This window comes from Staurois parvus, unplaced genomic scaffold, assembly GCF_062004578.1.
Source record: "Staurois parvus isolate SC_StPar_1 unplaced genomic scaffold, SC_StPar_1.0 ptg000054l, whole genome shotgun sequence".
NCBI classification, from domain to species: Eukaryota; Metazoa; Chordata; class Amphibia; order Anura; family Ranidae; genus Staurois; species Staurois parvus.
Genome location: NW_028317850.1, coordinates 3,828,228 through 3,900,316, shown reverse-complemented (window position 1 = coordinate 3,900,316; position 72,089 = coordinate 3,828,228). Strand labels below are relative to the sequence as shown.

Below are 72,089 nucleotides of genomic sequence, written 5' to 3'. Positions count from 1 at the left end.
CTTGCCCTAGCATGGTCTATGATCTCCAGTGTGTTTCTGCCTGTGATCCTGTGTACAACTCAGTCTGGCTGACTTCTCTTCTGATTCCTGTTCCTGAATTTTGCTCCTAACTACACTGACTTTTGTTTTCATGACCCCAGCTCATCTGATTACCCACTCTGGCATCTAAACCCTGGCTTCTGTTTTAATACGTTCCTGAACTGTGTTATTTTTGCTATTTCATTAAAGATGTGATTTTAACTGCACTTTCTGTCTCCGCCTGGTTTATGGTTCTTGACATTCTCGCACCATTACACCACCACCATCAGCCTGAACCATTGATACAAAGCAGGATGGATCCATGCTGTCATGTGTACGCAAAATTCTGACCCTAACATCTGAATGCCGAAGCTGAAATTGAGACTCATCAGACCAGGCAACGTTTTTTCAATCTTCTACTGTCCAATTTTGGTGAGCCTATGCGAACTGTAGCCTGTTTCCTGTTCTTAGCTGACAGAAGTGGCACCCCATATGGTCTTCGGCTGTTGTAGCCCATCTGCTTCAGGGTTCAACATGTTGTGTGTTCAGAGATTGTATTCTGCATACCTTGGTTGTAACAAGTGGTTATTTGAGTTACTGTTGCCATGCTATCATCTCGAACCAGTCTGCCCATTCTCCTCTGACATCAGCAAGGCATTTTCAGCCACACAACTGCCACTCACTGGATATTTTCTCTTTTTTGGACCATTCTTTGTAAACCCTAGAGATGTTTGTGCATGAAAATCACAGTAGATCATCAACTTTTGAAATACTCAGACCAGCTCATCTGGCACCAACAACCATGCCATGTTCAAAGTCACCTTTCTTCCTCATTTTGATGTTTGGTTGAACTTCAGCAAGTTGTCTTCACCACATCTAGGTGCCCAAATGCATTGGGTTGCTGTACCTACCATATTTTTCGCCGTATAAGACCCACCTGACCATAAGACGCACCTAGGTTTTAGAGGCAGAAAATAGGAAAAAAAAATTCTGAACTAATGGACTGCAGACACAGTACAGGAGATGACCAGAGACTGCGGACAGCACAGGGATGACCAGAGACTGCGGACAGCACAGGGATGACCAGAGACTGCGGACAGCACAGGGATGACCAGAGACTGCGGACAGTACAGATGACTTCTGACCTTTGGGGAGGTGGGGAACGGGTACCTGAATTTGACAGGTACCCGCTCTTACTTCCGCAGAGTTTTTGTTTGATCTTACCTGTTCCTCGATCCAGCCACGCGCTGTCTTCCCGGCTTCTGTAATGGCGCTCGGCATGACAGCCGGGTGCCCAGTGCGCATGAGCGAGAAGCACTTGCGCTTTGTGATTGGTCCGGCGGCTTCTGGGATCTGTCATGTGTCCCAGGTACCGCCTTACCATTCACAAAAAGCACCGCTTCTTGCGCATGCGCACTTGGCACCCGGCTGTCATGCCCAGTGCCCACACTACAGAAGCCGGGAAGACAGCGCGCCGCTGGATAGAGGAACAGGTAAGGTCCCGCTGCAGAGCTGAGCGGACGGCTTGGTATTCTGACACGGCCGCGGTGGAAATACCGGACCGGCCGCTCCATATTCGCTCCATAAGACGCACTGACATTTCCCCCCCAGTGTTGGGGAAGAAAAAGTGCGTCTTATACGGCGAAAAATACGGTAATAAAGTGGATTGTGAGTGTACATCTCAGACTGTCCAATACCCAACAAAAGAGGCCTACTCTACTTATAATGATGTCAACATATCTTTTAACCACTTCAATACCAGAATCTTTCTCCCCCTTCCAGTCTAGGCCAATGTTTAGATTTCAGAGCTGTCGCACTTTGAATGCCAATTACTGAGGCATGCAAAAGTGTACTCAGATTAAATTTGTATCATTTCTTAAGACAGAAAGCTTTCATTTGGTGGTATTTAATCACCACTGGGTGTTTTATTTGCTTGCTATATAAATTAAGAAAATTCAGAACATTTTGAAAAAAAACCCACCTTTTTCTTTGTTTCAGATGTAAAATTTTGCAAATAAATAATCTTTCTTCATATATTTAGGCCAAAATGTATTCTGCAAAAATAACTCAAAACAGTGTATATTATTTAGTCTGTGTGAATATTTTAGGGTCTACAAACTATGGCATATACAGTGGACATAGAAAAGAATCACCCCCTTTAAAATAATCACATTTTGTTGCTTTGCAGACTGAAATGAAGACAGACACAGTTTCTGTTTTATCCAGCTGTATTTACTCAGTGCAACTTATAACATCCAAGTGAAAGATATAACACCAAAATGTCAGGAAAAAAATAAAAAAAATCAGTTGTAGCTAATCACCTTCTTAATGGCACACAAAGCCATTTCACTTTAAATTTTTATCAGCTGTGGTCATTTTGATTAACTCAGAATGAAAATAGCTTTCCTGGAATCCCTGATAGTGCAAGCAAACAATGAACTATGAGTAGTAAGACACTGTCAAAAAAATCTCTGGGATAAAGTTGTGGACAGGCACAAGGCAGAAGATGAATACATAACAAATTAAAAAGCTTTATCAATGCCTAGATGCACAGTGAAGTCGCTCCAAACTGGATGAAAAAGCCAGGAGGAAACTGGTCAGAGAGACTACCAAGAGGTCTACAGCAACTCTGAAGCAGCTGCAGGAATTTATGACAAAGAGGGGTCATTGTGTTCATGTGACAACAATATTACAAATTCTCCACAAATGGGGCTTGTATGAGAGGGTTGCAAGGAAAAAAAAAGCCACTCCTCAAGAAAGGCCACATGCAGTCAGAACTGAGCTTTGCCAAAAACACACCATTAAGATTCTGGAGGCCATATGGCAAAAGGTGTAATAGTCAGATGAGACTAAAACTGGATTATATGGCCTCAACACTAAATGATATGTCTGGCGGAAATCCAATACAGCTCACCATCCAAATAGCACCATTCCTACAATAAAGCATGGAGGTGGTAATATTCTGTTATAGAGGTGTTCTCGGCAGCAGGGACTGGAGCACTTGTCAGGGTAGAAGTAAAAATGGACGGAGCAAAATACGGTCAAATTTTTGAGGAAAATCTGCTGCCCTCTGCAGGAAGTTGACAACAGGAAGAAGGTTTACCTTCCAAAAGGACAATGACCCAAAGCACACAGCAAAAATGACCACACAGTGATTGAAGGAGAGAAAGGTGAATGTCCTTGCATGGCCTAGTCAGAGCCCAGACTTAAACCCCATTGAAAATCTGTGGAATGACTTGACTGCAGTCCACAAACGGTCACCATCAAATTTAACTGAACTTGAGCAGTTCTGAAAAGAAGAGTGGGCAAATATTGTCTAGATAAGTCTAGATCTGCAAAGTTAGTAGAGACATATCCCAACAGACTAAAGGCTGTAATTAAAGCAAAACTAAAATACTAACACAAAGGGATGATCCTTTTTCCAACTTAAATTTATTTTTTTTAAAAATGGCACTACAGTAAATACAGCTGGATAGGACAAAAAATATGTCTGTCTTCATTTCAGGTCGTAAAGCAACAAAATTAGATTATTTTAAAGGGGGGTAATTCTTTTATATACCATATATGGAGGACTTCATATGATGTCCAACCCAGGATCAGAAAGCTCCTGCTCATCCATCACTTGACTATATGCAGGGTGGGAGGTAGTTAAAGCCAACTACAGAATAAACATAACCTCCTTCCACCACTCCTTCCTGTGACGGGCACGTTGTCAGACCCCCAGCCCTTCTTAACAACTTGTGACCGAAGGACTAGCCAATCTAAAACCGCGCTGCCACTTGCGTAACAATGCCACTCTCAGCTGCACCCTGCACAAGATTTTCCAGCTCACTGGACCACAATCTATGTGCCAACAGCCTGAGAGCGATTGTTACTGGGTCAGGTTAATTATGCAATTAACTCTTCACACTGCCACCACCACCTTTTTACAGAGAAGGGAGAAACTCACAAATCTTAGCAGTAACACTATGATGTTTGAATAAGCATCTGTATACACACTGTCACTGCAGACAGATGTATCCAGAGGTTTTAAAACACACAGTAGCACTCTTCAGAGACAGGGATTCTTAGTTTGCATTAAAGAGCTTTAGAAACAGTTCAACACTTTTCAGAAAATAGGATTTATTACTAAAAAGGTCAAAATGGTGCAATAAAAATATTTACAGAAAATATGTAACCAATATATATATATATATAAATAGAGCAATAACACAACAGAGAGATAAAGGAAGAAGTTTAAGAAGGTACAATACTTGCAGAAGTCCTGGTTTAGAGTCCAACTGTCCTGAACAAAAGGGTGCCTTTTTTCCCAAAGTTGGTTCCTGATGTTAAAAGGGAGAATCTCTTCATCTTCTTCCCCAGGCATAATTTTTTCTAGGAACCCAGCAGGATGTCTCCTTACCTACTTGCTCTCCTGAGGATTTACCCCCCTCCCTGACCAGGCCTCTTTTTGCTACTCGGCGCTGCACTAATTCAACTGATAGTTGCGCAGTCATGCAATGCTGCACCCAAACAAAATTTACGGCCTTTTATTCACACAAATAGAGCTTTCTTTTGGTGGTATTTGATCACCTGTGCGCTTTTTATTTTTCACGCTATAAACAAAAAAAGACCAAAAATTTTGAAGAAAAATTATATTTTTTACTTTCAGCTATAAAAAATATATAGTAAACTCAAAGTTAGTTATAAATTTAGGGAAAAATGTATTCTGGTACATGTTTTTGGTAAAAAAAATCCCAATAAGTGTATATTGATTGCTTTGTGTGAAAGTATAGCGTCTACAAACTATGGTATAGATACTGCAATTTACGCCATTTTTTTGCTATACATCTCTGCGCTAGTTTAACGGACAATTGCGTGGTCTTGCAATATGGTAGATAAATAAAATTTCTGTCCTTTTTTCACACAAATAGAGCTTTCTTTTGGTGGTATGTGAGCACCTGTGCGCTTTTTATTTTTGGCGCTATAACCAGAAAAGGGTTTGAAGAAAAAATTATTTTTTTTAAAAAAACAATATTTTCTCATTTTGGTCATACAAAAATATCCAAAAAAACAAAAATTTTGTCATAAATTTAGGCCAAAATGCATTCTGCTACATGTTTTTGGTTAAAAAAATTCCAGTAAGTGTATATTTATTGCTGTGTGAAAGTTATAGCATCTACAAACTATGGTATAGATAATGGAATTTACACAGCTTTTACTTTCTGACTGCCCATCACATTTCGTGAGGTGCTAAAATACCAGGATAGTACAAACACCCTCAAATGACCCCTTTTCGGAAATTAGACACCCTAAGCTATCTGCTGAGAGGCATATTAAGTCCATGGAAGATTTATTTTTTTTCCACAAGTTTCTGGAAAATGACAAAAACATTTTTTTTTTTTTTACACAAAGTTGTCATTTAAATGATTTATATCTCACACAAGCCATGGGTATATGTGGAATTACACCCCAAAATACATTCTGCTACTTCTACCGAGTATGGGGATACCACGTGTGTGAGACGTTTTGGGAGCCTAGCCACATACAGGAGCCTGAAATCCAATGACCACTTTGAAAGCCAGAAAGTGCGTAACTTCTTCATTACACTTCCTCACTACATATCACAGTTTCGAAGGCCCTGACATGCCAGAATAGCACCAAACCCCCCCCCCCCCAAATGACCCCTTTCTGGAAAGTAGACACCCCAAGGAATTTAAAAAGAGGCATGGGCGATTTTTTTTTTTTTTTAGTTATTTTGATTTTTTAAATTATTTTTACATTGTACCTTTAATTTTTTTTTTTTATCACTTTTATTGCTATAACAGGGGATGCAAATATCCCCTATAACTTCAATGGGCATTGTCATATATTGTTTTTTGAGCAATCTGGAGTCTGTCAGACTCTGGATACTTCCTCTGCCCTTACATTATCTAATCAATCCAAAATCGGTGTGATCAGATGCTTTCCCAATTTACAAATGGCACTGTTTATATCCTGGTCTCCAATAAGCTCTATGGTCAGCTGGCAGAAACCCCGGCTGCATTCTCAGGTTCCTCCGATGGCACAAGACTGCCCGAGAAGGCCGTGGAAGGCAGCGGGGGAGGGGGGCATCATCTCCCACTGCTTGTAAAAGCAATCCTGCAGCTAATTAGCCACTAGGATTGCTTTTACATGAAAGCCGATCGCCGGCTGAAAAAAACGATACCAGGATGATGCCTGCAGCTGTCGGCATCATCCTGGTATAACCATTCAAATTCCAGTGATGTACCATTACATCGCTGATCCTTGTTGGGTGTATATGCTGTGTTCTTTTTTTTTTGTATGCAGCCTGTGGACTGAATGAAAAAATGAGAAGAAATATCTGCCAGAAAAAGTGTGTAAACACTGCAGCCGTGCTCTCTGTCAGTGATTGACAGTAATCGCCGGGACCCGGCGGGTAATGACCGGCCGGGACCCGGTGATGGACACCCACTGCCGCGATCGGCAGGACGGGTAGGGCGGGCACATGCCTCACGCGCGCCCCCTACCTGTTTTGCAGAGCGCCGTTTAAAAACTTCGTTCTGCGCAGAGGTGCCGCCCTGCGGCAGTAAAAACACTGCAGAGAACCAATCGCCTCATTTGGGGAGGGGTGTCTAGGCGGGGACTCAGGCTATGACCAAATCTCTCACACATTTATACCATGGTCAATAACCATCACTAGGTACATGTAGCAGCCTAGCCACTGATTAATATGCAGAATGATATCCTAAACGTCCAGACATCAAATATGACATATCTTACCGTTCCAGATAAAGACATATTGCTTTCTACTCTTGTGTAGGTGCCACATAGGGGTGTAATGTGTCAGGTGACTGATATTAAACTGACCTATCCGAATATATGCTTTGTTTTATTCTACCTTTTTCCTGTAAGGATTTATGAAATTGTATGTAAAAGTGGTTTCAAGTGGGATGTATGCTTTACTGCCATTCTTGAGTGCTTTTCATGTCCAGTGACGGACGGATTTATAGCTTTACGACCAGGCCAAGGCAAGGGTCTGACAGACATCATGGAACCAGCTAATTGGGTTTACAACCATGAAGCGTATCCAGCTGTGCCCTGTGCACTCCTGAACTCAACACACACACACAGACCACTTTCCTTGCAAGGGATGGGCTGGAGGGAGAGAGAGAATGATATATTTTCAGATATGATACAAGATGGTAGATCTTACCAAAATGGTTGTCCACGTCCAGTCGCCACACTTCCCACCCCCCACCTCCCCATCTGATTGCTGTTTTCGCTTACCTTAACCTCTTGCCGCACATATGCGTCCATGGACGACAGAGATTTCCATGCTCAGAGTATACTCATTGCATACTCCCAGCACAGGGACTAAGCTGTCATAGACAGCTCTGGGTCTCTAGTAATGATTTAGTTCCTGATCATGTGACCACTTTGACAGCCAATTGCAGTGGGCACGTGATCAAGTACCCGTTCCTGCCCCCGGACATAAAGACCCAGTTAAAGGGATGCCTTAGCTGGATGGGAGGGGTTAAGCTACTGCCAAGCAGGTCTGGTATGTTAATAGGACTGGACCCATCTACAGCAACTGTACCAAACTCTGCAGTATGGCAGCTTGGGCATTTAACTTTGCTGCCCTGCCCTGTGGCATCCACTAAGGCTTTAAAGGTGATGCCTAGTGTATATGGCATGGCACTGAACCCCCTATGCGCACAATCTTTCTGCCATCTGCTGTTCAGTGACCTACATAACGAACTTTTGCTACATGCCTGCAGCCCAACACTGACAGGAATCATTCCATAGTGAATAGAACAGAAGAGAGCAGAGACAGGAGACGGGAAGCCACAAAACTACAGAAGCTGAAGTCACCCTGATGGTTTTAAAGTGTGGAAGGGTGTTAGATCATATGGGTTTTTTTCTTCTTCTATCCTTTAGCAGGCACAATTTATTATTTGCAATGGAAGAAAATCATGCCATTTTTTTGTGTTTCTTTTATTACAATTTCCCCTGGTTTTCCCAGTTTTTCTCAACAATTTCCTTCTACCAGTTCACACTTTTTTTAGTAGAGCCTGGATCAAAAAGTTGTTGATATCTGGTCAAATAAAAATAGATTTTATTGGTTGTTTTCAAAAATAGCTCTATGTATTTTAATTCATTGTCTGCTGTTGGGCCATCGATATCCTGTTCATGGTGCAAAATAGTCTTGCAACCTTTCCAGCGGCATTTCATACATTTTAGGGGTTTATTTTTATCATTGCAAATGTCTTCTTATCGAAGTTCATTTTGAAAATGCCATAATGATGGATTATTGTAAGATACGCCAAGCTGTAATAGGCAGAAAAGTCACATGCCATTAGCAGCACCACCTGAGCTGTCTGATGAGTTCAGTTATCATTGGAATGTGTTAGAATAAGGCACTCATAACTCCCATAGGGCTAAGTCGATTTCAGCGATCCCTCAAGCACTGTTCTCATGCGCAGGAACAAAAATGAAAAATATGCATTTACTGTGTACATAATACAAATTATTTTCATCTGGTGTCAGCATGCTGTTAGGTACGTCACTATCTCTTGTACTCTGTGGAGACATCTAGTTTGAGTATATGGTGTTCTTCAAATTGCAGAATAGGTGGATGCTAAATTGAGGTGCCAGGATTACATGACATAAAAAGATTTTTTTGATCTGCACAATACTAAAATAGTATTATTAAACAAGGTATGAAGCTAGATTTGATGTCACTATTTGGTATTCTTTTGCAGAGCAGTAATGACGATGTATGTCTTTTTTTAAAACAAATTCAACAGTGAAAAATTAAAAAACATTATATTTTTTTTTGTATTGGATAGAAAATAGTTATACAGTTGCAAGAAAAAGTATGTGAACCCCTTGGGATTACGTGGCGTTTTGCATGAATTGGGCATAAAATGTGCTCTGAACGTAATCTAAGTCACAACAGAAGAACACAGTCTGCTGAAAATAATACTACACAAACATTAGATGTTGCCATGGTTTAATTGTACATAACATGTAAACATTCACAGTGCAGGGAGGAAAAAGTATGTGAACCTTTGGACTTAATAACTGGTTGACCCTCCTTTGGCAGCAATAACCTCAACCAAACGTTTCCTGTAGTTGCAGATCAGACCTGCACAACGATCTGGAGTCATTTTGGACCACTCCTCTTCACAAAACTGTTTCACTGTAGCAATATTCTTGGGATGTCTGGTGTGAATTGCTCTCTTAAGGTCATGCCACAGCATTTCAATCGGGTTGAGGTCAGGACTCTGACTGGGCCACTCCAGAAGGCTTATTCTGTGCTGTTGCAGCCATTGTTTTGTTGAATTACTTGTATGCTTTGGGTCATTGTCCTGTTGCATCACCCATCCTCTGCGGAGCTTTAGTTGGCGGACAGATGGTCGTACGTTTTCCTGTAAAATGTCTTGATAAACTCTGGAATTTATTTTCTCATCAATGACAACAATCCGTCCAGGCAGCCCCAAACCATGATGCTCCCTCCGCCATGTTTTACAGTGGGGATGAGGTTTTGATGTTGGTGTGCTGTGTCTTTTTTTCTCCACACATAGTGTTGTGTGTTCTTCCCAAACAACTCAATCTTGGTTTCATCTGTCCACAGTATATTTTGCCAGTAGTGCTGTGGAACATCCAGGTGCTCTTTTGCAAACTTCAAACGTGCTGCAATATTCTTTTTGGACAGCAATGGCTTCCTCCGTGGTGTCCTCCCATGTACTCCATTCTTGTTTAATGTTTTCCTTATTGTAGATGTGTCAACAAAAATGTTAGCATGTGCCAGAGATTTCTGTAGGTCTTTAGCTGACACTCTGGGATTCTTCTTTACCTCATGGAGCATTCTGCGCTGTGCTCTTGCAGTCATTTTTACAGGACGACCATGCCTAGGGAGAGTAGCAGCAGTGCTAAACTTTCTCCATTTGTAGACAGTCTGTCTTACCGTGGACACATGAACATCAAGGCTTTTGGAGATACTTTTGTAACCCTTTCCAGCTTCATGCAAGTCAACAATTCTTGATCGTAGGTCTTCTGAGAGCTCTTTTCTGCGAGGCATGGTTCACATCAGACAGTGCTTCTTGAAACCAGTAAACACAAAACAGGTGTATGTTTTTTAAGGGCAGGACAGCTGTCAGCAACACATCCAATATCATCACACTGATTGGAGTCAAGGTTGGCTCACTCCTGGCTCCAATTAGCTCTGGGAGAAGTCATTAAGCTAGGGCCTCACATACTTTTTCCTCCCTGCACTGTGAATATTTACATGTTATGTGCAATTAAACCATGGCATCATCTAATGTTTGTGTAGTATTATGTTTAGCAGACTGTGTTCTTCTATTGTTGTGACTTAGATGACGTTCAGAGCACATTTTATGCCCAATTCATGCAAAACTCCACGTAATCCCAAGGGGTTCACATACTTTTTCTTGCAACTGTATAGCGTGGTGTAGCATCAGTTAATACACATATTTCGGTTGCAGAGAACAAGAACTTGTATTGATGGAAAGGCTCAACTTTACAAACAGCCCAGTGGGAAAAAAAACCATACCAGCAGCTGGTATCATAGGTATACAGTTTCCAGGAAAGCGTTGTCTGATAAGCACGGTCGACATAGTCAACTGACTGAAAGAGACAAAGGACTTGCGGAGGATTGTGACCCGGAATAAGAAACCAACTGCTGAAAAAGTGACTGCAGAACTCAGTCTCAGTCCTGTAAAGACTGCCATCATAACCTTTGATACTGTACCTTGCGACACAGCAAATAAATTGGCAACTTTAGTCACAGTGGCACCAGCAAAGTGGGCACCAACAATTTGCCCTTTTTGAAACTCAGTAAGCTCTGACATGACTCCGTATTACTAGCAGCGCACTCAGTGAATGGTGAAAGTGAGGCTTCCCACCTGTTTGTTAGGTGTCTCATCACATTGCGGAAGCACAAGAATGTTGCATCACTTCCGCTTTCAACGCGAAACATGTCATCACTTTCACTCCTGCAAATCATTTTGTGTTTCCATTTTTTTTGTCCAACCCCTGTAAATCCTCCAGAGACTGGCTTCAGAAAAAAAATGCAGTTTGGAGTGGCCCAGTCAAAGCACAGACTGCTATCCAAAGGTGTCTCCTTCACTCATAGTGTAGGAATCCTAATACAGGATGAGCGATGCCCGCAGCGAAAAGAAAGAAAGAGAAAAATAGCGCAGACATGACTAGGTGAAGAGGGGGTAGGAAAGACAGGAAATGTTAAGTAAAGGTGGGAGTTAGTAATATGTGAAGGTTACCTGATTGGTGATGAGTGTGTGGGGTGGGGTCTTCGACACCTTGGGGTGTGGTTGGGGTCAGTTCCGTGCAGTAGTAGCAGTGATGAAGCAAGCTTCCCTTCTGGCCTCCCTTGGGGTTTGTCTGGGTGTTTTCGGGTTCCCAGTTTGTTCTGACTCTGGGGGCATTGTTGGTCTTTGGAGACGGCACATACTTTTAAGCTAAAGCGAATGGTTGGGACCTGTCACGATCGCACAGTCGCCGCCACCAACATGCAACAATCGCACAACCGCGACTAACAGTAATACGTCACGCCTGCGGCATCAGACCCCAGACCTTCTCACCAACTCGTGACCGAAGGACCGGCCGATCTAAAACCGCGGTGTGACATGCGTAACAAGGCCCCACCCAGCTGCAGTAACAAGGCCCCACCCAGCCTACAGAAGGACTGCACCCTGCACAGCGAGTGTCCAGCTAATGGGCTGCAATCGGTGCCTTCAGTCTGAATGCGCTTGTTACTGGGTCAGGTTAATTACGCAACTAACCCTCTACTGCCACCACCACTTTTGTCGGAGACTGGGAAACTCCCGTTATCAAATATACACTATAATGATTGAAAAGTCGCCTGTCCAATATGGACCCCGCAGGCCAATTGGGGAGAGAATTAACCAAACACAGTAGCGTCTCTTCAAAAGGCAGGAATTCGTGAATTGCAAGTAAGCACTTAAAAACAGTTTAACACTTCCAGAAAGAAAGATTTATTACTAAAAGAGTCAAACAGGTGCAATAAAATATTTAGAAAGAGATGTCACAAAACTATATATATATATATATATATATATAAAGTTACAGCAAAGAGATAATAGGAAGGAAGTTAAAGGGTTAGCTTACTTGCCAGCATGCCTTGGTTTGTAGATCCAAGTGCAGAGCAGGAAGGTTCTTTGATCTCCTTGTTCGATGTTACGCTTAGGAGATGTGTTTTTCTTCTACCAAGCCTGCTAGCCTGTCTCTTTTTTAAAAAATCCCTCTGCAAGGGGGGGTGGTTGTGAATACTGGCCATTACGCTGTTTTGGGAGTGGTCAAGAGAACTCTGAATTAGAACCAACATCTGTCATAATCCATGACATGAAACATAGGGAAAAAAAAAACTGACTTGAGGAATGTTCATTTCATTCTGACATCTTTACTGTTAGGTTCTGTGAGGTTTCAACTTCTTTCAAGTCCGGGGAGAAGCTGCCTTATCTGTTTTATGATGGGTGAGCCTATACAAGGTCTGGAATCAGTGCTTCCCAATGCTCTGATGAGCTGGCCTTATCATGATTTTAGGTGAGAAAGGTTACACTTTCGCAGACTGCCTGGCACCGGACTGAGGATGCCTTAAATTGGGTTGACCCCCCCATCTGTCAGGATATAAGGTTTGCCTCTCAGGAAGGGAGGGGGTAGGGAATGGAGGGCTGAGGAATACTCCCAATAAAAAGAAAAGAAAAAGGGGAACTCCGCGTCCAACTCTGATGAGCTAGTTTGCTACAGGACCCATCGATGGTATGGTGTGCCTGGGTGCATTCCGGTTAACTGAGGTTTAACTGGAAAGTGGAGGTTCTGCACTGCGGATGGTATGTTTTGTCTCCGATCCGGAGCGTTGTGGCTGAAGGCCTAGTTTTATAATATAGGTTCCGCAGAGGGATATTGGTTTTGTTTGGTGCCTTCGAAGACCAACAACTTCTCCTGTATGTTTCTGTTTTAAGGAATGTTTTGTGTATTTAAGTTGAATTGTTAATAAAAGGCTGTATTGGCCATTTTTACTCCAATGGTGTTTTTGGTTTTCTTTATTGGTATGTTTAAGTGGGTATGTTGAGAAAGAGAGAGAGAGATAGTGGTGTAGGGGTCTTAACTAGCATATCTCTTCTACACTAGTCATGTGTTACTAGCCATATCAACAGGTGGAAACAGAGGGAAAAAAGCCTAAAAAAATGAAAATGAATGCAGCCACCACATCTAATGATTAGTAAACTGCAATACATTACATTTTTTATTTTGGTTTTATCATTGCTTCAATCCGTCCTTCTCAGCAGCTCCTACTCCTACCTTTCCTTCATTTCCCTGCCACTCCGTTCAGGTGCCAGGAACACCAGAAGAAAATACTCAGTACTACTGGGTATAGAGAACCGTGTGACATTTTTGGATTCCTCTGTCGGCAAAGTATAAATGCTGCTGGCTGGGGAGGGGATTGAAATAACCCTCTTGATTTGCATTGCATAAACCAGCACAGGTTCACTTTAGGCATCTACAACACTGTAGGAATCACTTTTAAGCTCATATAGGCCCATATTGCTTTCTGGAATGTGTTTCAGATATACTACTCAGGAAGGTGAAACATTGGGTTTGCACAAATCAATATACACTATATTTCTTTATAAATAAAAGACATCTTCCTGGGTGGTAGATCTGTTCAGAAATATCTTTGCAATGTAGCTCTGACTACAGCTGTTATCTGCTGACTTCTGTAACTTCAGAGTGTATGCGCTTCTAAAATGAAGGCATAGAATGTGGTTTATTCTCGTCCCCAGAGCCCTTCCGGAGAGCAGAGTTTGGTTCCAGGCTTTGTGCAGGCCATTTCTCTTTCTCTTTCAGTGTAGGGTATTGTGAAGATAATGAATTGTGATCAGACCTCACAAGAAAAGATGTCCTGAGGTGCAGAACAATAGGAATCAGTTTCAAGCTCCTGCAGTTCCCCAGTGCCACTAGTCAGTACCAAAGCAACAAAAAAGCTATATCAGCTAAGTGTAAAAAATTCTATTTTTTTTTTCACTTTAAGGAAAAAATATCCATTTGTAATATAGCTGCTTCCATTCTTTTACAGTATGAAGATGACAAAAAAAATGACTCCATTTTTTGTAATATTGTTGTTTACAATGACCATCTTATATTGCATTTTTCTGGCTTTTAAATGTACAGCATTGTGTTCAGACTAGGAATAAAGCTAGCAATAGACATGAAATGACCTTCATCTGACCAAGTGACCATCTCATGTCTAGGGGTTTTGTCGGAGAAGATAGAGATCAGATAGGTTGTAAAATCACATCAAATTGCCACTGTTTAGCCTTAGAGGAGCATGCCATCCATGAATGTGTCTGAATGCTCATCTTTTCTCCCTGTGATACAGCATAATCATGAACCCTTAAAGTGATACTAAAGTCTTCTTTTTATTTTTTTTTTAAATAACAAACATGTGTAGCACACTCCTAGTCAGCTAGGGGGGAGCTAGACTTCAATTGTTAGCTAGGTGGGCTGACTAGCAGCCTGAGTGTGATGGCTAGCCGGGGTTAAATTGTGGTCAGAGCTGAGAGGCTGTACAGAGCAACCCTCTGGAATATCCCCCTGCTCAGTCTAGAAACAATGGGTGGATCTGAGGAGTGGCTGATCTGCACTTTTGAGTGAGCCTGGCCAATCTCCAACAGGAGGCTTGGCAAGGGGCCAGGACAACCATAAAAGTGAGTGAGCCTGCTCAACAGCAGGAGAGTTCAGATGGAAGACAGAGGATGGGAAGCTGAAGGCATGAGCCTGTGAGGGGGTCCAGATGGAGAGAGGCTCACTTACAGGCAGTGGAACTTGGAAGGAAGAAAGCTAAGACCCTCACCGCCCCCCAGAGCGAGCACCACCTGTGCAACAGGGAAGGAGTGGCCCAGCTAGAAGGCCTGGTAGTAGCCACTGACCCACCAGCAGCACACAAGAAGGACTGAGTGAGTAAGCCTGCACCCTCTGGGCCAGATAGAGGAAGGATCTCTCTGATGAGAAACCAGATTAGCCAACTCCTAAGGGGGTAGTGCTACACATGTCATACTTACCTGCAATGTTTTTGCACAGAGTAGCCCAGATCCTCCTCTTCTCGGGTCCCCTGCCGACTCTGCTGCCCCCTCCCTCCTGTCGGGTGCCCCCATAGCAAGCAGCTTGCTATGTGAGTACCCGAGCAGGCGCCCTGCTGAGCTGTGGTTCTGTCTGTACATTCACACACAGAGCTGCGGCTCGGTCCTGCCCCCTCCCTCTTCTGATTGACTCACTGACTGTGATTGACAGCAATGGGAGCCAATGGCTCCCACTGCTGCCTCAGTCAATCAGGAGTGAGAGTCTCCAGAGAACCAAGGCTGTCGTAGATATGCTGGATCGGGATGGGGCACGGGTGAGTTTAAGGGGGGCTGAGGGACTGATACAAACAGAAGGTTTTTTACCTTCATGGATACAATGCCCTAGACTTGAATGGAAGCAGCAGTGAAAATGCATAGGTGTTTAAATGCAATACGATTGCAGTGCGAGATACACCTATTTCTAATGCCAGAACAGAAACTGCATCTGTGTAAAATCACATCAGATTAACAGCAGAATTGCTGCAAGCTCACACTGTGACTGCACCTGAAATTGCACTTGGAAACACATGGAAAACACACCACATCAGTGTGAACTAGGGCTCAAGGAGATATTCTTTGTACCTATAGGTAAGCTTTACTATAAAAAAGTGGAACTTCACTCTCTCAACCAACATTGACTATTTTGAATCCTTACACTGCTAGCATTAGTAAATTAATAGGAAATTATATTATATTTGTGACGATCGAGGCGTCAGATGCAGCTCTTCTCACCAAACTCGTGACCGAAGGACTAGCCAATCTAAAACCGTGCTGTCACGTGCGTAACAATGCCACGCCCAGCTGCACCCTGCACAAAGATTTTCCAGCTAATGGACCACAACCTGTGTGCCGGCAGCCTGGGAGCGATTGTTACTGGGTCAGGTTAGTTACGCAATTAACCCTTCACACTGCCACCACCTCCTTTTTGTACAGAGAAAGAGGAAACTCGGCAATATCAGCAATAACACTATGATGTTTGCATAAGTGTTGGTTTACCACTGTCACTGCAGGCAGCGATATACCAAAGTTTAAAACACACAGTAGCGCTCATCAGGGGCAGGGGTGCTTACTTTGCATTAAAGAGCTTTAGAAACAGTTCAACACTTCCAGAAAGTAAGATTTATTACTAAAAGGTCAAAAGGGTGCAATAAAAATATTTACAGAAAAAGATGTAGCCAATATATATATATAAATATACAGAAAACAATAGCACAGCAAAGAGATAACAGAAAGAAGTTTAGAGGGATAAAGTACTTGCCGTCAGCCTTGGGTTAAGCAGATCAGGTTTCAGAGCCAAAAGGGTCTTATCTCCCAAAGTTAGTTCCGATGTTAAAAGGGAGATTCTTCAACTTAGCTCAACTCAGCTCAGCTCTACTTCAAGCACCACAGTCTTTATCTAGGAATTCAGCAGGGTGTCTCCCTGATGCAGAGAACCAATCGCCTCATTTGGGGAGGGGGTTGTGTAGGCGGGGAGCTCAGGCTATGACCAAAGCCTTCACAAATTATACTATGGCCAATAACTTTTCCTAGGTACATATAACATTGTATCCACGAGTAGATTAATATCCAGAATCATCTGCTGAATGGTTAGATATGAAATATGATGTACCTGCTTGAATGGTTAAGGAGCTATAATTTTCTGCTTTCCTGTATATGCCAGCTAGAGGGTGTAATATACCAGGCGACTTGTCTTAAAGTGAGCCATCCGAATATGTGCTCCATGTTTGTGTAATTATTTCCTATTTGGAGATATAAAATTATATGGAAAACTGGGCTTTAAAATGTAAGTCTGTTTTTACAACTACCTGGAATGTCTTTGAGGCTCCGTGAGGGCTTGGTTTATGGTCTTACGATGTCCCAGATTGCGAAGCTAACAGCCATCTAGGCACCAGCTTGGCTGGGGTTTTATAGCCATGACGCCCTCCCAATGAGTTTGCTGCCTGTGATCTCTGCAACAAACAGACCACATGTCACTCAACAGAGAGGGAGGGGGGATGTTGGAGGAATCTGATTTGGGAGAGAGAGGTACAATATGGAGGGGTTTGGAGCAAAATGGTTGACCGCGTCCATCTCTGTGGGCACGATTGCTACAATATTTACTTGTTTTAAACAGTTTTTTACATTTCTTTAGTTACTTCCTAGTTTTTATGCCTAGTCAAATGATGTCATACATCCCAGGAGTCTTCAGGAGGGGAGGACTCTCAACTAAGCACACCCTCCTGCCTGCCTGCATGCTTGAGCTAAGGGCAGATGGATTTCAGGAAGTAAATGCTACATGAATCATCTGCCCTTAATCAAAATGGCCATGAGTCAGAAATGTTAGAGGGTTTTTTCTCAGCAAAATAAAGCATGGAGACATGGATGGATGGGGGAGTTTGCTTTGAATATTAAAATTCAATTAAATGGCGTTTTTGGTTTGTGGTGCTCAGATACAGTGCAGTTCCGCTTTAGAAAAATTCACCCAGCCCCTCTTTCTAGAATGCTAAATACACTTGTTGCTTTTCTGGGGTTGGAATGACCTTCACTAAACAAAATACTGTGCTAAAACTGTAGGTATATAATTCAGGCCATACTTTATACATTTTTTGCATTCAACCATCGGTTTGAACAAAGAAAAAGTACTGATTCATTCAGAGTGGATAGAAATGGAATCACTCCCACAGCGCTATTGTGTTCTGCTGGTATGGCGCCACAAACACAGCACATATTATAGTATATGTGACACTGACAAGCATGAGGGGAGTCCACCATATTTAAGAGGGATTTTATTGTGTTTATTTTAATAATGGTGTATACATATTTCTATCAATTAACCTTATGTGAATAGAGGTTACAAAAAATTTTTTATTCTGTTCATCCTTAGGCACCAGTAATAGTCCACAGTGTCCTCTTTTTGGGGTTTTTCTATGCATGAATCCTGGTGGAATTTTACAAATATACCTAGACATATACAGTACAGGTATTAATAGAGCTACCTCAAGATGAATGTTGCAGCAAAATCCAGATGCAGGGGCCCTGTGGATGATCATGATGCGGTGCCTGTCTTTGTGTCGTAGATTTAAAGACAAAATCAGTGTTGAGGGGGAGATCCTCCAACTGTTGTCCAACCAGCCTGGAATGCAGCTTCTCTCCGGCAGAAACTGTGGTGTGGCAATGGAACTCAAAGTCAGCCTATCTATCTAATTTGACATGCAACTGGACCTCTAACTACCAGAAGTGGCCATTGGGTGCCTAACCTGACTCCAGTCTCTGCTGGTTATCGAATCTAAGGCTAAGACTAACTATAGAATCCCAGAGCAGAAGAGACAAGGTTAACTAAAATAACAGGATCTGCATATAATCTCTATTGCCATAAATTACCCCAAATGTGGGGTTGAGAAAGAATCACAATAGTAGATTAGTGCATTTATAAAGAAAGAAAGGAAAGGTGAAAAGTCTGTATGACTTTAAGAAAATGTGGCGTATTGTATGTTTTGTAATTAAGAATGTTTTTTTTTATTGTTAAAGGCGATTAGTGTATATTCTATAGTGATTAAATTGTAACAAAGCACCTGTTTTGCTGAAGAAATCATTCAGCTCCCCTGACCATGCATAGATAGACCAATCTCTCCTGCCAACTATTATTTTCTGACAGCTTGTACCCGTGGCTGTCAGAATACCCGAATAGTGACCACATCTGATAGGATGCAGCTGCTATTCAGCCGACATTTTTCTGCCCAGCTCCTTCAATTTTCAGATCAAAGGATGTTGGGCGGAAAGATGCTGACAGAGCCAACCACAGCTCAATTTTCAACAGGTTTATCAAGAGCCAGCCGCAATTTGCTCTGTGTATGGACAACTTTAGCAAAAGCTTTAAACCCACATGACTGCATAGAGTTGTGTGATGCAAATTTGTAGATATGCGTGATGATATTAGGAATTGTGGTACCGCACTCATTTATAAAATATATCGTGTTGCTTGCACAACGCACAGTGTTAATCTTATATTTAATTTCTGGTAAAAGTATTTTATTTCAGCTGGTTTGTTGGAAAACAGATATGCTAAAGATAAAAGTATGTTTGCATATGTTTCATGATCCACCAAAATTCTAAAGGACGGTTCACAACAGGATGCAAGCCACATTCCTGTGTGATTCCTGCGCTTCCCCAAGAAGTTCAGCCCATCTCTCTCTGTGCGAACAATGTGGAGCGGTCTCTCTCTTTCTATCTCTCTCTATGTGCGAACAATGTGGAGCGGTCTCTCTCTCTATGTGAGCAATGTGGAGCGCTCTCTCTCTATCTGCGAACAATGTGGAGCGGTCTCTCTCTCTGTGTGAGCAATGTGGAGCGGCCACTCTCTCTCTATGTGAGCAATGTGGAGCGCTCTCTCTCTTTCTATGTGCGAGCAATGTGGAGTTCTCTCTCTCTCTATGGGTGAGCGATGTGGAGCGGTTTCTCTCTCTCTATGTGCGAACAATGTGGAGCGGTTTCTCTCTCTCTATGTGCGAGCAATGTGGAGCGGTTTCTCTCTCTCTATGTGCAAGCAATGTGGAGCGGTTTCTCTCTCTCTGTGTGCGAGCAATGTGGAGCAGTTTCTCTCTCTCTATGTGCGAGCAATGTGGATCGGTTTCTCTCTCTCTATGTGCGAGCAATGTGGATCGGTTTCTCTCTCTCTATGTGCGAGAAATGTGCAGCAGTCTCTCTCTCTCTATGTGCAAACAATGTGGAGCGGTCTCTCGCTCTCTGTGCGGGCAATGTGGAGCGGTCTCTCTCTATGTGCGAGCAATGTGGAGTGGTCTCTCTCTCTGTCTGTGTGGGCAATGTGGAGCGGTCTCTCTCTCTATGTGCGAGCAATGTGGAGCGGTCTCTCTCTCTGTGCTGGCAATGTGGAGCGGTCTCTCTCTCTGTGCGGGCAATGTGGAGCGGTCTATCTCTCTATGTGCAAGCAATGTGGAGCGGTCTCTCTCTCTCTCTATGTGCGAGCAATGTAGAGCGGTCTCTCTTTCTGTGTGGGCAATGTGGAGCAGTCTCTCTCTCTACGTGCGAGCAATGTGGAGCGGTCTCTCTCTCTATGTGTGAGCAATGTGGAGCGGTCTCTCTCTCTATCAATCTCTCTCTATGTGCGAGCAATGTGGAGCGGTCTCTCTCTCTGTGTGGGCAATGTGGAGCGGTCTATGTAATGGAACCGGACCCAGTCTGCACTTGGGTATTTCCGTTTTACTACCGCTTCCCCGTCCGAACACCAACCACAGACTCCACAGCTGACCAAATGAGACTAGACGACACCAGTCTGTATAAAAATGGAACTCTTTATTTGAAACTCGAACTGGCTTTTTATACACTCAGGGGACAAATCCCCCCTCTCTGCATAATTACACAGGGCGGGGCAGTCTACATTTAGTAACAAGAGACACACCAACAGACAGTCCAATCAGGAGGGAGGGCTGCTGGAAACACCTCCCACCAAGCCAATACACAAACACATACATCCAATAATAGTTTGCTCCCAAGCAAGACACACACTAGAACAATGGGATGCAACCACATGGCAGTAAACAATGAATAACCCCCACACCAATATTAGGACAGATCACCCTGTACCCCTAACAGGCAGAGGGTGACTTACATATAATAGGGATATGGGGAGCTGAGACAGGGGTCTCCCCACCCCTCCAAAGTGAGTTGTGTTCCATGGGCCCCCTTTCGGCAGGAGACTAACGCAGGAGTAAACCCCAGACGGGTGGACTCCGAAGTTAGTCTGTACTTCCAGTCCCCCAATGGCAGCACCAACACAGTACCCCAAGCAAATTTTCCCAAACAAAGCATTACTCACCCAGCCAACCTCTGCCTCTCTCGGATAACATACCCTGAAGTCTCAACCGCTGGAAAGAGGACAGGGTGGCTGGGCCCACCTCCATCATGCTGTTTGGGATCTGGGCCGACTGCCCAGCATCCCTGGGATATCCAAGTGGTGACTGTAGTTGCTAGGCAGAGGCTCTGTCCTGTTGCCAGCACTTCTGCTGGGGACCCCACATCTGCTAACTGTAGGGGAGGAAGGCTGGCTTCCTCCTCTCCCAGACTGTGGATCTGCTGCTGTGATGGCATTCCTCTGTCACTGTCCCCCTGTTGCACAGATCCTGGCTTGGGAGGGAAGACAGTTTACTCCACTCTGGCTGACTGTGGGGGAGGGAGGACAACAACCTACTCTCCCTTCTCCCCCTGGGCTTCTGAAACTACCGCAGGTGTGGGGCAGAGGTCCTGGACCCTCTGTCAGGTTGTCAGTGCTTCAACTGGAGAGGTTTATCTTACCTCCAAAGATGCTGCTGGCAGGAAATCCAATGTCCCTGTCAGTGGTGTAGGAGAAAGGCTGGCCACCTCTTCTCTCAGGGAGACTGAAGCTGTTGTTGATACTAGGTAGAGCTCAGCAATGTTTGGCCTTGTTGCCAGCTCTTCTGCTGGAGGCTCACCAGGTGGTCTTTCCTCAGCAGAGAAGTCTATCAAATCCTCAGTCTCTGGAATGGCTAAATGTCCAGGGCATGGGCTGGTGGCCCTTGGGCCCAGTGCCAGCACTTTGGCAGGTGACTCATCACCCACAACATCTTCCATTGAAAAATCCATTGGATCCATACATTCTGGGATCTGTAATTGGAAGGATGAGCCGACTTCTCCATCTTCCATACCCTCATCCAGCTGTTGGACAGACGCATTCCTCCAACCAACCTCATCCCATGTAGAAACAGGATCGTCTAAGTAAGCCAGCAGTTGCTGCATCCACCATAAGACCTCTGTTTCCATAGCTGTGGGTGGTATCTGTATCTCTCCTCTCCTGCTATCCGAACCTTGGATCCCGGTGGAGGTTTGGATGTCCCAGACTGCAGGTGACTCATCACCCATAACATCCTTCAAAGAAAAATCCATTAGATCCATACATTCTGGGATCGGTAATTGGAAGGATGAGCCGACTGCTCCATCTTCCATACCCTCATCCAGTTGTAGGACAGATACATTCCTCCATTCAAGCTCGTCCCATGTAGAAACAGGATCGTCTAAATAAGACAGCACTTGCTGCATCCGCCATAAGACCTCCGTTTCCATAGCTGCGGGTGGTATCTGTCTCTCCTCCCCTGCTATCCGAACCTTGGATCCCGGTGGAGGTTTGGATGTGTTCACAGCCAGGAAGCACAATCCCACCGCTTGCCACCAATGTAACGGAACCAGACGCAGTCTGCACTTGGGTAATTCCATTATACTACCGCTCCCCGTCTGAACACCGACCACAGACTCCACAGCTGACCAAACAAAACTAGACAACACCAGTCTGTATAAACATGGAACTCTTTATTTGAAACTCGAACTGGCTTTTTATACACTCAGGGGACAAATCCCCCCTCTCTGCATAATGACACACTCTCTCTCTTTCTCTCTGTCTGTGCGAGCAATGTGGAGCGGTCTCTCTCTCTCTCTCTGTGCAAGCAATGTGGAGCGGTCTCTCTCTCTCTCTCTGTGCGGGCAATGTGGAGCGGTCTCTCTCTCTCTGTGCGAGCAATGTGGAGCTGTCTCTCTCTCTCTGTGCGGGCAATGTGGAGCGGTCTCTTTGTCTCTCTGTGCAAGCAATGTGGAGCAGTCTCTTTCTCTCTCTGTGCGGGCAATGTGGAGTGGTCTCTCTCTCTGTGCGGGCAATGTGGAGTGGTCTCTCTCTCTCTGTGCAGGCAATGTGGAGGGGTCTCTTTCTCTCTCTGTGCGGGCAATGTGGAGCGGTCTCTCTCTCTGTGCGGGCAACGTGGAGGGGTCTCTTTCTCTCTCTGTGCGGGCAATGTGGAGCTGTCTCTCTCTCTCTGTGCGGGCAATGTGGAGCGGTCTCTTTCTCTCTCTGTGCGAGCAATGTGGAGCTGTCTCTCTCTCTCTGTGCGGGCAATGTGGAGTGGTCTCTCTCTCTCTGTGCTGGCAATGTGGAGTGGTCTCTCTCTCTGTGCGGGCAATGTGGAGTGGTCTCTCTCTCTGTGCGGACAATGTCAAGCGGTCTCTCTCTCTCTGTGCGGGCAATGTAGAGTGGTCAGTCTCTGTGCGGGCAATGTAGAGCGGACTCTCTCTCTGTGCGGGCAATGTAGAGCGGTCTCTCTCTCTGTGCGGGCAATGTGGAGTGGTTTCTCTCTCTCTCTCTCTGTGGGCAATGTGGAACGGTCTCCTTGTGGGGGAGCAAAGCAGTCTCTCTCTCTCTCTGTGGGGACAGAAATTATGGGGGAAGTCTTTCCAATCGAACATAGGTGACAAAAAACTGATGGATTATAACATCCGGGCAGCACAGTGTCTAAATCAGGGGTGGGCAAACTTTTTGACTTGAGGGCCACAATGGGTTCATATATTGGACCCGGGGGCCGGACCAAGAGTAGATGAATGATGTGTATGTGTCATCCATAGTAAGTATAGTAATATTCCCCCATAGTAAGCATAGTAATTAATCCCCCATATAGTAATTCATCCCCCATAGTAATTCATCCCCCATATAGTAATTCATCCCCCATATAGTAATTCATCCCCCATAGTAATTCATCCCCCATATAGTAATTCATCCCCCATAGCAATTCATCCCCAATAGTAATTCATCCCCCATAGTAATTCATCCCCCATATAGTAATTCATCCCCCATATAGTAATTCATCCCCCATAGTAATTCATCCCCCATATAGTAATTCATCCCCCATATAGTAATTCATCCCCCATAGTAATTCATCCCCCATATAGTAATTCATCCCCATAGTAATTCATCCTCCATAGTAATTCATCCCCCATATAGTAATTCATCCCCCCTATAGTAATTCATTCCCCATATTAATTCATCCCCCATATTAATTCATCCCTCATATAGTATTTTATCCCCCACAGTACTATTCCCCCCCAAGTAGTAAGCCAAGTCCCCCCTGTGTCAATTCACTTACCTTTGCTCCGCGCGTTCCTCTCGCCGTGTTCCCGCGCCGTTCCGGTCTTCAGGGCGGACTGTGAGAGGAGCCTAGCTCCCCTCACGTTCGTCACGCTGCCCCGCCTACACACATCCTGACAGCCAATGTATCACGCTCCGCGGGCCAAATTAAAAGGTCCGCCGGGCCGTATACGGCCCGCGGGCCGTAGTTTGCCCATTGCTGGTCTAAATGGTTAGCACTTCCGCCTGGCAGTACTAAGGTCATTTGTTCGAATCCCAACCACGACACCACCTGCCTGGAGTTTGCATGTTCTGCCTGTGCCTGTGTGGGTTTTCTCCCACACTGCAAAGACAAGCTGGTAGGTTAATTGGATCCTGTCTAAATTGGCCCTACTATATGAATGTAAGGTAGGGACCTTAGACTGAATGCTCCTTGAGGGTTAGGGACTGACGTGAATGTACAATATATATGTAAAGCACTGCATAAATTGATGGCGCTATATAAGTGCCTGTAATAAATAAATAATAAACTGCCCTTACTATCCCAAAAATAAGAAATATGTTTTTTGCCTTTAAATCGCATTGCTATCATATGGTACATGTTTGTAGTTTAAAATCTAAAATTTGCACTTAAAACTGTCAGTTTGTAACCTTTTGAAATGTCAGTAAAAACGTGGCTGTGTCAGTCAATTTTCAGTGTCGTGGCAGTATATTTCACTTTGGTAGGTTGGCAACACTGGATGCCACTAAGACTGACGCGGTGCATGCAGCGACCATCCACTCACCTGTTTTCATGGCTGCAGCATGCAGGACATGAATACACTAGGATCATACCGGGGGTGGGAAGAGTTTTTTCCAGCAGGGTCAGCTGACTAGTTCTGTGGTAGTGCTGGCAGGGAGGAAGTGATAAGGGAAGAAGTGACACCTTTCCTATCATTTCCTCCCAACATCCTATGTAGCTATGCAGGAGGGAACGGGCCTAGAGGTCGAGGCAGCAGCCGGCTAATTAGCACCAAATTAGCGAGGTGAGACCCTCACTACTATTCTTTTGTTTTATAATGTCTGCAAGGGGGCCGAGTCTCTGCACTGTGGGCCTCTGGGTTGTACTTGCCCCTGAATGAAAAAGTAGCCAGTCAGCCCCTGAAGAGACACATATCAAGAATATGAAATGTTGGGGTAACACGCACTTGTGTAGTATTGGTATTTTACTGAACATTTCATTGAGACAAACAATAGACAATAGATACATTTTCTTCTGAGACTGTGTGAAGCAGGAAAAAATACCAAAAAAGTCCAACCTCAAAACTGCATGTGCCTGTGAACAGTGAGACTCCTATACCAAAAATTGTCAATAGCAACACTTTACAGCTCATTAGCTTTGGGTTAACCATGATTACCTAATATGAATGGTGCAATCAGCATTTTATTACATGCTTGTGTCTGTGCTGTTTGTGTGCATATGTGCATAGGGGGTGGGGGTCTTTAACCACTTTCCCTCCAGAGGATTTACCCCCTTCCTGACCAGGCAATTTTTTGTGATACAGCACTGCGTTAACTGACAATTGCACGGTCATGCAATGCTGCACCAAAATTATATTTATGTAATTTTTTTTCTCACAAATAGAACTTTCTTTTGTTGTTATTTGATCCCTCTGCATTTTTAATTTTTTGCGCTATAAACAAATAAAGACTGACAATTAAAAAAAAACAAACAATATTTTGACTTTTGCTATAAAACATATCCAGTAAAAAAAATAAAAAGAATTTAATTTCATCATAAATTTAGGCAAAAATGTATTCTGCTACATGCTTTTGCTAAAAAAAAATCCCAATAATGTATATTAATTGGTTTATATGAAAGTTATAGCATCTACAAATGGTGGTATACATACTGGAACTGTTATTTTTATTTTTTTTATACTAGTAATGGCGGTGATCAGCAACTTATAGCGGGACTGCGGGACTATGGCGGACATTCTGACACTGGGTGGGAACTAACTGCCACTGACATCCCCAGTGACACTAATACAGTGCTCAGTGCTAATAAAAAGCACTGACACTGTACTAATGACACTGGGCAGAAAGGGGTTAACATCTGGGGAGATGAAAGGGTTAACTGTGTGCTGTGTGTTTTACATTATGTGCTGTGTCATGTTTTACTTTGGAGACATGCTGCTTGCATTTCTTTGCTGTGTAAAAGGTTTTGTTGTGTGGGGGAATTTACTAAAACTGGAGCAGACGGAATCTGGAGCAGCTATTCATAGTAACCAGGGGCGGACTGACCATTTGGAAACTCGGGCACTGCCCGAGGGCTCAGGGTCAGTAGGGGGCCCCATGAGATGCCCCTGGTACCTTTTTCATAGGTTTTTTTGAGTGTGGGCAAGGACACAGGGGCCCCATGATCCCCTATTGCCCGGGGGCCCCATGAGCTGTCAGTTTGCCCCTGATAATAACCTATTAGCTTCTATTTGCTGCTTGTTCAGATAAGCTTTGAAAATTTAAGTTAGAAGCTGATGCTATGGTTGCTATGAAAAGCTGCTCTATTATCTGTTTGGTCCTTTCTTAGTAAATTCCCTCCAGTGGGTCTGTTAGACGTGCTAATGCCTCTTCTGCATTCAGCCTAAGAAGACAAAGGATAGAGAGTCACTAAACTGTGGTTTGCCTGGCCACTGCTGGCTGGGATTTGACAGCTTTGAACCCAGAAGTGCTCAGAGTGCTTCCAGCTTCATTGATCACAGAGGGGATTGGGGAATGTATGTTTTCATGGTATTCCTCTACTCTCAATCTGCTCAAGATCTGCAATAGATTTCCAGGGGTCAAACGGAGAAGAGGGAAGCTATTTACAGTGGTCTAGAAGTGATCAAGAAGCTGCTGTTGCATATTACAGCTCTTTACTGCCCAGCTATAGTAGTTAGCTTACGTGGATAAAGCAACATCTGAAGCTAACCCTGTTTTTATTACTTAAAGAAAAAAAGATTACTAAGGAAAATTCTCTTCCATGAATAACTGAAGGAAACAAACCAGAAAAGAACACTTGCACACCTCTAACATATGGCCTTATGCATTTTTTTGCTATAGAAGCAACTTTGCAGGAATTTAAAATGAGGTCTCGTCAGCTGAAAAGATTTTCAATCTACAGCTTGTGGGAAAGGCCATTGTAAGTGGCAGGAATATGCTGTAATTAAAGTGTTTATTAACCTTTACAGAAAAAACGTAAATGTGAACACCATGCACCCCCCCCCACCAAGCACTCAGCACCCCCACAGCCACTCCAACGGTCTGGAGATTTGAAATCCTGGAGAAGAGGTAGAAGGGATATGAAATCCTTAGCATTGATCACTTTATTAGGGTCACTATTGATATCAGTGTCAATTAGTCAGCTAGTGTCCCTTCCAGCCAGCATCAGCTAGTGCCAGATAGCCCGCCACACTATCACAGTCTCACTGTTTATCGACATTACTAGTATAGCGTTATAGCTGCGTAAACACCAGTATATGTAACACGGTTTGCAGATGCTATAACTTCCGCACAAATCAAGTAATATACAATTTTTTTTTTTTTTTAACTGAAGATGTGTAGCAGAATATTTTGGCCTAAATTTATGAAGAAATTTTATTTTTTGATTTTTTTTATTGGATATGTTTTATAACAGAAAACATAAAAAAAATCTATTTTTTTAATATAATAAAGAACCCATTGGTGAATAAATACAACCAAAAGAAAGCTCTATTTGTGTGAAAAACAATATAAATTTCATTTGCGTACAGTGTTGCATGACAATGCAATTTCCATTTTAAGTAGCGCAATGCCGAATAGTGAAAAATGCCCTGATCATGAAGGGGGTAAAACTTTCCAGAGCTTAAGTGGATAACAAACCACATTTATTTGTATATTTAACAAACCAGGGGCCATTGTCAGGGTCTACAGACACTTCCAATGTAGACAAATTACATAGTATATGAAAATTAGAAAGGAGAGAAAATACAGAGATTGTATATTAATAAAATGAATAAAGATGGAAGTGGCGCTATACAAGTGCCTGTAATAAATAATAAATAAGTGTAAAACTGAAATGTCAAGAAGAAATTATTAAGAATATTGTGACATTATGAACATTACTGTAAAAAGGCAGAAAATACAAATATAAACATATATTATAATCTGCAGATAAAGTTCTTTGCTACAAAACTTTCTTTTTTAACTGACTTTTCTATTGAAATTTTTGTAGATACATAGTGAAAATGAACAAGAAACGAAGCAGTAAAGGTAACCATATATTTTAAAACTTTCTATAGAAAGGGAAACAAATGACTTTCATATAAGGAGTGTAGAAGGAAATAGAAGGCAAATGAAGGAAGGTAGAAGGTTAGATAGAGTACAAAAAACTTAAAACAAGAACAAATCTAGGTGACAATTCCGAAAAGGGAAGAGATGGCAAATAAAATATACAGAAAAAAGAATGGGGAAACAGAATGGGAAAAGTTTCAGAGAATAATATAGCAGCATGAAAAAGAGAAATAATTTCAAAGAGGTTAGTATATTAAAGAGAAGATTCCACTCATGAATGGTTGGATGTGTAGAGATAAAAATGGAAACTTAATTGGGAGTGAAGATAGCAGAATGCTGGGCCAAATACTTTGACAGACTAATAGACAAATAGATTTAGAATCAGAGAATAGAAAGTGAAAAAAGGCTTATTTTATGACCCAGAAATAGAGTTGAAAATATTATGAAAGGACTGAAATGGAATAATGGTAATGGTATGAGCTCATACATGATAAAAATATATGGACCAACTTTTTGAAGATGTATCGCTGGAAGGAGGAACAATTACTAGAAGAATGGAAATTGGGAATAATTAGTCCAATCCTGAAAGAATAGTAGGCAAAGCCATACAGAAGAATCATTGCTGTATCTCCCTGCTAATTGCCACATGATTAAAATTTGGCCATCAATTTAGAATTTTATATATATGCAAACCCTATCATTAAAATCTCAAACTCTCTTTAACGTCATTTCTCCTTCTTTAGAAATGTTCCTTTTTTTCATGAAAGAGGTGAAATGATAAAGCTGGTTTCCAGGTTTCATTTAACTTTAAATAGTTCACGCTGGTCCAAACAAACTATTTACTTCACTTACAGTTGCAGCGGCTGGGAGCACTATATAAATTGTATGTAGAAACTGAGTGGGAGGCCTTGTCAATTGAATCACATCGGTACCATCCCCAAAAGGCAGTAAATAGAAAACATAGAACCCAACCCCTACAATGAGGGAGGGAAAATGTCATGGAAAAATGGGGTTTTAAATGGTGTTCTCAGGCATAAACAACACAGTATAAATAAAACCACTTTCTTTATTATTTGTATCAATTTGTAACATTTTTAAATAGCTGATCTACTGCATAAAAATATAACAGCTATGTTTACAGTCAGTGGATACATGTGTTTGAAACTGGATGAAACAAAGATAATATGAACCAATATTGGTCCCAAATTCTTCTATGAATGAATACAAAGTTTCCTCTGATTGGCTGAAGAAGTGAGGTGGACTGATGATATCATATCCTCTGCCTTAACCGATTCATAGAATACAAAGCTCCCCGTGAAAAGCTGAGCTGCGCTCAGCCTGACTTGATTTTGTTCTGGGAGTTGGAGATATGTCCCTGTCCTACTCCTGGAACACAGTGCTGTATACGGTATGTAGCTGAGGCTGCATACAGTTCACACAGCACACACAGCTGCTGCCTAATCTGATATTGAAAGTATTGGTTTACTTAGACAAGTGGTCTCCAAACTGCAGGCCTGGGGCCAGATGCGGCTCTTTGCTTGCCTTTATCCAGTCCTTGAGGCATATTCCTGCCACTACCACCAACAATGGGGCATCTTGTCACTGACACTAATAATGGGGCACTATTCCTTCCACTGACACCAACTATTTCTCCCCCTAATACCAAAGATTGGGCCTTTTTTACAGCATGGCACGCCCCCCCCCCTCCCCTAAAGTCTGAAGGACAGTACACTGGCCCTTTCTTTAGAAAGTTTGGAGATGCTTGATCTAGACCAGAAGTCTCTAAACTATGGCCCTCCAGGTGTTGAGGAACTGCAAGTCCCATGACGCCTTGCAAGACTCTGACAGCCACAGGCAAGACTCCCAGAGTCAGAGGCATGATGGGACTTCAACAACTGGAGGGCCATAGTTTGGAGATCCCTGATCTAGACCAACCTGGTCCAAATAAACTATTAAAAGTTAATTGAAACCTTGAGATCAGCTTTAAACGGTTAGTTCACCTTTACAAAAAAAAAGGCCAATGCAGATAAGGGGCGTCTGAAGATAAAAACTGTACAACTTTGACCAAAATTGAAATAATGCCCTTGCTGTAGGTGTAGGCCATTTATGTACCTCATGAAGCAACGTCCTGGGAGCTTTCTAGTCAGGCTTCCTGAGGTACGTAAATAGCCTACAATTATAGCAAGGGCATTATTCAATTTTGGTTAAAGCTACAAAGCTTGTTTTTATCTACAGACACCCCTTATCTGCATCTGCCTCATCTGAAAGCAGATTTTTGGTACAGGTGAACTATGCCTTTAAAGAATTTATAAAGAAAAATCATTAGGCAAATGTAGTGTTGTTAGACGAAAAAGATGTGTAAATGAAGTTGAGGGCGAATTTCTAGGAATGCAAGGCTGGGGAAGGAGGGCAAGACAAAGAAAAATAGACAAGCATTAAAAAGGAGGCCATGGATTTGAGACCAGTACAATCATTAAAGAAATTACCTTTAGGAAAGCCCCCTCCCTTAGACTTACACTGGCTCCCAATGTAATAGATTCTCCTAACAGTATGTCTTCATCTTTTGGATTAAATGGGTTCTACCCATGTAACAAATGTGCAGCCTGTCGGTATAATGGCTCCCATAAAAGTAAAATTAGGGAGTTTAAATCAAATACCACGGGAAAGAGTTACAAAATCAACCCACTTATCACGTGTAACAGTACATACACAGTTTACTTATTAGAATGTTCTTGCAAGCTACAATATGTGGGTAGAACCACAAGGGGATTGAGAGGCCGACTTAGGGAACACTATAATACTGTAATATAAAGAAAAGTTATAAAGAACATTCGCTCTTCAAGCATTTTCTTGATTGTCATTATAGAGACCCCACTGATCTTAAATTTACTGCTATAGATCTCATTAAGCCACAATGGAGAGGAGGACATAAAAGAAGAGCTGTTTCACAACTAGAAACTAAATGGATTGTAGAATTGAAATCCTTGTCCCGCCGTGGCCTCAACATAGACCTTGACATAAATTGTTTTATCAATAATAGTTGATTTCTATCTTATTCTATTCTATTTTTTACTCATTTTTTGAAATTTAACAATATAATTTTTTATATATATTTTAAGATCTTTGCTGTTTTCATCCATCACTTAGCCATCTTTTACAAGAATTATGAGATTTTTCCTCCAGTTTTTAACATACTTTTATCTTTTATCCTTTGCACATGAGATATATCTATATACATTTATGATTTATATTTATTGCCCACTTTTACATTATATATTTTTTATACATATATAATTTTTACCTTATTGTGCTTTTATTGTTGTTTATTTACATTATCTATGTATGTTATTTAGATTTATTAATTTGATCTAATTTATACTTGTAAAAATATTTTTATACCTTTTTATTGTGAGATATTAATTGGATATGGATTTATAGATTGACCCTTTTATAATAATTGATTTATGAATATTCACTTAAAGGTTTTTATATATAATATTTTTTATGCTGGGCTTTGTAGTTTCCAAAACTTCAGTATTTTCTATGCTCTTTGCACTTTAGACTACAACAAAATGGAGTCTCTCATTGTATACATAGGATTGGTCTCCTGTATAATGGTTCTCGAGTTTGCCATTTATATTAATAATAGTTTTTTATGTGTTTGTTTCCCCAAACGTTTCCTTTAAGTTGGACCTATCCTAACCAAACCATATCCTCTTAATTATGCATTTAATCTGTACAACAGGACACCTTCAGACATTGAGTGACGTTTCTGACACCTTCCCGCATGCACATAATTATGTGGTGACCTGGCTGCGCATGCGCACGTTGCTCTGCATGACGCGTTTAGTGATCTGCCCGCGCATGTGCCCATCTCTCCATACGGCGCGCGATTGTGCATGTGCAACCTGCTATTTAAACTCAGCGTCTTCTGAGTGGTCTCACCCCTTTTACAAAGTGCTTGCTGTACGAAACACGTCAGGGGAGCCCACCAGCTCCCACCTAGCTGCACAAGGCCATGAGGAAGGCCAGCAGCCATTTTGTGACCACATGTGAGTTTGCTGTTTTTTACCTGGATACTTTTTTATATTTATAATAAACATACTACAGTATCAGAAATATTTTGACCCCTGGCTTGGTTATTACGAGCCCCATAATGTGGAGCCATCTTGGAATGTGAAGCCATTACGTAGAGCTGTCTTGATGAGTCTGTGAGCGGAGTGAGACCCCTGAGTGTGAGTTGCATCATCCTGAGTGTCTACTGTTGAGCCTGATGACCCAGCAGCCCTAGACCAGACCCAGATGACCCCATTATAAGGATATACATATAATTCGCATCAGCAATTATCAACACGGAGCACGGATTACCTCACATTATGGACTACTATATTTTGTGATTCGACTCACCATCACTGTCACCTTATCATTTTGCATATACTATACTGATGCGTCACTCATAGACGCAGTCATCACTGCACTACTTTTGCGCCAATATTAGCGCTCACCTATAATATATGTTTACATTTATTTATTTATTAATATCAATATTATAGAATTCATGTTCTTCAGCGCTGCATATTTATTTCTATTTGTCATTTTAAAGTGTTGAGGTTTTACCTTTATATGCTAGCTGCTTTTATCTATATTTATCACTGCGCTCACATTTACTCCCATTATATAGTCACTTTAATGGGCTACCCTATGCTTGTTTTTCACCCCATAAAAGCTCTTGCTCCTTTTTTGGGTGACAAGCTTAGAGAATTTATTAAATTGCAGCAGAATCGCACCACCTTTGTGGTGGCATTAAGAATAATGGTACCCAAACGCTTTTTGTGCATTTTGCCGCAATTTGGTTTTGTGGGCAGAATTGATTTGCCCCTGATTACAAATCACCTAATGTGAATAGGGGCCTTAAAACAGAACGCGCAAGAAGGTCAACCCACATAGGCTTCTTTAAATCTATTTAGTTTGCAACTGAATATAGCACAAAATGCTTAACAACAAAAAAAAAGGTGATAATGGGTGCAACCAGCAAAGACAAATCACCAACAAACAGGTCTTTTTCTGCAACATTAGGCTGGGTACTTTCCACATTTCTTTTTTTTCCCAACGGTCAATTGAGTAATGAGAATTTCTTTAACTAGTCTGAGTCTTAGCTGAATAGTGGTAGAAAGCATTGATTCAACACACACCCAAGTGATTTCATGGCTATAGTGTTTTCTATACATCGCCTGTGTGTCGATATTACTTTATTCCTTAAGATTGGTTTCTACAGAACAAGTGGATGCTCGGCGTCTTCTGCTACAAGATGTTTCACTAACATGAACATAATTTCACACAGGTGCCTCATTCAGAGGAATATGGATCTTGAATGGTAACAATTACATTTGTGCTTGTCATAATGAAAAGCGAGAGATCCGGACAGCTGTTTAATCAACTGACATGATGGCTGCTTGGTGATATCCTTTTGTTAGCTATATATAATTAAATAGTTCTGATACTTTAAAAAATAAATACATTAAATACAATAAAAGCATGTTTTCATATTTGTCAAAAAGAGTTTAGCAAAGATAAAAGATTGAATAAAACACATGCAGTATAAGCTGAGGCAGATAATAAGAAACTACACATTTGTGGGCATTTTTCTAATTTATTCATATACTGTATGTGCCTAGATACAGATACCTTTATCGAAAAAGAAGCTAGTCTCATTATAGAATTACATTGGAGCACTTAATTTCTCTTCTAATAATTCAGGGGTGCTCAACGTTTTGAGAATGAGAAACAGTTAAGTGATTTGGTAACCAGTCGCAGGCCACAATGAAAAGAAACAGTCCCGAATTTAATTTGTTTTTAATTTTGAATAGCATAATGAACATTTTCCTCCTGCAGCCGCTAATTGCTGGTGGGAGGGAGAGGAGGAGAAGCTGGCTTTCAGTGGTTACAGGAGAAAAATGCAGAGGATCGGTTCCTGTATATGCCGCCCCTCCTGTCCAAGTGTAAAACAGAATGTGACAGGGAGGTGGCACAGGCCCCTGGAGCATAAAGTGGGATGAATATTGTGACCCCTGATGCTACACCGGTGGTTGGGGCTGTGTGGTTAAACATGTTTCAACTGTGGAATTTTACTGTCCCCCAAACCACAAATGTAAAAAGCTCTTACTGTCCTGTGCCCCCTATAAGGCTACTTTCACACTGATGTGCTGCTTTCCTGCAGGTTAGCTGTGCTTTGCCATGGACTTCTATCATATCTTGCGAGTGTGGTGCACTTTCTGAAAGTGCACCAAAACTCCTACATTCAGGGGTTTTGGTGTGCTTTCAGAAGCGCACCAAACTCACAGGATATAATAGTCGTGCATTTCCCTGATTTGGGGTCGAGGGCCACATCAGAGCGGTCGAAGGGCCACATGTGACCCACGAGCCACAGGCTGAGCACCCTAGTAATCATTATTCTTCTTTTTCTATTGTCATGATTGTTATCAACATTATAGATAGGGATAATGTTTAGCTGATGTATTTATGAGTAGTAGCTTCTACCCAGGTCAAGTTTGAAACTGACAACCCTAGGGTAAGTGTAGTCTTCTCTTGTTTTCCTACTTTGCTGGGGCAGTTTAGATTTTCTGCCCCCTTCCCCAACAAAGGTAACTATTTATAGTGAACCAATGGACAATATTAACCTGCGGACAATTTGCTTTAGCAGTTAGTGTTTATTAGTTGCCCCCTCATGCTGGACAAAGCCCAACTTCAGGCAAAGCTTTCTTCACTTTGTCCATTATTCCCACCCCTATCACCCAAGTAGAATTTAATAAATCATACATACCTTCTGAAACCTCCACTGTCCATGTGCTCTTCCAGAAGTGATGACTGGTGGACCCATTGCTACATTCTATGCCCATACTGACCGCTCACCTGTTTGTAACATCATCATACCGCTGCAATTTTCTCAATCATGAGAGAATAAAGGTGCTGGACAGCTATCTAGTAAGTGATGCAGATATCTGAAAAAGGACCCTTCTCCTCTGCAGGCAAGATTTGGGATGCGGTGCACCACATGGCTATGAGTTTAGGTATTTATTTTGCGTTTTTTTTATAGCTAACATAATGATTAGTTGGGTGGGTGGGGATGAGAGAGTTCATATTTAAACATCTTTACTTCTGGGTTGGAAGGAGCATAGTAGGTTGAGGGTGGGTCCACTAGATGGCCTACTTAAGGCTGTTGCTCTTTAAAATCCTTCCAGGAAGGAGGATGATTTCATTTCCTTCCTGGCATAATCCAATAAATATGGTGGGAGGAGCATAGTAGGGAGAGACCCTAACCATGGGAAGTGTTGCCATGTGAAAAATGAGCACCTAAGAGACAGTGACTCTATACCTTCTTTCCCCTTGATGGGAGTTTCCCGGACATGGGCACAGCAATGCTTCCCAACCTTAAAGGGACTTATGACAGTACTTGGAGGAAGGGTGTTTTGCTAAACTGTGTTGGGGTCCAAGACCAGAAGTGAATGTGTTACCACTTCATATTCTACAGTTCAGAAGTTAACCTACAGACAGCCTCAGTGTGCAGTTATTCAGTGGTCATAGTAGATGTGTTGAGAGAGAGAACAAGAGAATCCGTGATGTCACCTGGCTGTTGAGCCCTGGAAGGATAAGGGCCAGCGTCTGGATTCCCCTGGGAGTGGAGGGGGTAAGGTTGCGCAACCAGGAGGGTGGAGAAAGGGTCTGGTCTCCGGCCACTTCACTCTCCTTTTTCTCACGTGGCAGTATTAATATTTGGTGATTGGCTTGATGTGGTCACATGAGGACAAAATCCTCAGTCCTGTGTAAGCTTTGAATTCAGCCACTAAGAGTTTTTAACCAGGCTGTTTTTCTTTGCTCCTTGCAATGGAGGAATAGAGTTGTGGGGGAGCGGAGGAGAAGTGAGTATGTGCTCCTGGGGGGAAACACATTAAAGCAAACCTTTTTCTTTTCATTATATAAGTAAAGCTCTGGCATACAGCTGTACTGAAGACCATCATGGAAAGTGTATGTAGAAAACCTATGCCATAACCCACTCATCATACTGCATAATAGCTCTCAAAGCTCAAGCAAAAAAATCAGTAAGAGGTTTATTTAACAGGTTAAAAGAGCAGCTTTTTTTTTTTTTTTAAATCATACTTACCTAGGTAGATCCAGCATTGATCTGATGCTTCATCTGTCAACCGCCAGCTCTATGGGTGAGAAGTGAGCGATCAAACTATACAATTCTAAACGAAAAGTTCTCCCTGCTGCTTTGAGCAGAGAGCGGTGACTGTCAGTCATCCCGCTCTTCTCTGCCCCACCCCTACCCCCAGTGGTCACTGGAGGAGGAGGGGGCAGGAGCAGCTGGATCAGTCTGTCAGAGGCTCCTGGCTCCTGGGGGTAACCTGACCACATGGTCCCGATCTTTCCCCAGCCTGGACCGGCTGAGTGATGTCAGCTGACAGTGGACTTTGGCCCACTGTTGGATGAAAACAGGTCACAGGAGTGCAGAATGAACTGCACTCCTGAGATCCACAGAAGTACAGACAAATGAGCTTTGGCTGTACTTCTCCTTTAAATTATGTCCCTGGATATATTAAAGGCTAAATTCACCTTTTGAGAAGAAATAATAAATGCACATATTTTTACAGGAAAAAAATGTGCATTTATTTTTGTCCCCTCAGGAGCTTGCAAAGCATTGCACCTGTGATCAGTGGATCAGGGGTACAATGTCAGGCTCCTGCAGACAAGCCATGCAGCTTTCAGCCCCTACCTCCATACGGCCGGCTGTTTACAAGCTGCAAGGCCTGTGAATGAACTATAAGAGCACTCATCAGTGTCATCACAGTTCAATCAGAACTACAAACCATTAGGTGCGGTGACTCATGGTACTTGTAGTTCTCATTCACGATCACTGTGAAATGTGACAGCGAGTGCGGGGAGAGGATCCTCCGCCTGCTGTCATACATGAAGGGGGGGGGGGGGGGCAGGTCTGGAGCATGTTACATGTTACACCTGAAATGTGGGTGTAACGTGTAACATGCTCAGAAAGGTGAATTTAGCATTTAAATGAGCTATTATACTACCCTTAAGGTATCCCTAGATATTAAAAAAATATGTTTTTCTTTGGCAGCAAAGCAAATAATAGCCAGGGCATGGATGGAATCTTCACTCATTCAGGAGGTCAAAGATAATATGAACTTTGTGATAGTGAATGAAAAGATGTGTAGTATCCTTAATGATTCACAACCTAAATTCCTCAAAATTTGAGGCTCACCTCTTCTTTACCAAACCTTATCCTGATAGTCTGAGTGTCCTATGATTAATTTATTATTTGACCTTCAAATCCAAGTCTATGGAGGAGGAGTTCTTCCACTCTCCCTCCTCTCTTCTCCTGCCCCTCTTTTCCTGCTTTTCTATTTCCATCTGACCATACGCTGGAGTCCTTCTTCTTCTGATCTTCCTAGCCCTTGTAGTGATTCCTTCCTTACATATAGGGTTCATGCACTGTGGGCACAATCCTAAGGTCAATTGTCTCTAAGCAATACTGTATTGAAGGTTTACTTGTGCTTTGTTCATTCCTACTGTACATCTAACCGTGTTCATTTTTTGTGGCCCCTGCATGTACAAAGCAGTAATTAATTATTTTAATTTAAAATAATAAAAATAAGTCGACTGAAATAAATTATGTTTTTCTAATGGTTAAAACAAGGCTCAGCTGATCCCAGGTATAGACAGGGCACCAGTGTAAGCACTGCCCAGAAATGGTTGCTTTTACATGTACAAGAAGTAATCCAAATATGACACAGTTTTCACTGAAGATAGGACAGTCATCATGTTCACTAAACCACACAATAATACAAAATTATGGCCTTGGACTTATATGACCCTTCATCAGCTTTAGATCAATACACTGTATCAATGTAATATTTAATGACAAGAATACTATCTTGTTACTGATATATAGAAATGTCTTGTATCAGTTAAGGTAAACATTTTTCCTATTGGTCAATGTGATCACATGACACCACAGACAACCAGAAAGGAAGCTGGTCTGGGACACTACGTAGCCGGGCACTGCATTGTGAGTTGCAGGTTGTGCACCTTTGACCCCAACATGCACATTCTGTGTAAATGTATGTTTAGTAATGTTACTTTGGTTTGATGTGCAACTGGCAAGCTAGAACAAATACAGCTGACATAAAGCATTCTTTTTTATTCCTGTTACCTGTATTAAATATAGGGACAGCCCCTCTCAAGTGCAAATTTTGCCACATTTGGATTATTTGGGTTTTTTTTAATTTTCAGTCTAAGGATGTTGGGTGGAGTGGTGCCAACAGGGCCAACCACTGATGGAATTTTGGTTGGTTCATTAGGAATCAGGGGAAATTTGCTCAGTGTATGGCCAGCATAACATTTGCTAGGCAAGAGGAGAAACAAAAGACCCAATCCATGCAGGTTTTTGTCTAGTTAATATCTCAAATAAGCTTACAGTATATTTATCCTTTTAGAGATTTTATAATGGTAATGCTTTTTTATCAATATTCTAAACCAGTCTTTCTCAACCTTTTTAACACTGAGAAACACTTGAAATAATTTTAAGCTCTCAAGTAGAGATGAGCGAATTATTCAAAAATTCGATTCGGCTGATTCGCCGAATTTGAGGAAGAAATTCGATTCGATGCGAATTAATTCGCTACGAATTTAACTTATTAAAAGGGTTTCTAGGCTTCAGAGAGCCTTTAAATTAGTGCAGAACACTGTACCTTTAATTTAAATGCCCTTGGAGATGAGGAAGGACAAGGAGAAGGAGAAGGATGAGAAGAAGGAGAAGGATGAGAAGAAGGAGAAGGATGAGAAGAAGGAGAAGGAGAAGGATGAGAAGAAGGAGAAGGATGAGAAGAAGGAGAAGGAGAAGGATGAGAAGAAGGAGAAGGAGAAGGATGAGAAGAAGGAGAAGGAGAAGGATGAGAAGATGGAGAAGGAGAAGGATGAGAAGAAGGAGAAGGAGAAGGATGAGAAGAAGGAGAAGGATGAGAAGATGGAGAAGGAGAAGGATGAGAAGAAGGAGAAGGAGAAGGATGAGAAGAAGGAGAACGAGAAGGATGAGAAGAAGGAGAAGGAGAAGGATGAGAAGAAGGAGAAGGAGAAGGATGAGAAGAAGGAGAAGGATGAGAAGAAGGAGAAGGATGAGAAGAAGGAGAAGGATGAGAAGAAGGAGAAGGAGAAGGATGAGAAGAAGGAGAAGGATGAGAAGAAGGAGAAGGATGAGAAGAAGGATGAGAAGAAGGATGAGAAGAAGGAGAAGGATGAGAAGAAGGATGAGAAGAAGGAGAAGGATGAGAAGAAGAAGGATGAGAAGAAGAAGAAGGATGAGAAGAAGGAGAAGGATGAGAAGAAGGAGAAGGATGAGAAGAAGGATGAGAAGAAGGAGAAGGATGAGAAGAAGGAGAAGGATGAGAAGAAGGAGAAGGAGAAGGAAAAGGAGAAGGAGAAGATAGGCTATTTCTGACAGTTCTGTGACATTCCCTCCATACAGCGGTTGAAACCGCTGTATGGAGTGAATGTCACAGAACTGTCAGAAATAGGCTATTTCTGACAGTTCTGTGACATTCCCTCCATACAGTGGTTGAAACATTGTATCTATTTGTTTCCATTTATGGAAACAAATAGATACAATGTTTCAACCGCTGTATGGAGGGAATGTCACAGAACTGTCAGAAATAGGCTATTTCTGACAGTTCTGTGACATTCCCTCCATACAGCGGTTGAAACCGCTGTATGGAGTGAATGTCACAGAACTGTCAGAAATAGCCTATTTCTGACAGTTCTGTGACATTCCCTCCATACAGCGGTTTCAACCGCTGTATGGAGGGAATGTCACAGAACTGTCAGAAATAGCCTATTTCTGACAGTTCTGTGACATTCACTCCATACAGCGGTTTCAACCGCTGTATGGAGGGAATGTCACAGAACTGTCAGAAATAGCCTATTTCTGACAGTTCTGTGACATTCACTCCATACAGCGGTTTCAACCGCTGTATGGAGGGAATGTCACAGAACTGTCAGAAATAGCCTATTTCTGACAGTTCTGTGACATTCCCTCCATACAGCGGTTGAAACATTGTATCTATTTGTTTCCATAAATGGAAACAAATAGATACAATGTTTCAACCGCTGTATGGAGGGAATGTCACAGAACTGTCAGAAATAGCGGAGCTCTGCAGATACACTTAGCGGAGCTCTGCAGATACACTTTTTGCCGGCTTGGAATTCTTCTTATTTTCATCCTACTTCTTCTTCATCCTCATCCTCATCCTCTTCTTCTTCTGAGGATGAGGATGAGGATGAAGAAGAAGAAGAAGTAGGATGAAAATAAGAAGAATTCCAAGCCGGCAAAAAGTGTATCTGCAGAGCTCCTCTAAGTGTATCTGCAGAATAGAGGAGCTCTGCAGATACACTTTTTGCCGGCTTGGAATTCTTCTTATTTTCATCCTACTTCTTCTTCTTCTTCTTCTTCTTCATCCTCATCCTCAGAAGAAGAAGAAGAGGATGAGGATGAAGAGGAAGAAGAAGAAGAAGAAGAAGTAGGATGAAAATAAGAAGAATTCCAAGCCAGCAAAAAGTGTATCTGCAGAGCTCCTCTAAGTGTATCTGCAGAATAGAGGAGCTCTGCAGATACACTTTTTGCCAGCTTGGAATTCTTCTTATTTTCATCCTACTTCTTCTTCTTCTTCTTCATCCTCATCCTCAGAAGAAGAAGAAGAGGATGAGGATGAGGATGAAGAGGAAGAAGAAGAAGAAGAAGAAGTAGGATGAAAATAAGAAGAATTCCAAGCCGGCAAAAAGTGTATCTGCAGAGCTCCTCTATTCTGCAGATACACTTAGAGGAGCTCTGCAGATACACTTTTTGCCGGCTTGGAATTCTTCTTATTTTCATCCTACTTCTTCTTCTTCTTCATCCTCATCCTCAGAAGAAGAAGAAGAGGATGAGGATGAAGAGGAAGAAGAAGAAGAAGTAGGATGAAAATAAGAAGAATTCCAAGCCGGCAAAAAGTGTATCTGCAGAGCTCCTCTAAGTGTATCTGCAGAATAGAGGAGCTCTGCAGATACACTTTTTGCCGGCTTGGAATTCTTCTTATTTTCATCCTACTTCTTCTTCTTCTTCTTCTTCTTCTTCATCCTCATCCTCAGAAGAAGAAGAAGAGGATGAGGATGAGGATGAAGAGGAAGAAGAAGAAGAAGAAGTAGGATGAAAATAAGAAGAATTCCAAGCCGGCAAAAAGTGTATCTGCAGAGCTCCTCTATTCTGCAGATACACTTAGAGGAGCTCTGCAGATACACTTTTTGCCAGCTTGGAATTCTTCTTATTTTCATCCTACTTCTTCTTCTTCTTCTTCTTCTTCATCCTCATCCTCTTCTTCTTCTTCTGAGGATGAGGATGAAGAAGAAGAAGAAGAAGAAGAAGTAGGATGAAAATAAGAATAATTCCAAACCGGCAAAAAGTGTATCTGCAGAGTTCCGCTATTTCTGACAGTTCTCTGACTTTCACATTTACAGCGGTTGAAACATTGTATCTGTTTCCGAATAAAAACATCTGTATCCTAAATGGAAACAAATAGATACAATGTTTCAACCACTGTACATGTGAAGGAACTGTCAGAGAACTGTCAGAAATAGCGGAGCTCTCTGCAGGGACACTTTTGCCGGCTGATCGGGAAAAATCCGATTCGCGCACCCGAAGTAGGCTAATATTCGGATTCGACGCGAATCGAATTTTTCCTGAAATTCGAATCGAATTCCACTTCGCCTGGTTCGATTCGCTCATCTCTACTCTCAAGGACCCTGCTAAATTTAATCCTTGAGGGGTCATAAAAATGCCCTATACATTGGTGGTTTGTCGGAAGAATGTCATCCTTAGAATGGTGGGATGAAATGCCACCCTTTACAATGATTAAATATGGTACCGCGCTCTAATCAATCATGCAACATCAAAACATAGCCTTAATCTGTAAAAACAATAATATACCATAAATGTGCGTGTATATACTCAAATCAATCATTACAGTGCATAAAATCCATGTACTCATTCACGCTGCGTATTTAGTTAGTGTTCCGGTGGTGATCTTAGACTATATCTTACAGACAACTGAAAAGGACATTGGCATTATGTTGCTGGCTCTGCCAAATGGAGTTGGGTCTGGAACTATGCAGGCACCCTCAAATGGGAGATTGGTCAGACACCAAGGAACCCATTGCAACCTCTGGAGGAACCCTAGGGTTCTACTAAACCCTGGCTGAGAATGGTTGTTCTAAATTATATGTTTAAGAACTTTTGGAAATACAGTCATTAAAAGCTCTACCTAAAACCAATATTTTGGTTACTGGCAAGATTTACTATATGCTATGCCATGACAAATATTTAAAGCAGAACTCCGGGCAAAAACTTCTTTACATGTTCTTGTTGCTGATTTCCTACCTTCACTGAATATTTAATACATCTTCTGGATCGCTTAGTAGTTGCTCTGAAATAGCTTATTCATTTTCAAATCACACCATTAATTCTCTTTGGTTTCCTGTTAGAACAGAGCTATACCTCATATTACCCCAGCCACTGGTCTTGGCACATTCTTTCAGTAGTTCCTTCTCCAGAAAGCAGTGATGTAATTCAGCCCCACTTGCAGTGGTGGGCAGACTGAGACTCTCAGACACATTCAATATGTTCAGGCCTAGTGTACCCACCCATATTCACTACTATTCCCTTTGGTTGATGGGAACTGTTGTTTCCTTTTACTGCAGAGAGTGAGGAGATGATATGATGAAATCTCTGCTGTTAAATCTCCTCTTTAGCAGAGCAAATGCTGTTATCTTTTGAATTGCAGTGACAGATAAGGTCATGAAAATGTAATGAGATTTTCTTCTAAATGGCAAGGATTTTCAAAAATGTATTAACTGTTTAGTGTTTTGTGTAGGGGGTGTTATAATATGTGATTTTTTTTTTGCCTATCCAATCCTTCTTTAAATTTAACAACCCCGTGCAATGAAAACTTTTAAACAAAACAACATATGATTCTAAATTTAACCCTCTTTCCTTCAATGAATATAAATCCCTTCAGCGTATAATGTGTATCAAAAATATGCAAATCATAAATATTAAAAGTAAATGAAAGTACAATGTGCCATAAGTGCAATCTAAGCACATTTAAACTTTAAATGTAGTATCCAAGAGCAACTGCTATTACAAACTGCAAAAAGTACAGTTTAAGTAAGTGTAAATCTCAGTGCTTTATCCAATACAAACACTTCATCTTGGTAGTGCAGTATCCAATCAGACACTGAAAATATAAACCATGCTATAACCAGCATATTCCCGATGCCCTCTCAACTCCTTTGTGCCCCCTTAGTTTGGATCGACTCACCAAATACAGATGACCTTTAAATCATTAAAGCTCTTACAGCTATTTCCCCAAAGGGCAATATGCACCTCTTTTGGCCAATTTGTCCTCCTCAAGGGGCGATTAATCATTAGTGATTCACATTAGTGCATTAAATAAGTGAAAAAAATGAAAAAATATATAACCATCGCATAAAAATGTTCCTTTTTATTACATAAAAAAAAATTGTTAAAACGCTTACAGTCTTGGTGATATACCAACACCAGCTAATACGCCCAGTCCTCAGCCCCTGGTCTCTCTGAGATCGAGGAGTTGCCCTTTAAAAAGAAAACCCACCAAATTTTACACTTAAACTCTATGTTGTTAATAAAGCCTTGCCAAACAACACTGGACTTTAATCAGTGTGGATGATAGGATCTAACATATGAACTGTACAAATATAACATCATACATCAAATATTCCTCATATATGTTGACTTTTTGAATTTAGTAACTTTTATAGAGCCACAGTTTTCTAGAGCCTTTTTTTCTATATAATACTTCTAGGAGGAGGCTCTACGCAATCCTTGCTTTTCCAGGGGATAGAAAGGCAGATATGTTGTCAAGGAGACTGAGAGATAGGAGGCTAGTTTGATTAAAAAGACTTCCAGAATCCCATTCTTATTCAAGGCCAGATAAATGCATGTATGAGTCATCAATGCATAGATGGCATTTAACCATTGAAGTATCAAGAGACCACTTCACAAATGTGTACCCTATGATTAAACTGACAATATAGTGGATTATGGCATATCAATGTGTGTGTCTTTACACAGTATGTACACATAGAGAGGGATGTCAAGTCAGTCCTGGCAATCACTAAAAAATACAACAGACCATATGGGTACATAGGCCAGACATTGTAGTAGGCCACTTTATGGATTTTCTGTAGGTGCACAATTCTCACCAGTGTTGTAGCTCTTCTTACTGCAGAGGTATCAGCACCAGAAATTTGAGATAAGTTGTGTACAATCATTTTATTTTACATACATCAAAGTGTATCATGCTTATTTTTATTCTACAGGTATTAGTACAGGAACAGTTCTGAGAACGATTGCCATTTTTTAAGCTGCGACCCATAGGGGGAAACAATAAAAAGTATCTGAGACAAACTTTGTCTCACTTTTGTTTCAGCTGGAGCATACCCATTTAACTTTTAGGTTTTCATTTTTTAAGCTGTGGGGAAAAAAAATGAAAGACAGAAGCTGACTGGTAACTATAGACAACATGTGAGATAAAACTTTGTCAGACATTTGTTTTCCCCCGTAGTCCACAAGAAAAATACGTAGAATGTAGGGTGTGTTCTCTGCTTCATGTAAGTGTTTTTCATGTTTTGTAAGTTCTTTTTTAGAATGCAGTTTTCTGGGGATTTCTGTAATGCATCATTTGCCAGACTCTGGCAAGTAAGCTCCAGAGTACAGCGGTGTGGTACAGGGAGGTCTGCCTATTTTGTTAGTTGGCCAATTTTTGTCATCAGTGAGATTGGACCATTCTCTAAAAAACAGCTAACCACTATTCTGAAAGGGCCCCTGGCCCTGGCTAGGCTCCCTTGAAAGTAAGCTGAGTGTCTACTGTAAAGCCACCGGGCTGGGGCATGGGCCCAGGGAGCTTGGCTGTCTTGCAGACTGTGTGCATGGAGGCTTTCAGCTTGGAGTAAATTTTCTGAAGCTTCAGTCAGCAGAACTGAGCTACACAAGAATCTCAAGTAGGTAGCGGTCAGCGTTTTGCATTGATTACCAGATGCTATCTAGTTGTTGGATTCTGGAATATTCCACCTTCTCTTCTACCTCATGTTACATAGTTAGTCTGGCTGAAAAAAAAAGAAAGTCTTTTTCAACAAAATGTAGTTCAACTTTAAAAAAAAAAAGTTATAATCCTATAACCACAGTTGATTCAGAGGATGGTAAAAATGTTCTGCATTAAAATTGTTTAAAAATATTCAAGGACTTGACTTGCATTATTGCAAGATTCAAGCAAGCGTAATTGCTTGCGGACAAGGTGTTCCTAGAGGGAGGTCCTACTTGCAAGCCCAAGGCCCTACTAGGCAGAGGCAATGTAAAGGTGCTATCTGATTTTTCTTATAGTCATTGGGAAACCTAATGTCCGTATTGAAAAGAAAAAAGGCAGCGCTGGATAGGAGAGGAAAGCCACCCAGAGCTATTGCTGGAGCTTGCACAGACAGTGAGGTGAAAGTTTTTATGTGACTCTCTTTGAATTTGGTGGGAGAATGTCTGAAGTGTTCCTCTCCTAAGGGGACCATCAGCGAGTGGCACAACTTATTTACATGAAATCGTTACAAATCTGAATGGTAGCTGTGGCAGCAGCTTAACAGGAAGGATCTTTTCTTTATGACAGTTTGATGCAGTATAGTTGGGTGAGCTATCATGCTATGCGGGCTACAAATTTTGTAGCAGAGGATCTGGTGAGTATCCAGTCTGATGTGTGTTAGTCCATATACTGTTGATTTATGGTCAATCACGACTGATTGGTGGAGGATTCATCACTTTCTAACACTTTTTGATGGACTTCACATGTAGAGACTTTTCCATTAATTTTTTATTTAATGCACATTTTTTTTTGTATTGTAAAAAATAAGGTTATTTACATTTAATTTACATATGGTGGTTCAGCAAAACACTTGACATACTGTACACTATATGCAGTAGGATTTGTATATCTGCCTACTCTTTACTTGCAGCCTTCACACACCATAGTATGGGAGGTAAGCGTAATTTCCTGCAGAAAAGGGGGGAGATTTACTAAAACTCAAGCACTTAGAATTTGGTACAGTTGTGCATGGTAGCCAATCATCTTCTAACTTCAGCTTTTACAGAGCTGCAGCAGATTTTGCACTCTCCACTTTTAGTAAATAACCCCTATGGCGTTCCTGGAAGGAGATTCCACTTGAAAGCCCAAGCCCTACTAAGCAGAGGCAATGTAAAGGGAGAACTCAAGAGTATCCCCAGTTTTCCACATATGGGGAGGTTCAGATCTCCTGGCTTACACAGGTGCTTTAGAGAAAACGAGTGTAAACTGCAAGGAAAGGGTAACCTAATATGATTCCTTCCCACCAAAAAAAAAAAAAAAAGTTACAAGCAAAAATCTGGATGAAGCACACATCGGTGTTAAATAGAATTCCAGGCTAAACCTAACCAGTATTAAAAATGCTCCCTCTCTTCTCCTAACACCTATACTAATTAACCTGCGTAAGAATGATTTATATACTTATTCATCCCACTTCGTTCCAGTCATGTGGACCCCTGTGCCAGCCAATGCAGTACACATGGGAAAGGAGACAGAGCTCAAAAACAGCTGGTGGAGCAGTGACGTCATCCATAGGCTACTTTGCCCTACCCGTTGCTGGTGCTACTCTTCTCCCCTACAGTAATTGTTGACTGAGGGGAGTTGGATCACATGACAAGACTGGAACAAACTGAAAATAGGTAAGTATATGCATCTTTCTTACATGGGTTAGTCAGTATAGATGGTAGGAGGGCAGATGGAGCATTTTTAAGAGTGGTTAGGTTTAACCTGAAATTCTACTATAATAGTGGACACATGGGAGTCCCTCTGGTTGCTCTGTTCATCTCCAGCATGGCTAATGGTGCAGCTTTCCCTTCTATTTTGTAAAAATAAATATATATGCATATATATATATATTAGGATGACATTATTCTGTGTACTATAACCCAATAAAATCAATCAGATTTAAGCAGAAGTATATTTTATCATTATAATATATCCTGTTTTCTTTTCGATGTCGGTGCTCTCTTTCTTACTTCAATACGAAAGATATGACAACCTTGGCTTTCAAAATTCCAAGGTGGTTAATATAATGAACAAATTACTGCTAAGATTGTTCTGTATTTGTGTTTATATTTTGAAGGTAACTGCAATCAAGCACTGCAATCAACAATTCACCACTCTTGCAGAAATACCTCATATACTGAGACACTCCGTCAGCTGAAAAGGATCAAATAAAGTTGGACCACATAGTTTCCACATTTCCCTTTCCTATTCACGTATGCATTTACTATATTTCATAAAAGCTAATAGTTTAACACAGTGGTCTCCAAACTGCAGCCCGGAGGCCAAATGTGGTCCTTTGCTTGCCTTTGCCTAGTTCTTAGGGCACTATTCCTCCAACGGATACCATCAATAAGTCACTATTTCTCCCACTGACACCAGTAATGGGGCACTATTCTTCCCACTGATATAAAAATGGGGCACTACTCCTCCCATTAAAACCATTGATGGGTCATTGTTTACTCCACTGATGCCGGTGCATTAACTACATCCACTGGCCAAAGTCCAGCCCCTCTAAGTTCCCGATCACATCAAGCCCGACTTTGAAATCGTGCGACTTACAGTGAAGTTGCAAGATTTCAAAGTCATCAGAACAGCCGATTTCAGGCACGATTTGCAAGACATCTGACAAAGGGCACAATTCACTAAGCGGTATCTTACCACCCATCCATACCAAGCCCTTCAGGGTCTGGTATCAATTTTGAGGGGAACCCCCAGGCCAAAATTTGAAAAAAATGGCGTGGGGTCCCTCCCAAAATACATACCAGAACCTTATCCGAGCATGCACCCCCCTCCTGAACCATACCAGGCCACATGGGGGTGGTTTGGGGCAGGGGGGCTCCCCCCCAATGCACCTTGTCCCTATGTTGAAGGGGACAAGGGCCTCTTCCCCACAACCCTGGGCTGTGGTTGTGGGGGTCTGCGGGTAGGGGGCTTATCGGAATCTGGAAGCCCCCTTTAGCAAGGGGGCCCCTAGATCCTGGCCCACCCCCCCCATGGGAATGAGTATGAGGTACATGGTACCCCTACCCATGCACAAAAAAAAACTGTAGTGAAAAAAGACAGGAGACCGTCTTTGACAAGTCCTTTATTAAAAGAAGAAAATAAAAGAATGTCCCCTGAAGTAGATCCAACGTCAATCACGATGCCCGCCACCGCCACCTGAAAAAAGAAAAAAAAAAGTCTCCGCTCCCGCTGCTGGCTTCTGGCCGTCTGACTGCTCTTCTGGCTTGACAGTTCTGAAATATGTAAGGGGCGAGGCCATCACATATGTGACCCCGCCCCGTGTGACATCATTGACCCTGCATGCACCACTTGATGATATCACACAGGGTGGGGTCACATGGGTGATGTCACTGGGTAGCCCTGCCCCTTACATATTTAAGAACTGTCAAGCCAGCAGAGCAGTCAGACAGATGGGAGTCAGCATCGGAAGCGGAGCCTTTTTTAAAAAACGTTTTTCAGGCTGGCATCGTGATTGACGTTGGATCTACTTCGGGGGACATTCTTCTATTTTCCTTCTTTTAATAAAGGACCTGTCAAAGACTGTCTCCTTTTTCACGCTACACTTTTTTTCCAGATTCTGAAAACTCCCCACCCGCATACCCCCACAACCACAGCCTAGGGTTGCGGGAAAGAGGCTCTTGTTCCCATCAACATGGGGACAAGGTGCTTTGGGGGCATGTGGCCTGGTATAGTTCAGGAGGGGGGGGGGCTCGCTCATCCCCCCCCTTTCCTGGCCTTCCGGGCTGCATGTTCGGATAAAGGTCTGGTATGGATTTTGGGGGGGACCCCCACGCCATTTTTTTTTTAATTTTGGTGTGGGGGTTCCCCTCAAAATCAAAACCAGACCCGAAGGGCTTAGTATGAATGGAGGGGGAGGGACCCCAAGCCATTTTTTATTGTTTTTTTATTGCCGACAATTCTTTCTTTTACATTCAGCTATCAGTGGGGATTCCAGCTGACAGCTGAAACATTAACGCATGGTTTTCACTACTAAAATACAGCATGACTTGATGAAATAACTCATGTGGTATTTTAGTAGCGTTTTTTTGTGAATCCAAACGTTTTTTTTTTCAAATGCTATGCAGTATCCTACCACATACCTGGATGCGGTAATATACCGCTTAGTGAATTGTGCCCCTGTACAGATGTCTATGCAAATCGAACCAAAAGTAGTGCATGTACTACTTTAGAAATCGGTGCGGCTTCAACCAAGTCGGAACTGCACCAATATGACCACTCCAATTGCGGACAATAGGGTGCAACTTGGCGTACGATTTGCAAATCGCATGCCAAATCACACCCGATGTGACCGGGGTGTAAAGCCTGAAGGACAGTAAGCTGGCCCTTTGCTTAGAAAGTTTGGAGACCCCTGGTTTAACAGAAGAGTACCTGTCACTTGCAATTTATTAAACAGGTGCAAAGTTAGAAGCAAAAAAGCAGAGCGGGTTCAGGGTGGCAAGAAACTTGCATACACTGCAGAATAATTGTAGTGATACACCCAAATGGAGCCACTCATAGATTTGGGTCCTCTGCTCTTCTTTGGACCTAAGCAGAGCTCCACCCTTGCTGACACCACCAGAATACCTTGGCTGGGGTGTCTCCTGGCAGTCACACAAGAAGAATACACACCAGTTGTGATCAAATAAACAGGTTGTATTGGCAGAAATATTATGGTAAGGCAATGCAACAGTTTAGATGTTAATACAGTGAGTCAACACAATAACCGTACAGTCAAGTACCCTTTAAAGTCTGGTTACCTATGTCCTGCAGGACCAAAAGCATAAACAATAGCCCTCTGGGACTGGGAGTTCCCACCCCAAGTGAGAAGTATATGAATAACAAGGAAACGAATGGCTAGCTCACCTGTAGGCCCTCAGTCGAGAGTCTAGGTTTAAGCCTTTTCAGATTCCTCAACTGTACTGCACACCTTGACTCAACTTGGTCAGGTCCAAAATGGCACAGCTCAGCACAGATTTACACACACTGCTGCAATGTCTCTCTCCAACTCTTCTTTTGTCTTCCCGGGCTTTTTATATTACAGTCATGGCTTAAAATATTGGCACCGTGCATTTCTGTCAGATAATGCACTACTTCGCCCAGACAATTGTTGCAATTACAAATGTTTAGACATTCTCATGTTTATTTCTTTTGTTTGTATTGGTATGACACAAAAAAGTGGAGAAACAAAAAGCCAAATCTGACACATTCTGCACAAAACCCCAAAAATGGACTGGACAAAATTATTGTCACCTTCTCAAAATTGTAAGAAATATTTGCATTTCAAGTTTGTGATGCTCCTGTTATTTGTAATTAAACTCACCTGTATAAATTAACAAGTGCGGACAATATAGAAATCACACAACGTTTCTGTTGTGTATCTCTATATGCCACATGGAGCACAGAGAAGAGAAAGAGCAGCAAATAATTGTTTGAGGATTTGAGAACAAAAATTGTGGAAAAATGTGGACAATCTCAAGGTTAAATCTCCATCTCCAGAGATCTTAATGTTCCTGTGTCCACTGTGTGCAACTTTGTTAAAAGTTTACAGCCCATGGCACTGTAGCTAATATCTCTGGACGTAGATGAAAGAGAAAAGTTGATCACAGTAAGCAGCAAAAGATTGTTCGGTTGGTGGCTAAAGAACCTCGATCAACTTCCAGACAAATTCAAGCTGACCTTAAGGCACAGGGTACAACTGTGTCAGCTTGCACTATGCGTCGCCATCTGAATGAAAAGGGGCGCTATGTTAGGAGACCCAGAAGGACCCCACTGCTGACACAGAAACATAAAAAAGCCAGATTGGAGTTTGCCAAAACGTACCTGAGAAAGCTAAAATCCTTTTGGGAGAATATGCTGTGGACAGACTAAACAAAATTACAGCTTTTTGGTAAAGCCCATCATTCTACTGTTTTCAGAAAAAAAGAAATGAGGCCTTTAAAGAAAAGAATACAGTCCCTACAGCCAAACATGGTGGAGGTTCACTGTTCACTGAGATGATGTTTTGGGGTTGCTTTGCTGTGTCAGGCCCTGGATGTCTTGACCATGGCATTATGAAATCTGAAGACTACCAAAGAATTCTGGGGTGCAATGTAGAACCCAGTGTCAAAAAGGTGGGTCTCCGTCAGAGGTCATGGATCTTACAGCGGGACAATGACCCAAAGCATACATTAAAAATGAGAAATGGTTTCAGACAAAGTGCTGGAGAGTACTGAAAAGGTCAGCAATGAGTCCAGATCTCAATCCCATAGAGTACCTGTGGAGAGATCTCATAACAGCAGTTGGGAAAAGGAATCCTTCCAATCTGAGAGACCTGGAGCAGTTGGCGAAAGAAGAGTGGTCCAAAATTCCAGTAGAGAGGTGCAAGAAACTCATTGATAGTTACAGGAAGCGATTGATTTCAGTTATTTTTTCCAAGGGGTGTGCTACCCAATATTAAATTGAGGATGCTAATAATTTTGTCAAGTCCATTTTTGGGGTTTTTGGATGGAATGTGTCAGATTTGGCTTTTTGTTTCTCAACTTGTTTATGTCATACCAATACAAACAAAATAAATAAATATGAGAATGCCTAAACATTTGTAATTGCAACAATTTTCTGGGCGAACTGATGCATTATCTGACAGAAATGCAGGGGTGCCAATATTTTTGGTCATGGCTGTATATCCTCCCGCCCCTGGCGATTGGCTATGGGCTTTGTACTATGACTTCAGCTTTACTGTGAGGAAAGTTCTGCTATCAGCCTGCAACTCCTAGAAGGCTCTTAACACTGATATTATGACTATGGCAAGAGAAAGTGTTGGATGCTGCAATCTTATGGATAAATAAAGTTCTACATTCTTAGTAACCATGCATAGTGTAACATAATGAAAGCTGCACAAACAGAGACTCTTCACAGCAATGTCTCTGTGACTCAATCAGGGTAACAGAGTTTGCTGTATACCATAGTCTAGCATTTTAGTACATACCTACAATAACAGAGAATCACTACTTCATTAAAACAGTTGTGACATGGAGGATGTTTAGCTCAGGGATAAAAGCATTTTTTTTAAGTGAGACCATGCCTGTCCAAACTTTGACATGCCAATCTTCTCCAGCACTGATACTTGCAGTTATCCTCATAACAGTGTTCCTCACAGTGAAGTGCAGAGTAGCTCTGGTAACAAAGGTGAAAAGCTGTGCAAGGACTAAGGACCACCCCAATGCAACTGGAGTATTTTGGTAGCAGTTCACCGGGGGCTTCTCATGATAACTCAGTCTTCAGGAGACACTGCATGCCCTTGGGCTGCAGCTCTGTTGCCCACACATCTTCTGACAGCGAAGGGCCTCTCCTCTAGCTGCAGATTTTTTGCCCAGCTACCTCTGCTTCATGAGGTTTGGCCTCTCTCAGTTCCTAAAGGAAGGAAGCTGAGGATTTTATACACCTTGCAGATGGGAAATTAAGTATGTAAGGCTGGTTTTGTTGGTAGTGGTAGGATAGTAGGCAGATGATACTTCCTCCATGTTTACCTCCTCGTAGGGCACCAAGTGTGCTGGGGTAGCAACTCATTAACTACCAGCAGGCAACCTGCCTACATGTAAGGTTAAGGCACCTTCTTAGCATGGTGAGTAAATGAGCACTACACTTCACTGCTTCATGGCACATTTTTCAAATTACACTAAATGACAAAAACTCTAAATATCCAATATTTTAACTCAACGTCCTATTAAGGTTTTTTTTTTTTTAAATTCCATACTATAGATAAATAAAACATACTGTAAAAGTATTGGAAGTTTTCTTGTTTTCTTGTTATAACACACTGTTCCTCAGTGTCCCTATATCCAATGCAGGCTAAGCACCCTGTCTTGGACTTAATGAGGTCAGAGGTTCTGCAGGGCGTAAGGAAAAAGAGGATGGGGGAGCAAGAGATTGGAAAAATAAAACTGCTTCTCTTATTCCCCTAGATCTAAAATTAACCCTAGCAGAGTGGGGGCAGGCCCGTTACAAGGGTGGATTTTATTTATTCCAGATTTCAGTTTTAAATCAATCATTAAGAAATTCAGAGACCATGGCACACTTTAAATCTGTAAAGAGTGGCAAAAAGTAACAACTGATTATAACTCACATGGCATCTACCCTACAATTTATTAGATGGTACCTGAAACACTTTGACAGTATCTGGAAGAAGATTTATGACCCAATGAGAAAAACTGTGCTTTTGGTCCATTAGACCAAAGACTTTTTTTGGTGTAAGCCAAACACTTCACGTCATCATAAATGCATATTTCCTATACTATAATGTATGGTGATGACAACATCGTGCTGCAGGGATTTTTCCCTACTGCAGGCTTGGAGGGCTTATGGGGGTGGAACATGTAACATGTAACATGTTAGGGTGGAACATGTAACATGGAACAAGTTTCCCCGTACTATCTGTCAGATTTGATAACAGTGTGACGTCCTCCCCGCTCCCCACCTGTGCACGCTCCCTGGGAACGTGCGGAACCGCTATCTGGTGCCCACTGTGTCCGGAGGACACAGCGGAACACCGATCGCTGTACAAGACCTCTGTGTGAGGTCCCGATCATGTGATCACTGATTGCCCAATCAGTGATCACATGAATAGTAGTAAGCAAGATGTCACTTCTGACATCATTGCTTACTACTAGTAAAATCTGTGAATGATCACAGAGGTCACATGGTACAAGGCTATTCACAACAGCCTTGTACTATGTGACAAGCTGTGACCAATCACAGCTCACACAGTATTTCTCAATGGCTGCAAGAATGCAGCCAGAGAGAAGGAGAAATTGTTATTTTTACAGCCTTTGTGGGTGTAAAAGCAATCAGTGTAAAATAAGAAAAAAAATTCTTCATCACCCTCCACAAGTAGCACAGTGTCTCTATGGTGACACTGTACTGCTAGGGCAAAAATATGTTAATAAAAAAAAAAAGGATGTTAAAAAAAAACTTTTTAAAAATTATAATTGTTGGTTATAAACTAATTTGGATTATTTTTTTTTACTAAAAAGATAGCTGAACAATTTGGCCAAGATTTATGAAGAAAGATTATTTATTTGCTAAATTTTATAAGAAAAACACTTTTTTTTTCAAAATGTTTGGACTTTTACATTTATATAGCAAAAAAAAATATCCCAGTGGTGAATAAATACCACCAAAATAAAGTTTTATCTGTCTCAAAAAAATGCTAAAAAATTCATATGGGTACAGTGTTGCATTACCGCTCCATTGTCATTTAAAGTGTGATAGCGCTGAAAGCTGAAAATTGGCCTGGACAGGAAGGGGGTAAAAGTGTCCGGACTTGAAATGCTTAATGTTTACCATAATCTCCCTGTGCCTGCGTGGGTTTCCGCTGAGTACTCCGGTTTCCTCCCACACTCCAAAAGACATGCTGGTAGGTGAATTGGATCCTGTCTAAATTGGCCCTAGTATGTGTATGTATGAATGTGAGTTAGGGACCTTAGATTGTATGCCCCTTGAGGGTTAGGGACTGATGTGAATGTACAATATATATATGTAAAGCGCTGTGTAAATGACGGCGCTATATAAGTACTTGAAATAAATAAATAAATAATTAGCTGTCTGTGCTGTGCTGGCAGATCTAATTTTCGGTTTTAAATTGAATTCAACTGTCTTAACTAACAAATGGATAAAGATCTTGAGGTTTGGATTCTGCATTGTATGTTAATAAGAGGAAATGACTCTGTCCTCACTATGATTCTCTGAAATTGTATAGAATAGCTTTAAGTCCTGAGTATGATCCTGCTCCAAAGAAACAAATAGAAAGGCAAAAAATATATTTTAGGTATACTGTGTGAATGGGAACACACCACAGACATAAAGTAGGGGTTTCTCAAATTTGACTGCGCAAGTGGAAATACGCTTTTAAAATGTCTGTTTACCTATGAGCTCAATGCAAACTGACAGAGTGCAAGTGGTATAGCAACAAAAAAGTATTAAAAATTGGGAAAAATTACAGTTACAGTGCACAAATGTACAAATCTTCAAATGTACCACGTTTCATTAGACAGAGGTGGAATGGCAGAAGGGACCAACAGTATCCTGGTAAATGAAGCCCCTTCACTATCATATTTTAGGGCCAGAATGGATAGATGAAGTGCACGAGGGCTTTAAACAAGTCAGTGGACTGAAGATTGATGTCATAAACGTTCCAGGTGTCAGGAGACCAGACTGAGGTGCAAGCTAGTCACCAAAGCCAGATGATTTCTGCCAGATTGGTTGATGACCTCAGGTCTGTGGGAGGACCCCATCCCTCCAAAAAATTACCAATGGTAGCTTTCTGCTTGCAGATCTTCATCCCTCCCCTCTTTATTGAAATAAAATGCATAGTGTTCTGGTCAGTAGTTTGCCTTGTGGACAGTTGTGGGAGAACAAAAAGAATTTTGCCAGCTTCAGCATTGCTTTGTGTAAAACATTATTTTGCCTTTTTCAGATTCTGTACTTTGCTTACACTAAGAAACAATCTGCACTGGCCCATCGGGTGTAAAGGCACCTATTGCTTTAGATTTTATGTTAATGGTCTTTTTTATTGTGCAGATTGACATAACTTCATCTAACAGACGATCTAGCAGCTTTTCCTTCAAAACAGGATTGGTAATACTGAATTATAATGATCTTTGGTGTATTTAAAATCACAACCTAAGATCGGGCATAGACAAGTAGATGCCACCCAGAGAATGATGGATAGAGACATCTGCCACTGTTCATAGCACTGGGGTCATCTAAGCTCTCGGCCAGTGAAGTGATTCAGTATGCTCACATTTAAAGTCTTACTAAACCCTGAACCCTTGATTCATTATAGCTGGTCTCCCACAGTGCACAGAACATGGAAGTGCAATCATTTTAGTAAATAAACACTGCTAAATACCTTTTCTCAGTTGCAATCAGAGCAAACTTTTTTTTTATTAAGTTTATATTATAAATAGAGATGAGCGAATCGAAGTATCCGAAGTGGAATTCGAGTCGAATTTCGGAAAAATTTCGATTCGTGCCGAATCCGAAAAACAGCCTAATTCGGACGCGCGAATCGAAATTTTTCCGAAAATGGCGGCTGACATGTGCGGCGACGGAGCGGGGATGTCGGGGAAGGCGCGCAGACAAGGCGCGCTGCCCCATAATGCATTCCTCAACGACATGTGATCGCATCAGCCAATCAGCAGCCAGCCAGCCAGCACTGTGTAATGGTCGAGGTATATATAGCGGCCATTTTGGAAATCTTCATTTGCCTGCAGTCATTGAACAGAGGCAGACCGCTCTGTACTAGGGACAGGGACAGAGTTAGGGCCACAGAAACGAGAATTGGGGACAGAGAGAAGTTACTTAGGGACAGAGAACCATTACTCAGGGACACAGACTTGTTAATGAGGGCCACAGAATCGTTATTTAGGGACAAAGAAACGCTAGTTAGGGCCACAGAATTCATACTCAGGGACAGACAGAATTGTTACTCAGTGCCAGAGAATTGTTACTTAGGGCCACAGAAACGTTATTAGGGCCACAGAATTTTTACTCAGGGACAGACAGAATTGTTACTGAGTGCCAGAGAATTGTTACTCAGGGACAGACAGAATTGTTACTGAGTGCCAGAGAATTCTTACTCAGGGCCACAGAATTCATTCTCAGGGACAGACAGAATTGTTACTCAGGGACAGACAGAATTGTTACTGAGTGCCAGAGAATTGTTACTCAGGGACAGACAGAATTGTTACTGAGTGCCAGAGAATTGTTACTCAGGGACAGACAGAATTGTTACTGAGTGCCAGAGAATTGTTACTCTCACAGACACAAAATTGTTACTTGCACAGACACAGAATTGTTACTTGCACAGACACACAATTGTTACTCAGGGCCACAGAATTCATACTCAGGGACAGACAGAATTGTTACTGAGTGCCAGAGAATTCTTACTCAGGGCCACAGAATTCATACTCAGGGACAGACAGAATTGTTACTCAGGGACAGACAGAATTGTTACTGAGTGCCAGAGAATTGTTACTCAGGGACAGACAGAATTGTTACTGAGTGCCAGAGAATTGTTACTCTCACAGACACAAAATTGTTACTTGCACAGACACAGAATTGTTACTTGCACAGACACACAATTGTTACTCAGGGCCACAGAATTCATACTCAGGGACAGACAGAATTGTTACTGAGTGCCAGAGAATTGTTACTCAGGGACAGACAGAATTGTTACTGAGTGCCAGAGAATTGTTACTCTCACAGACACAAAATTGTTACTTGCACAGACACAGAATTGTTACTCGCACAGAGACAGAATTGTTACTCAGGGCCACAGAATTCATACTCAGGGACAGACAGAATTGTTACTGAGTGCCAGAGAATTGTTACTCAGGGAAGACAGAATTGTTACTGAGTGCCATAGAATTGTTACTCAGGGACAGACAGAATTGTTACTGAGTGCCAGAGAATTGTTACTCTCACAGACACAAAATTGTTACTTGCACAGACACAGAATTGTTACTCGCACAGAGACAGAATTGTTACTCAGGGCCACAGAATTCATACTCAGGGACAGACAGAATTGTTACTGAGTGCCAGAGAATTGTTACTCAGGGACAGACAGAATTGTTACTGAGTGCCAGAGAATTGTTACTCTCACAGACACAAAATTGTTACTTGCACAGACACAGAATTGTTACTTGCACAGACACACAATTGTTACTGAGTGCCAGAGAATTGTTACTCAGGGACAGACAGAATTGTTACTGAGTGCCAGAGAATTGTTACTCAGGGACAGACAGAATTGTTACTGAGTGCCAGAGAATTGTTACTCAGGGACAGACAGAATTGTTACTGAGTGCCAGAGAATTGTTACTCTCACAGACACAAAATTGTTACTTGCACAGACACAGAATTGTTACTCGCACAGAGACAGAATTGTTACTCAGGGCCACAGAATTCATACTCAGGGACAGACAGAATTGTTACTGAGTGCCAGAGAATTGTTACTCAGGGACAGACAGAATTGTTACTGAGTGCCAGAGAATTGTTACTCTCACAGACACAAAATTGTTACTTGCACAGACACAGAATTGTTACTTGCACAGACACACAATTGTTACTCAGGGCCACAGAATTCATACTCAGGGACAGACAGAATTGTTACTGAGTGCCAGAGAATTGTTACTCAGGGACAGACAGAATTGTTACTGAGTGCCAGAGAATTGTTACTCAGGGACAGACAGAATTGTTACTGAGTGCCAGAGAATTGTTACTCTCACAGACACAAAATTGTTACTTGCACAGACACAGAATTGTTACTCGCACAGAGACAGAATTGTTACTCAGGGCCACAGAATTCATACTCAGGGACAGACAGAATTGTTACTGAGTGCCAGAGAATTGTTACTCAGGGACAGACAGAATTGTTACTGAGTGCCAGAGAATTGTTACTCTCACAGACACAAAATTGTTACTTGCACAGACACAGAATTGTTACTTGCACAGACACACAATTGTTACTGAGTGCCAGAGAATTGTTACTCAGGGACAGACAGAATTGTTACTGAGTGCCAGAGAATTGTTACTCAGGGACAGACAGAATTGTTACTGAGTGCCAGAGAATTGTTACTCAGGGACAGACAGAATTGTTACTGAGTGCCAGAGAATTGTTACTCTCACAGACACAAAATTGTTACTTGCACAGACACAGAATTGTTACTCGCACAGAGACAGAATTGTTACTCAGGGCCACAGAATTCATACTCAGGGACAGACAGAATTGTTACTGAGTGCCAGAGAATTGTTACTCAGGGAAGACAGAATTGTTACTGAGTGCCATAGAATTGTTACTCAGGGACAGACAGAATTGTTACTGAGTGCCAGAGAATTGTTACTCTCACAGACACAAAATTGTTACTTGCACAGACACAGAATTGTTACTCGCACAGAGACAGAATTGTTACTCAGGGCCACAGAATTCATACTCAGGGACAGACAGAATTGTTACTGAGTGCCAGAGAATTGTTACTCAGGGACAGACAGAATTGTTACTGAGTGCCAGAGAATTGTTACTCTCACAGACACAAAATTGTTACTTGCACAGACACAGAATTGTTACTTGCACAGACACACAATTGTTACTGAGTGCCAGAGAATTGTTACTCAGGGACAGACAGAATTGTTACTGAGTGCCAGAGAATTGTTACTCAGGGACAGACAGAATTGTTACTGAGTGCCAGAGAATTGTTACTCAGGGACAGACAGAATTGTTACTGAGTGCCAGAGAATTGTTACTCTCACAGACACAAAATTGTTACTTGCACAGACACAGAATTGTTACTCGCACAGAGACAGAATTGTTACTCAGGGCCACAGAATTCATACTCAGGGACAGACAGAATTGTTACTGAGTGCCAGAGAATTGTTACTCAGGGACAGACAGAATTGTTACTGAGTGCCAGAGAATTGTTACTCTCACAGACACAAAATTGTTACTTGCACAGACACAGAATTGTTACTTGCACAGACACACAATTGTTACTGAGTGCCAGAGAATTGTTACTCAGGGACAGACAGAATTGTTACTGAGTGCCAGAGAATTGTTACTCAGGGACAGACAGAATTGTTACTGAGTGCCAGAGAATTGTTACTCAGGGACAGACAGAATTGTTACTGAGTGCCAGAGAATTGTTACTCTCACAGACACAAAATTGTTACTTGCACAGACACAGAATTGTTACTCGCACAGAGACAGAATTGTTACTCAGGGCCACAGAATTCATACTCAGGGACAGACAGAATTGTTACTGAGTGCCAGAGAATTGTTACTCAGGGACAGACAGAATTGTTACTGAGTGCCAGAGAATTGTTACTCTCACAGACACAAAATTGTTACTTGCACAGACACAGAATTGTTACTTGCACAGACACACAATTGTTACTCAGGGCCACAGAATTCATACTCAGGGACAGACAGAATTGTTACTGAGTGCCAGAGAATTCTTACTCAGGGCCACAGAATTCATACTCAGGGACAGACAGAATTGTTACTCAGGGACAGACAGAATTGTTACTGAGTGCCAGAGAATTGTTACTCAGGGACAGACAGAATTGTTACTGAGTGCCAGAGAATTGTTACTCTCACAGACACAAAATTGTTACTTGCACAGACACAGAATTGTTACTTGCACAGACACACAATTGTTACTCAGGGCCACAGAATTCATACTCAGGGACAGACAGAATTGTTACTGAGTGCCAGAGAATTGTTACTCAGGGACACCTAATCGTTGAATTAAATAGTATGTCAGACAACATGCAGAGGAGTGGCAGAGGAGGCAATGTTTTAGGAGCGAGCAGACGTGGCAGCAGAGGAAGGGGTCGAGGCAGCAGTATTCGCAGCCAGAGGCCAGTGCTCCCGGTGTCATCCAGCGGTCGTGTCTCCACCGACAACCCTGCCGTCATTGATTGGTTGGCTCGGTCGTCTTCCTCTTCCCAGGTCACCTCTGACACCTACAGCCAACGGTCGGTGGGTACGTCAGACACAACCGTTAGTTGGCATGGCCCGGGACCAAGCCCACTGAAATCACGTGTCCTCTACCTGCCCCTGTCCTTTGCTGTTCCCTCACCAAGCGAAGTATCGCATGCTGTGGGCTCAGCCCCACTGTACAGTGAGGAAGAGCTAACAGAGGGCGGTCAGGAACGGGGGGAGACATCGGCCTTTTCAGCAGCCAAGCGAACAAGTACTGGCGAGGAGAGTGGCTCGGTAGCCGGTCTAGAGACAGGTCTGTCTCCTGACCCAGACGCAGCCGAGGGGGCTAGTAGTGAGGCGGAGACCCTACTTGATGATGAGGAGGTTGATCGCACTTGGCAGCCTCGTCGTCATCAGGCAATTTCTTCCGCATCATCAGGAGAAGAGGGTGGCAGCTTGGCAGCGAGCAAAACAGTCGGTGGGTTGCCCAGGAGACAGCAGCAGGGTCGCATCAGTGTCAGTGGAGCCAAACGTCCACGGAGTAGAGCACCAGCTCCACTGCAGCCTACCACCACGGCCAGTAGTGGTGCCGGTGCGCACGGAGGAAGTAGCAGTCAGCCAGTGAAGAGTAGCGGGGGCAAAGTTTCCTACTCGGTGGTGTGGCAATTTTTCCTCAAGCCGCCCGAGGAAGTAAACGTAGCCGTATGTCGACTATGTGGCCAGAAATGCAAGCGTGGCCAGGGGGCCCATGTTGGGACTACAGCGTTGCGTCAGCATATGCAGCGTCACCATTCGGTGGCCTGGGAAAACCGTGATAAACATACGGCGGTTCTGCCTGCCCCAGCCCCCGCTCCATCACCCGCTCCGTTACTTGCTCCGTCACCCGACGTCGTCAATCGCCCTCTATCAGCCAGTCAAGGCTCCAACACCTCTGCTGAGGGGAGTTGTCGCTCATTGGCATCTTCCGCTCGTTCAGATGCTCCTTCTCCTGCTACTCCTCTTCTCGGATTCCGTCAACAGTCTTTCTTGGAATCCGTATCCAAGAGACAACAGTTTGCGAGCACGCACCCGACGGTGCAAAAGCTGAACGTCCTCCTGTCCAAGTTGCTGGTGCTGCAGTCCCTCCCTTTCCAACTGGTGGACTCAGCACCTTTCCGAGAAATGATGGCTTGTGCCGCGCCGCGGTGGAGAGTGCCAAGCCGTCATTTCTTTGCCCAAAAGGCAGTGCCAGCCCTGCATTCACATGTAGAAGAGATGGTGGGCCAGTCTTTGAGCATGTCGGTCTCTGCCAAAGTGCACGGCAGCGCCGACGTGTGGAGCTGTAACTACGGTCAGGGACAGTACATGTCATTTACGGCCCACTGGGTGAACGTGGTGCCGGCACAGCCGCACCAGCAACTTGGACAGGTCACGACGCTTTTGCCTCCACGTTTGCACGTCCTTGGTCCAGCAAGCATGTCCGCCTCTACCACCTCTTTTTCCGCCGTGTCCTCAGCCGCCACCCCCGTGCCAAGTCCCATTACCCGACCGGCATATCACATGTGCAGGGCGCAACGGTGTCACGCTGTGCTGCACCTGGTATGCCTTGGCGAACGTAGTCACACAGGGGAGGAACTGCTGAGTGTAATGAACAGAGAAATCGACAGATGGCTGTCTCCGCGCAAACTAAAAATCGGAACCATGTTGACTGACAACGGAAAGAACATGGTGTCTGCTCTGCGTCAAGGAAGGTTGTGCCATGCGCCATGCATGGCTCACGTGTTCAATCTGGTTGTCAAGCGGTTCCTAAAATCCACCATCCCACTGCAAGACATCCTTAAAATGTCACGTAAACTGTGCATGCATTTCAGCCATTCCTACACCGCAAAGAACACCCTCATTGAGCTGCAGCGGCAGAACGGAATTCCACAGCATCGCCTGATCTGCGACGTTGCAACAAGGTGGAATTCAACCCTACACATGTTAGACCGCCTTTACGAGCAGCGAAAGGCCATCACCGATTTCCTGATGTTACAAGCGGATAAAGGTACTCCCCTGTGTAACTTAGATGTCAGCCATTGGCAGCTCATGCGTGACACCTGCCGCTTGCTCAGGCCCTTTGAGGAGGCCACGCTATTCGTGAGTCGGCAGGACTATGGGATGAACGACGTCATTCCTCTGTTGCACGTCCTGGAACAAATGCTGTTAACAATGGCTGGTCAGGGTGCGGTAGACGTGGCGCACAGATCTCAACGCCACATGACCCCTGTGGGGGCAGGACAGGAAGAAGAGGAGGAGGTAGAGGAGGACATTTGTGCTCAGGAATTATTGAGTGAAATGGGTGGTTTTTCCACTCAGCGGACAGGAGTGGAGGAGCAGGAGCATCTGGTAGAGGAGGAGGAGGAGGAGACAGAGGACCCAGACGCACCGTGGCAGTATGCTGTGGAGATGGAGGCAGGGAGTCCCTCGCATTCCTTGGCACAAATGGCCCATAGCATGCTCGGTTGCTTGCGTAGCGACAGCCGAATAATAACCATCAGACAGAGGGATGACTTTTGGCTGTCCACCTTGTTGGACCCTCGCTACCGGTCCAAAATGGTGGCCTTTTTCACACCTGCTGAGAGGGAGGCCAAAATTACGTACTATAAAAACCACCTATGTAGTCAGTTGGTCTCTGCCTTTGTGCGCCAACGTCCATCCTCAGACACTGTGGGCCCTGTGCGCTCGCGTTCCGCTGGCATGGCAGCAGGGGAGGGGTGGGGTGGTAGGAGCAGTGGCAGCTCCACCAGCAGCGGCTGCCTCAGTCTGCAGTCGATGATGAGTAGCTTTCTTCACCAGCGCAGTGAGGAAACTACTAACCAGCCGCAGCAGCAGCAGCAGCATCAGGTGGACCTGGAGCAGGAGCTCAAACAACAGGCTTGGGCCTACTTGGACAGCACCCTGCCAACCGAGGTAGACAATCCCCTTGACTACTGGGCAACGAAACTTGACCTTTGGCCCCAACTAGCTGAATTTGCCCTTGAAAGGCTGTCATGCCCGGCCAGTAGCGTGGCATCGGAGCGCGTGTTTAGTGCGGCAGGAGGTATTGTAACTCCGCGGAGGACACGACTGTCCACCCAAAGTGTGGAGAGACTCACGTTTGTGAAAATGAATCAGGCGTGGATTAGTCTGGATTTCAAACCACCAGTTCCTGACACAACTGACTAAATCCGCCATGAATCATGCCTCAAACATGTGCCACTTTCAGGTCTCCTCACACTGCTGGTGTGTTGAATTTTTTGACATAGGGTGCTGGCAGATTACGGGCCTCCTATAGCTGCTGCCAGGCCCCTAATCTGCCATAGGCCCCTATATACCGCCTCCTCCTGCTGCTGCCAGGTCCAGAGTCTCTCATGGGTCCCTGTACGGCCTCCCATTGCTGCTGTCTCCATCGCCACACTCTGCTGCCATGTGCCACTTTCAGGTCTCTTCACACTGCTGGTGTGTTAAATTTTTTGACATAGGGTGCAGGCAGATTACGGGCCTCACATAGCTGCTGCCAGGCCCCTAATCTGCCATGGGCCCCTATATACCGCCTCCTCCTGCTGCTGCCAGGTCCAGAGTCTCTCATGGGTCCCTGTACGGCCTCCCATTGCTGCTGTCTCCATCGCCACACTCTGCTGCCATGTGCCACTTTCAGGTCTCTTCACACTGCTGGTGTGTTAAATTTTTTGACATAGGGTGCTGCAAGATAACGGGCCTCACATAGCTGCTGCCAGGCCCCTAATCTGCCATGGGCCCCTATATACCGCCTCCTCATGCTGCTGCCAAGTCCAGAGTCTGTCATGGTCCCTGTACGGCCTCCCATTGCTGCTGTCTCCATCGCCACACTCTGCTGCCATGTGCCACTTTCAGGTCTCTTCACACTGCTGGTGTGTAAAATTTTTTGACATAGGGTGCTGCAAGATAACGGGCCTCACATAGCTGCTGCCAGGCCCCTAATCTGCCATGGGCCCCTATATACCGCCTCCTCATGCTGCTGCCAAGTCCAGAGTCTGTCATGGTCCCTGTACGGCCTCCCATTGCTGCTGTCTCCATCGCCACACTCTGCTGCCATGTGCCACTTTCAGGTCTCTTCACACTGCTGGTGTGTTAAATTTTTTGACATAGGGTGCTGCAAGATAACGGGCCTCACATAGCTGCTGCCAGGCCCCTAATCTGCCATGGGCCCCTATATACCACCTCCTCCTGCTGCTGCCAGGTCCAGAGTCTCTCATGGGTCCCTGTACGGCCTCCCATTGCTGCTGTCTCCATCGCCACACTCTGCTGCCATGTGCCACTTTCAGGTCTCTTCACACTGCTGGTGTGTTAAATTTTTTGACATAGGGTGCAGGCAGATTACGGGCCTCACATAGCTGCTGCCAGGCCCCTAATCTGCCATGGGCCCCTATATACCGCCTCCTCCTGCTGCTGCCAGGTCCAGAGTCTCTCATGGGTCCCTGTACGGCCTCCCATTGCTGCTGTCTCCATCGCCACACTCTGCTGCCATGTGCCACTTTCAGGTCTCTTCACACTGCTGGTGTGTTAAATTTTTTGACATAGGGTGCTGCAAGATAACGGGCCTCACATAGCTGCTGCCAGGCCCCTAATCTGCCATGGGCCCCTATATACCGCCTCCTCATGCTGCTGCCAAGTCCAGAGTCTGTCATGGTCCCTGTACGGCCTCCCATTGCTGCTGTCTCCATCGCCACACTCTGCTGCCATGTGCCACTTTCAGGTCTCTTCACACTGCTGGTGTGTAAAATTTTTTGACATAGGGTGCTGCAAGATAACGGGCCTCACATAGCTGCTGCCAGGCCCCTAATCTGCCATGGGCCCCTATATACCGCCTCCTCATGCTGCTGCCAAGTCCAGAGTCTGTCATGGTCCCTGTACGGCCTCCCATTGCTGCTGTCTCCATCGCCACACTCTGCTGCCATGTGCCACTTTCAGGTCTCTTCACACTGCTGGTGTGTTAAATTTTTTGACATAGGGTGCTGCAAGATAACGGGCCTCACATAGCTGCTGCCAGGCCCCTAATCTGCCATGGGCCCCTATATACCACCTCCTCCTGCTGCTGCCAGGTCCAGAGTCTCTCATGGGTCCCTGTACGGCCTCCCATTGCTGCTGTCTCCATCGCCACACTCTGCTGCCATGTGCCACTTTCAGGTCTCTTCACACTGCTGGTGTGTAAAATTTTTTGACATAGGGTGCTGCAAGATAACGGGCCTCACATAGCTGCTGCCAGGCCCCTAATCTGCCATGGGCCCCTATATACCGCCTCCTCATGCTGCTGCCAAGTCCAGAGTCTGTCATGGTCCCTGTACGGCCTCCCATTGCTGCTGTCTCCATCGCCACACTCTGCTGCCATGTGCCACTTTCAGGTCTCTTCACACTGCTGGTGTGTTAAATTTTTTGACATAGGGTGCAGGCAGATTACGGGCCTCACATAGCTGCTGCCAGGCCCCTAATCTGCCATGGGCCCCTATATACCGCCTCCTCCTGCTGCTGCCAGGTCCAGAGTCTCTCATGGGTCCCTGTACGGCCTCCCATTGCTGCTGTCTCCATCGCCACACTCTGCTGCCATGTGCCACTTTCAGGTCTCTTCACACTGCTGGTGTGTTAAATTTTTTGACATAGGGTGCTGCAAGATAACGGGCCTCACATAGCTGCTGCCAGGCCCCTAATCTGCCATGGGCCCCTATATACCGCCTCCTCATGCTGCTGCCAAGTCCAGAGTCTGTCATGGTCCCTGTACGGCCTCCCATTGCTGCTGTCTCCATCGCCACACTCTGCTGCCATGTGCCACTTTCAGGTCTCTTCACACTGCTGGTGTGTAAAATTTTTTGACATAGGGTGCTGCAAGATAACGGGCCTCACATAGCTGCTGCCAGGCCCCTAATCTGCCATGGGCCCCTATATACCGCCTCCTCATGCTGCTGCCAAGTCCAGAGTCTGTCATGGTCCCTGTACGGCCTCCCATTGCTGCTGTCTCCATCGCCACACTCTGCTGCCATGTGCCACTTTCAGGTCTCTTCACACTGCTGGTGTGTTAAATTTTTTGACATAGGGTGCTGCAAGATAACGGGCCTCACATAGCTGCTGCCAGGCCCCTAATCTGCCATGGGCCCCTATATACCGCCTCCTCATGCTGCTGCCAAGTCCAGAGTCTGTCATGGTCCCTGTACGGCCTCCCATTGCTGCTGTCTCCATCGCCACACTCTGCTGCCATGTGCCACTTTCAGGTCTCTTCACACTGCTGGTGTGTTAAATTTTTTGACATAGGGTGCAGGCAGATTACGGGCCTCACATAGCTGCTGCCAGGCCCCTAATCTGCCATGGGCCCCTATATACCACCTCCTCCTGCTGCTGCCAGGTCCAGAGTCTCTCATGGGTCCCTGTACGGCCTCCCATTGCTGCTGTCTCCATCGCCACACTCTGCTGCCATGTGCCACTTTCAGGTCTCTTCACACTGCTGGTGTGTAAAATTTTTTGACATAGGGTGCTGCAAGATAACGGGCCTCACATAGCTGCTGCCAGGCCCCTAATCTGCCATGGGCCCCTATATACCGCCTCCTCATGCTGCTGCCAAGTCCAGAGTCTGTCATGGTCCCTGTACGGCCTCCCATTGCTGCTGTCTCCATCGCCACACTCTGCTGCCATGTGCCACTTTCAGGTCTCTTCACACTGCTGGTGTGTTAAATTTTTTGACATAGGGTGCAGGCAGATTACGGGCCTCACATAGCTGCTGCCAGGCCCCTAATCTGCCATGGGCCCCTATATACCACCTCCTCCTGCTGCTGCCAGGTCCAGAGTCTCTCATGGGTCCCTGTACGGCCTCCCATTGCTGCTGTCTCCATCGCCACACTCTGCTGCCATGTGCCACTTTCAGGTCTCTTCACACTGCTGGTGTGTTAAATTTTTTGACATAGGGTGCTGCAAGATAACGGGCCTCACATAGCTGCTGCCAGGCCCCTAATCTGCCATGGGCCCCTATATACCGCCTCCTCATGCTGCTGCCAAGTCCAGAGTCTGTCATGGTCCCTGTACGGCCTCCCATTGCTGCTGTCTCCATCGCCACACTCTGCTGCCATGTGCCACTTTCAGGTCTCTTCACACTGCTGGTGTGTTAAATTTTTTGACATAGGGTGCAGGCAGATTACGGGCCTCACATAGCTGCTGCCAGGCCCCTAATCTGCCATGGGCCCCTATATACCGCCTCCTCATGCTGCTGCCAAGTCCAGAGTCTGTCATGGTCCCTGTACGACCTCCCATTGCTGCTGTCTCCATCGCCACACTCTGCTGCCATGTGCCACTTTCAGGTCTCTTCACACTGCTGGTGTGTTAAATTTTTTGACATAGGGTGCTGCAAGATAACGGGCCTCACATAGCTGCTGCCAGGCCCCTAATCTGCCATGGGCCCCTATATACCGCCTCCTCATGCTGCTGCCAAGTCCAGAGTCTGTCATGGTCCCTGTACGGCCTCCCATTGCTGCTGTCTCCATCGCCACACTCTGCTGCCATGTGCCACTTTCAGGTCTCTTCACACTGCTGGTGTGTTAAATTTTTTGACATAGGGTGCAGGCAGATTACGGGCCTCACATAGCTGCTGCCAGGCCCCTAATCTGCCATGGGCCCCTATATACCACCTCCTCCTGCTGCTGCCAGGTCCAGAGTCTCTCATGGGTCCCTGTACGGCCTCCCATTGCTGCTGTCTCCATCGCCACACTCTGCTGCCATGTGCCACTTTCAGGTCTCTTCACACTGCTGGTGTGTAAAATTTTTTGACATAGGGTGCTGCAAGATAACGGGCCTCACATAGCTGCTGCCAGGCCCCTAATCTGCCATGGGCCCCTATATACCGCCTCCTCATGCTGCTGCCAAGTCCAGAGTCTGTCATGGTCCCTGTACGGCCTCCCATTGCTGCTGTCTCCATCGCCACACTCTGCTGCCATGTGCCACTTTCAGGTCTCTTCACACTGCTGGTGTGTTAAATTTTTTGACATAGGGTGCAGGCAGATTACGGGCCTCACATAGCTGCTGCCAGGCCCCTAATCTGCCATGGGCCCCTATATACCACCTCCTCCTGCTGCTGCCAGGTCCAGAGTCTCTCATGGGTCCCTGTACGGCCTCCCATTGCTGCTGTCTCCATCGCCACACTCTGCTGCCATGTGCCACTTTCAGGTCTCTTCACACTGCTGGTGTGTTAAATTTTTTGACATAGGGTGCTGCAAGATAACGGGCCTCACATAGCTGCTGCCAGGCCCCTAATCTGCCATGGGCCCCTATATACCGCCTCCTCATGCTGCTGCCAAGTCCAGAGTCTGTCATGGTCCCTGTACGGCCTCCCATTGCTGCTGTCTCCATCGCCACACTCTGCTGCCATGTGCCACTTTCAGGTCTCTTCACACTGCTGGTGTGTTAAATTTTTTGACATAGGGTGCAGGCAGATTACGGGCCTCACATAGCTGCTGCCAGGCCCCTAATCTGCCATGGGCCCCTATATACCGCCTCCTCATGCTGCTGCCAAGTCCAGAGTCTGTCATGGTCCCTGTACGGCCTCCCATTGCTGCTGTCTCCATCGCCACACTCTGCTGCCATGTGCCACTTTCAGGTCTCTTCACACTGCTGGTGTGTTAAATTTTTTGACATAGGGTGCAGGCAGATTACGGGCCTCACATAGCTGCTGCCAGGCCCCTAATCTGCCATGGGCCCCTATATACCACCTCCTCCTGCTGCTGCCAGGTCCAGAGTCTCTCATGCCATGTGCCACTTTCAGGTCTCTTCACACTGCTGGTGTGTTTAATTTTTTGACATAGGGTGCAGGCAGATTACGGGCCTCACATAGCTGCTGCCAGGCCCCTAATCTGCCATGGGCCCCTATATACCGCCTCCTCATGCTGCTGCCAAGTCTAGAGTCTCTCATGGGTCCCTGTACGGCCTCCCATTGCTGCTGTCTCCATCGCCACACTCTGCTGCCATGTGCCACTTTCAGGTCTCTTCACACTGCTGGTGTGTTAAATTTTTTGACATAGGGTGCTGGCAGATTACGGGCCTCCTATAGCTGCTGCCAGGCCCCTAATCTGCCATGGGCCCCTATATACCGCCTCCTCATGCTGCTGCCAAGTTCAGAGTCTGTCATGGGTCCCTGTACGGCCTCCCATTGCTGCTGTCTCCATCGCCACACTCTGCTGCCATGTGCCACTTTCAGGTCTCTTCACACTGCTGGTGTGTTAAATTTTTTGACATAGGGTGCAGGCAGATTACGGGCCTCACATAGCTGCTGCCAGGCCCCTAATCTGCCATGGGCCCCTATATACCGCCTCCTCCTGCTGCTGCCAGGTCCAGAGTCTCTCATGGGTCCCTGTACGGCCTCCCATTGCTGCTGTCTCCATCGCCACACTCTGCTGCCATGTGCCACTTTCAGGTCTCTTCACACTGCTGGTGTGTTAAATTTTTTGACATAGGGTGCTGCAAGATAACGGGCCTCACATAGCTGCTGCCAGGCCCCTAATCTGCCATGGGCCCCTATATACCGCCTCCTCATGCTGCTGCCAAGTCCAGAGTCTGTCATGGTCCCTGTACGGCCTCCCATTGCTGCTGTCTCCATCGCCACACTCTGCTGCCATGTGCCACTTTCAGGTCTCTTCACACTGCTGGTGTGTAAAATTTTTTGACATAGGGTGCTGCAAGATAACGGGCCTCACATAGCTGCTGCCAGGCCCCTAATCTGCCATGGGCCCCTATATACCGCCTCCTCATGCTGCTGCCAAGTCCAGAGTCTGTCATGGTCCCTGTACGGCCTCCCATTGCTGCTGTCTCCATCGCCACACTCTGCTGCCATGTGCCACTTTCAGGTCTCTTCACACTGCTGGTGTGTAAAATTTTTTGACATAGGGTGCTGCAAGATAACGGGCCTCACATAGCTGCTGCCAGGCCCCTAATCTGCCATGGGCCCCTATATACCGCCTCCTCATGCTGCTGCCAAGTCCAGAGTCTGTCATGGTCCCTGTACGGCCTCCCATTGCTGCTGTCTCCATCGCCACACTCTGCTGCCATGTGCCACTTTCAGGTCTCTTCACACTGCTGGTGTGTTAAATTTTTTGACATAGGGTGCAGGCAGATTACGGGCCTCACATAGCTGCTGCCAGGCCCCTAATCTGCCATGGGCCCCTATATACCGCCTCCTCATGCTGCTGCCAAGTCTAGAGTCTCTCATGGGTCCCTGTACGGCCTCCCATTGCTGCTGTCTCCATCGCCACACTCTGCTGCCATGTGCCACTTTCAGGTCTCTTCACACTGCTGGTGTGTTAAATTTTTTGACATAGGGTGCTGGCAGATTACGGGCCTCCTATAGCTGCTGCCAGGCCCCTAATCTGCCATGGGCCCCTATATACCGCCTCCTCATGCTGCTGCCAAGTTCAGAGTCTGTCATGGGTCCCTGTACGGCCTCCCATTGCTGCTGTCTCCATCGCCACACTCTGCTGCCATGTGCCACTTTCAGGTCTCTTCACACTGCTGGTGTGTTAAATTTTTTGACATAGGGTGCAGGCAGATTACGGGCCTCACATAGCTGCTGCCAGGCCCCTAATCTGCCATGGGCCCCTATATACCGCCTCCTCCTGCTGCTGCCAGGTCCAGAGTCTCTCATGGGTCCCTGTACGGCCTCCCATTGCTGCTGTCTCCATCGCCACACTCTGCTGCCATGTGCCACTTTCAGGTCTCTTCACACTGCTGGTGTGTTAAATTTTTTGACATAGGGTGCTGCAAGATAACGGGCCTCACATAGCTGCTGCCAGGCCCCTAATCTGCCATGGGCCCCTATATACCGCCTCCTCATGCTGCTGCCAAGTCCAGAGTCTGTCATGGTCCCTGTACGGCCTCCCATTGCTGCTGTCTCCATCGCCACACTCTGCTGCCATGTGCCACTTTCAGGTCTCTTCACACTGCTGGTGTGTTAAATTTTTTGACATAGGGTGCAGGCAGATTACGGGCCTCACATAGCTGCTGCCAGGCCCCTAATCTGCCAT

At 44.0% G+C, this 72,089-nt stretch overlaps 1 long non-coding RNA gene across 1 annotated transcript; it reads left to right on the top strand.

The window, feature by feature from the left end:
• The first annotated feature begins 24,982 nt into the window (after positions 1 to 24,982).
• LOC149470043 (uncharacterized) lies at positions 24,983 to 47,789 on the top strand. Its single transcript, XR_016311290.1, has 3 exons — positions 24,983 to 25,103; positions 28,307 to 28,344; positions 47,683 to 47,789. It is a non-coding gene; the product is annotated as an uncharacterized LOC149470043 (long non-coding RNA).
• Positions 47,790 to 72,089: the final 24,300 nt, after the last annotated feature.